The sequence below is a fragment of the Oncorhynchus kisutch genome, linkage group LG30, assembly GCF_002021735.2.
Source record: "Oncorhynchus kisutch isolate 150728-3 linkage group LG30, Okis_V2, whole genome shotgun sequence".
In the NCBI taxonomy this organism is placed as follows: domain Eukaryota; kingdom Metazoa; phylum Chordata; class Actinopteri; order Salmoniformes; family Salmonidae; genus Oncorhynchus; species Oncorhynchus kisutch.
In genome coordinates, this window is record NC_034203.2 from 30,689,579 (window position 1) to 30,761,667 (window position 72,089).

The window sequence follows — 72,089 nt, forward strand, 5'->3', positions numbered from 1 at the left end:
ATAGTGCTTGATGGTTTTTGCGACTGCACTTGAAGAAACTTTCAAAGTTCTTGAAATTTTCCGGATTGACTGACCTTCATGTCTTAAAAGTAATGATGGACTGTCGTTTCTCGTTGCTTATTTGAGCTGTTTTTTTTTTACCAAATAGGGCTATCTTCTGCATACCACCCTTACCTTGTCACAACACAACGGATTGCCTCAAACGCATTAAGAAGGAAAGAAATTCAACAAATTAAGACACACCTGTTAATTGAAATGCATTCCAGATGACTACCTCATGAAGTTGGTTGAGAGAATGCCAAGAGTGTGCAAAGCTGTCAACAAGGCAAAGGGTGGCTACTTTAAAGAATCTCAAATATAAAATATATTTTGATTTTAACACTTTTTTGGTTACTACATGATTCCAAATGTTATTTCATAGTTTTGATGTCAAAAACCAAAACTTAAGAATGGGAAGCAAAGAAATATACAGCTTCTTATACTTGCTTTCAATGACAATGACACATTTATAACTCAGAATTCTATGTGAATTTGGTCTGGTCTCCAAAAAAGTTAGATATTGCAGTTTTTACTTGTAGTTTGTTATAAGCAGTGGCATAGCACGCCCCCCCCCCCCTGTAGTAACAGTATTGAAAATCATACCATCGGTATACGGTATAAATGGTATATCGCCCAAGCCTAATAGTACTACCGGTAGTTTCAGCAAGAATCAACTGTGGGCGGACATAATATGATCATGTGAATACAGGGACCAGTGTTAGATGGCAGATTTTGGCTCAATTCCCTCTAACAACACATGAGAAACAAGATAAGGGAGTAGCAGCCTAACTGGCACATTCTATGACTCATTTACAGTGATACACCCAAGGTGTGATTGTGACTGAGCACTCTTCCCTGAGCATAAACACACCCTCCTGAAGTGGACTCTCCCCTCTTGAATCCTTGAAGGGAAGTGAACAAGTGCACACTTCAGGATAAAGGGCAGATTATTGGTACATTGAGAAAGTTAGATTTGCATCCAGGGGTGGGACTGTCAATAATACTCCTTCATGCCTGAGTAGAATTAAGGAGGGGTAGCCTCCAACACTGCAGTCTGAGGAAGGAGATAGCCATGAACATGCCATATCATAGCAGTACAAAGTTCAGGGGGAGGTTTACACATCACATTTCACCTAACTAGGTACTTTCCAGATGCTTAGCTCATTAATGAGTTTCCACTACAAAATTACAGCCTAGGCCAGGTACATTTTAAAGTAAACTCAGCGAGATGACGTTGCAACGAGCAGCACCCCAAATGAGCACGATGCAAGACTACTCTCACACAGTATCTGTGCACTGCACGCTTCTACAACTTGATAGCTACGGGAACAAAATAACAGAAGTTAGCCTTGCGCTTCAACACTCTTAGTTGTGGAAATGAAGGGTTGCCTTATTGCCGATTTGTTTTTTTACTGATAACAACCAATATACAAGTAATTCCAGTAGTCTGCTATGTCTAGTTCATCCCGTGTGTAGGTGTAAATAGCTAGCCTATTTTTCGGGCAAGTGATAATTTTCTGGCAACCCAAAAATACTCCTCACTTGCCCAATGCCATGGCCGAGTGCCTTTCAGACCTTAATGTCAATCTCTGCACTACTGTGTTTACTTTGTGCATGCAACATCATCTCGCTGAGCCGGACTAGTGCTACACTTTGAAAAATGTAAGGGCCAAGAAGCATCACTTTCCTCGAAAGGACTTCAGGCCATTGGAATTTCTGTCTGAGCATCAATGCAGCATTCATGTGCGCCATTACAGTAAACCTGGTGCATTCTTCTCCATTAAGCCTATCCTAGATTCTCATCACCTCTGGATGGAGCCTCTGAACTTTGGTGATGAAGGATTTACAGCCAGGGGTCAGGACCTAAAAGCAGCGAGCCTGCTAGCTGAGTGACTAAATAGGCTGTAAATCCTTAACTATCAGGTCAGGGTAAAATGTATTATGTGGCTAACAGAACATATTAGAAATCAATACAGGCCGTGCAACAACTCAGCAATAGTGTGTTATTTAACCTACCCTATTTAGTATGATAGAGATATTATGTAACTAGTTAAGTTACTATTAGGGTCCTATACTCCACTTTCTGGTGATGGAGGCAGGCTGAGGCAATACGATATGAATTGTTAAAATACAAACTGCATTTGTCTGAGCTAGCGAACGCTACTGGCGAACACTAGCTAGCTAGCTAACGTTCGCTATCTACAGCCTAGGCTGTAATTTTGTAGTTAGTAGGTAACTTAGCTAGCTAACCTGGCTAGCAAGCCAGTTAACGCTATGCTTGCCGTGGTTCTCGTTAATATAGCATCTATTCCAACATGTTTTGGCTAACGAGATGCTATAGTTATCTAGTGAGGTAAAACACATACCTTGTTATGAAAATAAAAGTACCGTAGAGCTAACAACTTACCAACACAGTAATAACACAAGTAGGCACGCTGACATAACTCGCCACAATCTCTTCTTCATCATCATCCCGCAGGGTCCAACATTATCACCGTCTCCCTACACATGTATCAATACTGTGGTTATTCAACAGTTGTATGTTTTAACTCAACGTGAATATGTCTAACTTCTACTACAAGTTACAGGTCCGAAACCTAACTTCTAGTTCCCTGAAAGTGGTGTTGTGTTGAACTGTTGGCTCCTGTCAAATCCACTGGAGCAGGAGACCTTGCGTTCCGCCAACGCGATAGCTGTGTCATCCGCCGCGTCCCCGGCTCTGTCCAATGAAAACGCAGCAACGCTGTTGCGCAGTAATGTTCGTAGAAATGTGGTGTACCAGTGTGTCGCTGTCAAATCCCCATACTCTGATTTTGAACTATGATACAAATGAGTGTAAAATGTGACAGTTAAAAAAACATTTTGTTGTTGAGTACTATATAGGGGAATGGACCTTTACAGGAAATTGGCAAATTACTAATTGATGAGTTGGAAGTATTCTTTGAAAATACTCCTTGTATAGCTTTATTCTTGTGCATCCATTTAACTCTGTATCTTTGGGAAAGAGCTTGTAAGTAAGCATTCCACTGTAAAGTCTATCTACACCTGTTGTATTCAGTGCATGTGACAAATACTATTTGATTTGATTTGAGCTTTTTTTGTGTGTGTTTGTTTGTGTTTGTATTTATTAAGGATCCATATTAGCTGATGCCAAGGCAGCAGCTACGCTTCCTGGGGTCCAGCAAAATTAAGGCAGTTAATTTTAAAAACATTACAATACATTTCACAACACCTAAAGTGTGTGCCCACAGGCCAGCCACTACTCTACTACCACATTATCTACAACACAAAACCCATGTGTACGTGTGTATAATGTGTATGTTATCATGAGTGAGTGTGTGTGTGCGTGTGTTTGTGCCTGTGTGTGTGTCTCTTCACAGTCCCCGCTGTTCCATAAGGTGTATTTTTATCTTCTTCTTTTTTCAATCAGATTTTATTGCTTGCATGGGTTACTTGATGTGGAATAGATTTCCCTGTAGTCATGGCTCTATGTGTGCCTCCCATAGTCTGTTCTGGACTTGGAGACTGTGAAGAGAACTCTGGTGGCATGTCTTGTGGGGTATGCATGGGTGTCTGAGCTGTGTGTTGGTAGTTTAAACAGACAGCTCGGTGCATTCAACATGTCAATACTTCTCACAAAAAAAGAGTAGTGATGAAGTCAATCTCTCCTCTACTTTAAACCGAGAGAGATTGACGTGCATATTATTAATGTTAGCTCTCCATGTACAGTACCAGTCAAAAGTTTGAACACAGCTACTCATTCCAGGGTTTTTATTTATTTGTACTATTTTCTACATTGTAGAATAATAGTTAAGACATCAACACTATAAAATGTAGAATCACGTAGTAACCAAAAAGGTGTTAAACAAATCAAATATTTTATATTAGAGATTATTCAAGGTAGCCACCCTGTGCCTTGATGACAGCTTTGCACACTCTTGGCATTCTCTCAACCAGCTTCATGAGGTAGTCACCTGGAATGCATTTTAATTAACAGGTGTGCCAGTTGTGTTGTGTCCAGGTAGGGGTGGTATTCAGAAGATAGCCCTATTTGGTAAAATACCAAGTCTATATTATGGCAAGAACAGCTCAAAATAAGCAAAGATAAAGTCAATCTGGAAAATGTCAAAAACTTTGAAAGTTTCTTCAAGTGCAGTCGCAAAAACCATAAAGCGCTATGATGAAACTGGCTCTCATAAGGACAGCCACATGAAAGGAAGACCCAGAGTTACCTCTGTTTTAGAGAATAAGTTCATTAGAGTTAACTGCACCTCAGATTGCAGCCCAAATAAATGCTTCGCAGAGTTCATGTAACAGATACATCTCAGCATCAACTGTTCAAAGGAGACTGCGTGAATCAGGCCTAATGGTCGAATTTCTGTAAAAAAAAAAGAAAAAAAGAAGAGACTTGCTTGGTCCAAGAAACACGAGCAATGGACATTAGACATTAGACCGGTGGAAATCTGTCCTTCGGTCTGATGAGTCCAAATTTGAGATTTTTGGATCCAACCGCCGTGTCTTTGTGAGATGCAAAGTAGGTGAACGGATGATCTCCGCATGTGTGGTTCCCACCATGAAGCATGGAAGAGGTGGTGTGATGGTGTAGGGGGGCTTTACTGGTGAACGTGTCAGGGATTTATTTAGAATTCAAGGCATACTTAACCAGCATGGCTACCACAGCATTCTGCAGCGATATGCCTTCCCATCTGGTTTGCGTTTAGTGGGTGTAACGTAGACACTGGAGTTGAGAAGCAGGTGCAGGTGGTAAGTTTAATATGACAAATAACATGGAACGATCCAACGTAGGAGTAGTGTCTAGACATGAATAACAGAAACAATACTGCCTGGGGAAGGAACCTAAGGAAGGGCCAGATTAAGGGGAGGTATTTAGTGGACAAGATGGTGCCGGAGAACAAGGCTGACGTTTTACGTATTCCTAACTAATTGTGCTTTTTGTTCGTTTCTTTGCTTTGTTTGTAACTTATTTTGTACATAATGTTGCTGCTACCAACTTTTATGACCGAAAACATATTCTGGACATCAAGACTGCGATTACTCAAAACGGACTGGCAGAATCCTTTTTTTCCTTTAACGAGTCCGACGAGCCCGACTTGAATGATATACTGCTTCCGAGGGAACAGGCACAGATCACCGTAATTTGGCAGAGAAAAAGAGGCCAGAGGACGGGCTGCCTTCGGACAATTCGTAGGCGATCAAGTAATCCCCCACTTCCTTCCATTCTAATAGCAAACGTGCAATCTTTTGAAAATAAAATCGATGACCTACGTGGAAGATTAAACTACCAACGGGACATTCAAAACTGTAATAGCTTATGCTTCATGTCTGAACGACAACATTATCAACATACAGTTAGCTGGTTATACGCTGTATCTGCAGGACAGAACAGCGGCGTCTGGTAAGACAAGGGGAGGTGGACTATGTAATTTTGTAAATAACAGCTGATGCACGATATGCAAGGAAGTCTCGAGGTTTTGCTCGCCTGAGGTAGAGTATCTCATGATAAGCTGTACACCACACTATCTACCTAGAGAGTTTCATCTGTATTTTTCAAGGCTGTCTCCATACCACAACAGACTGATTCTGGCACTAAGACCGCACTGAATGAGCTGTATTCCGCAATAAGCAAACAGGAAAACGCTCACCCAGAGTAGCCAGGGACTTTAATGCAGGGAAACTTAAATCCGTCTTACCAAATGTCTATCAGCATGTTAAATGTGCAACCAAAGGGGAAAAAACTCTGGACCACCTTTACTCCACACACAGAGACACATAAAAAGCTCTCCCTCGCCCTCCATTTGGCAAATCTGAACATAATTCTATCCTCCTGATTCCTGCTTACAAGCAAAAATTAAAGCAGGAAGCACCAGTGACTAGATCAATAAAAAAGTGGTCAGACGAAGCAGATGCTAAGCTACAGGACTGTTTTACTGCATACAATAGCTGTAGGATTGACAGAGGCATTGAGGGGAGTTAGAGGGACATAAATTACATGTTCTTACATGATGACTGCTAATACCCCTGGGCCAATGTACATTTGCAGCAGCACTACAACAGCTCAGCGACACAATGGTGGGGATTATCTGAGCAGGGCCTGGGTCATGGATAAGTCATTGTCTCAATGCAGCCTTGAAATGCGCGGACAGAGTCCAGGAGCCAGGATGATTTGATGGACTCCATAATTCCTGTAGAGCATCTTCTGTTTCCAAAAATTGTTAAAGTTATCTATAAAAGTTATGGCAGCCGAGCTACAGTAGTCTTTTAGCCAGGTGTGTAATGTCAGTAGCCTGCAGAATCTTTCACAGCCGTGGCCCATTGATGGTACCGGGCCTGAAATAATTGGCCGCTTTTTGGAATCTTTCATACTTAGAATCAGTTCTTTAAAATCAATTTTCAGCAGTTCCGAGCTAGCCCTCCTAATGTCGTTTGACCCCACATGGACAAGTTGGAGCTTTCAAAAGAAAAATATGTATTCCGAGTAGCTTTATTTTCTCATTGTCTTTTAGAAAATAGCCCAGCTATGACAATAACAAAATTATTCTGTACATATTACAACTTTTTTTTAAAACATAGTCTACTCTGTGTAGAACAGTACTTCGTGTCAAAAGAAAAACAAAAGTGATGCAATGCAACTCAATGCTGATGAGGACGTGTTCATCTGCCTGATAATAAGTGACGGCCTGCAGTTACTTATGGCTAATCAGCGCCATCTCTGGGAAAATAAGTGTACTGTTCCTGTCTGTATAACTATCATTATAGATCATGGTGATGATGGCCTAATAAATCCACCACAATAAAATCAGTTGATTTTAGTTGAGTTTCATATCTGATTCATTTAAACAAACCTTCTGTCTTAGTATTATGTGCAGTGCAGTCTGTGAATGTCCTTTCAACAACTTGTATGTTCAGCTACTGTTTCCAGTGGAGGGGCTAATAGTTTAGCCTGCATGGGTTAATCAGATTAATATATTTTGAAGAGAAACATTTTGGACAAAGGGAAAGTGGGAGGGGAATAGTTTATTGAAGAGAGATACAGACACACAGAAAGAAAAGAACCACTGTTGCAATTCAATTCCCAATTAATCTAAATCCTCCTACATACAATATATTTTCATAACTATAGGAACCACATTGTTGATGTTCTGCTTGATATTGTATGATTTCCTTTCTATAATTAACTTTGGCAATACAGACTTGTAACTCATGCCACTATGGCGGTCTAATTGATCTATTTAGAGAAGTAGAGCGAGAGAACACTAGAGACATTGAGAGAACAAGCGCTAGATTGTAACAAGGTCATTATAGTCAACAGTCACCTCTGTATAATTAATACCTTGGTGTGTATGTATGTACTGCAGAACACAGTCTCAAAAGAGGACCACATACATACACAATAACAAACTGACAGAGAGCACTTTACACAAATCCACCTTAAGCTCTGGGCACAGTGGCTGACTGGACTCGGGACTGGGGAGGGAGAGGGAGAGGAGAAAAGGAGAGGACGGGGAGAGGAGGAGGACAGTGAGAGAAGGATATGTTTTACACAGTTCTGAAGTGGCATGTGATCAGTCATGAACACAGGGGAGGTTTGAGTCCAACCTGAGGCAAAGGCTAAATGGAGAATGTCACTGTTCTCAGTCACACAGAGATATGTATCTTCCCATAATTGTGGCCGGTAATATCAGTGTATTTCTCTGTCTCTCTGTGTGTTGGGAATACTTCCTTCCATCTCGCCAGCCAGCCTCTGTGAGTTTGAGCTTAAAGGTGTGAGGAAGATCTCCACTTGACCAGTGATACAGTAGATACAGGCATACCATTTATTGAGGCTGTTTTGCTTTGAACAATGTCCTCAGCCTTGTTCTATGTGTATTGACTGCTACTACAACACAGGAACAAATCACACAGTAATCCAACATCAAATTAGTCCCAAGGGTCTTGATTTATTAACAGCTTACAACTCAAACATCAAACCAACGTGCAGACAGACAATACATGCACACGTGTTGGCACACTCTCACACACATATATATGCACAAATATATGCACACACTTACATTCACACACACACGCACACACACTCCACTAAGACATATTCTTTCCTCTCTAAGAGAAGAACGAACACCTAGCCAATAACCCACAGAAAGAAGGTGTTGTACAATATGTAATATATGATACTAAAACTAACTTGGCCTAGATAGGCCAATTAGTCCCCCTCCCACACACACACACACACACACACACACACACACACACACACACACACACACACACACACACACACACACACACACACACACACACACACACACACACACACACATGCAATAAAAGCAACCTATGTGCCATGCTGCATTTTGGAATGGGTAGGGCAGTGCCACTGCTGAGCATAGATATGTAAAGAAGCAGCAAGTGGGGTCTAGGTGGAGGTGGGTGGAGGGTGAGGATGGGGTTCTAGGGACAGCAAGTTGGGTTCTAGGTAAGGGAGATGGAGGTTTTCTAGGGGCTGAAACTCAGTCGGAACTGGATCTGCTAAACAGACCTGGACCACAGGTGAGCACAAGCACACATACAGAAAGATACACCACAAGACAAGCACCATACTGTACATAGATACATGGACATCGATCGTCACCTGGCGTGAGGTCAGGGGTCAGGGACAGAGGGCAAAAGGTTCAATGTCTGCACTATGTAAAGGATAGACAGAAGAGGGGCTTGTGGAGGATAGGGGGAATGGGGTTGGTATGGGGACGGATGAGCGCTAGGGGATGAGCGCTAGGCCCTTAAGGGATCACAAGCTCCTTTGACTGCTTAAGATGGGGGGACATTTCTTGTTGGAGAAGGAGGAGGTCGCCGACTGGGGGCGGGGGAGGAAGGGAGGGTGGGAGGGCAGTAGTGTTTAGAGGACGAAGTATGACAGAGAGAGAGAGAGAGAGAGAGAGAGAAGAGAGTAGGAGAGTTGGAGAGAAGCAGAGAGTTAAGTTAGTTGAAAAAGGGTTAAAAACAGGCAATTAGCAATAGCATAAAGGACAGGTGTTAAAAGAGAAATAGTGACTTCAGAGAAAGAAACAGAGAAAAAGTGGCATCCTGAATTTGGAAGTGGTGTTGAGAAATACTTCAGCTGGTGGACTTCCTTGCTTCAGTAACCACAAACTACTGGAATGTGTTTGTATCTTTTAGTTGAACGATACTGAACAAGAATATAAACGCAACATGCAACAATAAAAAATAAAAAAATGTATTTGGTATTTGTATTAAGGATCCCCAGTAGCTGCTGCCAAGGCAGGGGTCCAGCAACATTAAGGCAGTTATACAATTTTAAAAACCTTACAATACTTTCACAACAGACTTCACAACACATTAAGTGTGTGCCCTCAGGCCCCTACTCTACAGTTACAGCTCATATAAGGAAATCAGTCAATTTAAATAAATTGGGTCAACAGAGGTGCAGCCATGGATTGGTCTGGGAGGGCATAGGCCCATCCACTTGGGAGCCAGGCCCAGCCAATCAGAATGAGTTGTTCCCCACAAAAGGGCTTTATTACAGACAGGAATACTCCTCAGTTTCATCAGCTGTCTGGGTGGCTGGTCTCAGAATATCCCGCAGGTGAAGAAACCGGATGTGGAGGTCCTGGGTTGGCGTGATTACACGTTGGACGTACTGCTAAAATCTCTAAAATGGCTTTGGAGGGGGCTTATGATAGAGAAATGAACATTCAATTCTCTGGCAACAACTCTGGTGGACATTCCTGCAGTCAGCATGTCAATTGCACACTCCCTCAACTTGAGACACGTTTGGAACATTTCTGGGATCTTTTATTTCAGCTCATAAAACATGTGGCCAACACTTTACATGTTGCGTTTACATTTTTGTTCAGTATAATAACCCTTAAAATATTCCCCTTTAAATTAGACAGTGGAACTTCTATACATGATGTAGGGAGCTGAGTCAGGTTATATGGTCAGGAAAAACTGATCGTTACCACTAGTAATGGGTACCAAATAGTGTTCAGTGTATCTATCAGTTGAGGCTAGCGAAGGCAGGACGGCTCATAATAATGTCTGGAACGGAGCAAATGGAATGGCATCAAACACATAGAAACCATGTCTTTGATGTATTTGATACCGTCCCACTTATTACGCTCCAGCCATTACCACCAACCCGTCCTCCCCAATTAAGGTGCCACCTACCTCCTGTGGTCTCTATGTATACATATCAGGCCCTTTCATCTAAAGGCCAAAGCAATTTACAATGAGTGCATACATTTTTAGTTTGTGATCCCTGTGTGAATTAAACCCTTGCTCTTAGTACACACGATCATGCTCTGACCAACTGAGCCATAAAGGAGCACATAGGCCCTGGGCTGGCCTCACCTGGGGATGCTGGGAGGGGCCCGGTTGGGGCGGCTGGGGACCTGGGGGCTATCAGCACTGTTGTTGAAGGGCCCCAGGGGTCCTGGGCGGTTAGGAGGGGGTGGAGCCCCTCGCCCCCCTCCGGGACTAGGGCGCTGGCCTGATGACATCCTCCTGGAACCAGTGGGGCTGGTTGGAGGAGACCTGGGGGGATGGAGATATGGCCCTCAGTGACCTCTCGTGTATGACATATTCTTGACATAACAGATAATATAGACTTAACTATTTATGATTTCCTTTTTTTATTTCGCAACACTATCCAAGTAAAAAATAAAAATAATAATAATAACATAGTCTTCTTGGAAATCAGTGCAAACCCGGGTCTCCTGCTGGCCAATCCCAACATCTTCACCATTATTAGAACAAGAGTTGACTCCACTACACTTAGATCAATGTCTAGGGTCTAGGGTAGTCCTTCTCAATGGACTACCAGGATGCCTACCTGTTGCCTCCTCCACTGCGCCAGTCGTTCACGGGTGGCGGCATGGGGGTGGAGATGGTGGTGGTGGAGATGTCTCCTATGATGGCCAGGGCCTCCTTCAGGGACTGGTGGGTCCTGAGGACCTCATCCCTCCTCTGGACCTGCTCCTGGGACTCATCCATCAGGGCACCCTGGTCCCCGGCTGAGTACAGCTGGGCCAGCAGCTCCGCGTTGATGAAGTCCTTCACCTGGTGGCAGGAGAGAGAATTGATGAATAAATCAATCACTCATTCAGATATGTTTATAAAGCCCTTATTACAACAATAATTGTCAGCTAGTGCGTTACGGTAACCCAGCCTGTTTGATTTACCAATGCAGAAAGTCTGGAACCAATAGGACCCTGAACAGTTTCTACTTCCAAGCCATTAGACTGCTAAACTAGACTGCTAAACTAGACTGCTAAATAGCTAATCAAATGGCTACCTGTACTATATGCATTGACTCACTTTACCCCTTTTCTATATGTACATAGCTACCTCAATTACATCATACCCCTACACATCGACTCGTTACAGCTACTCCCTGTATTTAGCCATGTCTATATAGCCATCAGGCTGCATCACATCTGGCTGTGATTGGGAGTCCCGTAGGGCGGTGCACAATTGGCCCAGGGGCATCCGGGTTTGGCCGGGGTAGGCCATCATTGTGAATACGAATTTGTTTTTAACTGACTTGCCTAGAGAAATAAAGGTTAAATAAAATAATAAAAATATTACCTCGTACCGCTACACATCAACTCGGTATTGGTACTCCCTGTATAGAGCCATGTTATTACCTGGTACTCCCTGTATAGAGCCATGTTATTACCTGGTACTCCCTGTATAGAGCCATGTTATTACCTGGTACTCCCTGTATAGAGCCATGTTATTACCTGGTACTCCCTGTATAGAGCCATGTTATTACCTGGTACTCCCTGTATAGAGCCATGTTATTACCTGGTACTCCCTGTATAGAGCCATGTTATTACCTGGTACTCCCTGTATAGAACCATGTTATTACCTGGTACTCCCTGTATAGAGCCATGTTATTACCTGGTACTCCCTGTATAGAGCCATGTTATTACCTGGTACTCCCTGTATAGAGCCATGTTATTACCTGGTATTCCCTGTATAGAGCCATGTTATTACCTGGTACTCCCTGTATAGAACCATGTTATTACCTGGTACTCCCTGTATAGAGCCATGTTATTACCTGGTACTCCCTGTATAGAGCCATGTTATTACCTGGTACTCCCTGTATAGAGCCATGTTATTACCTGGTATTCCCTGTATAGAGCCATGTTATTACCTGGTACTCCCTGTATAGAGCCATGTTATTACCTGGTACTCCCTGTATAGAGCCATGTTATTACCTGGTACTCCCTGTATAGAGCCATGTTATTACCTGGTACTCCCTGTATAGAGCCATGTTATTATCTGGTACTCTCAGTATAGAACCATGTTATTACCTGGTACTCCCTGTATAGAGCCATGTTATTACCTGGTACTCCCTGTATAGAGCCATGTTATTACCTGGTACTCCCTGTATAGAGCCATGTTATTACCTGGTACTCCCTGTATAGAGCCATGTTATTACCTGGTACTCCCTGTATAGAGCCATGTTATTACCTGGTACTCCCTGTATAGAGCCATGTTATTACCTGGTACTCCCTGTATAGAGCCATGTTATTACCTGGTACTCCCTGTATAGAGCCATGTTATTACCTGGTACTCCCTGTATAGAACCATGTTATTACCTGGTACTCCCTGTATAGAGCCATGTTATTACCTGGTACTCCCTGTATAGAGCCATGTTATTACCTGGTACTCCCTGTATAGAGCCATGTTATTACCTGGTACTCCCTGTATAGAGCCATGTTATTACCTGGTACTCCCTGTATAGAGCCATGTTATTACCTGGTACCCCCTGTATAGAGCCATGTTATTACCTGGTACTCCCTGTATAGAGCCATGTTATTACCTGGTATTCCCTGTATAGAGCCATGTTATTACCTGGTACTCCCTGTATAGAGCCATGTTATTACCTGGTACTCCCTGTATAGAGCCATGTTTTTACCTGGTACTCCCTGTATAGAGCCATGTTATTACCTGGTACTCCCTGTATAGAGCCATGTTATTACCTGGTACTCCCTGTATAGAGCCATGTTATTACCTGGTACTCTCAGTATAGAACCATGTTATTACCTGGTACTCCCTGTATAGAGCCATGTTATTACCTGGTACTCCCTGTATAGGGCCATGTTATTACCTGGTACTCCCTGTATAGAGCCATGTTATTACCTGGTACTCCCTGTATAGAGCCATGTTATTACCTGGTACTCCCTGTATAGAGCCATGTTATTACCTGGTACTCCCTGTATAGAGCCATGTTATTACCTGGTACTCCCTGTATAGAGCCATGTTATTACCTGGTACTCCCTGTATAGAGCCATGTTATTACCTGGTACTCCCTGTATAGAGCCATGTTATTACCTGGTACTCCCTGTATAGAGCCATGTTATTACCTGGTACTCCCTGTATAGAGCCATGTTATTACCTGGTACTCCCTGTATAGAGCCATGTTATTACCTGGTACTCTCAGTATAGAGCCATGTTATTACCTGGTACTCCCTGTATAGAGCCATGTTATTACCTGGTACTCCCTGTATAGAGCCATGTTATTACCTGGTACTCCCTGTATAGAGCCATGTTATTACCTGGTACTCCCTGTATAGAGCCATGTTATTACCTGGTACTCCCTGTATAGAGCCATGTTATTACCTGGTACTCCCTGTATAGAGCCATGTTATTACCTGGTACTCCCTGTATAGAGCCATGTTATTACCTGGTACTCCCTGTATAGAGCCATGTTATTACCTGGTACTCCCTGTATAGAGCCATGTTATTACCTGGTACTCTCAGTATAGAACCATGTTATTACCTGGTACTCCCTGTATAGAGCCATGTTATTACCTGGTACTCTCAGTATATAGCCATGTTATTACCTGGTACTCCCTGTATAGAGCCATGTTATTACCTGGTACTCCCTGTATATAGCCATCATATTACCTCGTACTTTCCTGTATATTGCCATGTTATTACCTGGTACTTCCTGTATATATTTAACTTTCCATCGGTCTACAACTGTTGTTTATGTGACAAATAAAATCTGATTTGATTTAGCTTTCCTAGCACAAAGAAACCATTAGAATAATCTAAAAAGTTGCCCACCAGTCAGGCTCAAGCTGACGCTGAAGGTATTTTAAAGATTTCAACTACCATTTGAACCCAGTTCTGATATCACTACGCCAGCGTGAAGCAGAGGTCTCTTACGTTGCTGATCATGAGGTGCATAATGGTCTTGGGCATGAGGTCGCGGATGCACTTGTTGACGATGGCCATGTAGGAGTCGACCAGGTTGCGGATGGTTTCCACTTTTCGCTCCAGCTGAGGGTCCATGGAAAAGTTGTCCTGGGACGAGGACGAGGAGCCGCCGCCCTCACTCTCCACCTGGAGGAAAAGGGCTTTTAGTTTTAACACACCTGTATTTATCAATACAGAGCTAGTGGTTTGCATCTTTAGATGCAGAAAAATTGTGTTTATCAATGACAAATAATAATAACTTTATTTGTAATGCGCTTTTCATTACAAACGGAAATCACAAAGCTCTGTACATCAGAAACAACCATAGCACAGGCTTTTAAAAAGGGTACGAATAGCATATCAACAAAATGTAGCCTACAGCTATTGTGACTAGTTACATCATCTTCACACTTACATCAATCTTCAGGGAGAAAGACAGAGAGGATGGAGAGATTAAAGTGATATGATGAGTCACTTGGGAAGTGATAGGAGAGATATGACTTTTTTTAATTGTAAAAGCATACAGTACCAGTCAAAAGTTTGGACACACCTACTCATTTAAGTGTATTTCTTTATTCATACTATTTTCTACATTGTAGAATAATATTAAAGACATCAAAACACACATGGAATCATGTAGTGACCAAAAAAGTGTTAAACAAATCTAAATGTATTTTATATTTGAGAAACTTCAAAGTAGCCAATCTTTGCCTTGATGACAGCTTTGCACACTCTTGGCATTCTCTCAACCAGCTTCATGAGGTAGTCAGCTGGAATGCATTTCAATTAACAGGTGTGCCTTGTTAAAAGTACATTTGTGGAATTTCTTTCCTTCTTAATGGATATGACCCATCAGTTGTGTTGTGACAAGGTAGTGGTGGAATACAGAAGATAGCCCTATTTGGTAAAATACCAAGTCCATATTATGGCAAGAACAGCTCAAATAAGCAAAGAGAAATGTCAGTCCATCATTACTTTAAGACATGAAGGTCAGTCAACGCGGAACATTTCTAGAAATGTGAAAGTTATTTCAAGTGCAGTCGCAAAAACCATCAAGCGCTATGATGAAACTGGCTCTCATGAGGACCGCCACAGGAAAGGAAAACCCAATTACCTCTGGTGCAGAGAAGTTCATTAGTTACCAGCCTCAGAAACTGAAGCCCAAATAAATGCTTCAGAGTACAAGTAACAGACACATCTCAACATCAACTGTTCAGAGGAGACTGCGTGAATCAATCCTTCATGGTTGAATTGCTGCAAAGAAACCACTACTAAAGGACACAAATAATAAGAGGAGACTTGCTTGGGCCAAGAAACACGAGCAATGGACATTAGACCGGTGGAAATCTGGTGTGATGGAGTGGGGGTGCTTTGCTGGGGACACTGTCAGTGATTTATTTAGAATTCAAGGCACACTTAACCAGCATGGCTACCACAGCATTCTGCATCGATACACCATCCCATCTGGTTCGCGCTTAGTGGAACTATTATATGGTTTTCAACAAAACAATGACCCAACACACCCCCAGGCTGTGTAAGGACTATTTTATTTGACCAAGAAGGAGAGTGATGGAGTACTGCATAAGATGACCTGGCCTCCACAATCACCTGACCATTGAGATGGTTTGGGATGAGTTGGAGCCAACAAGTACTCAGCATATATGGGAACTCTTTCAAGACTGTTGGAAAAGCATTCCAGGTGAAGCTGGTTTTGAGAATGCCAAGAGTCTGCAAAGCTGTCATCAAGGCAAAGGGTGGCTACTTTGAAGAATCTCAAATATAAAATATATTTTCATTTGTTTAACACTTTTTTGGTTATTACATGATTCCATTCTTCACTATTCTTCTACAATGTGGAAAATAGTAAATATAAAGAAAAACCCTAGAATGAGTAGGTGTGTCCAAATGTTTGACTGGTACTGTATGCTGGATTGTACATTCAAAATGCATATTTAGCAATGTACATTACCATGCAAGCACACAGGTTTAAGAAAAATTTATAAATAATAAGAATAGATATGACAGAACTGCAACATGGGAAGGGAGTGAGGGGTAGTCATGGGTAATACGTAAGATGTGGTAGACAGGAGTTACAGTGAGTCAGTGACTAATATGGGGTGATAGGAAGTGGTCACAGTGGTGGGCACCAGGGTCGAGGTCAATTCCATTTAGATTCAGCCAATTCGGCTGGCTTTGTGAATAGACTGAATGGAAATGGAATTGTCCCCAACGCTGGTGGCCCGTGCAGCAGTCACTCACATTGGAAGATCTTTCGGGGTAGACCCCAGCGCGTAGGAGAGAAGCCCTCCAACTGTCCACCTCATCCTGAGTGTCACAGGCCAGCTCCAGGAAACGGTTGTCCTTGTACACGTTCCTGTCGGACCACAACACAGGGGAGGGGAGGAGGAAGTTAGATACACTGCTTCCAGGTCCCCTTAGGGGTCAAGGCAGGGGGTGGCAGGCCCATCTAGTTAAATAAAGCCTAGGAAGAGAAGAAGCCCACCAGCCACATTGGTTTCTGTCTTCCTGTACAGTTTGTGTTATTAGAAGTAGTGGTACCAAAGTAGGAATATTTCAAGTAAAAGTACACTTAGAAAAAAAGGTGCTATCTACAGTAGAACCTAAAAGGGTTCTTCGGCTGTCCGCATAGGTGAACTCTTTGAATAACCATTTTTGGTTCCAGGTAGAACCCTTATGGGTTTCACAGAGAGTTCTACCTGGAAAACAGACAGAGTTCTACATGGAACCAAAAAGGTTCCCCTAAGGGCACAGCCGAAGAACCCTTGTGTACCGCTACAATATTAAAAGTTAACTCTATTAGGATGTGTCTGGTTCCAGACCTCTGCTCGGTGTTGAAGATGGCGAAGGCGTGCTTGCTGGACATAAAGCCTTTCTCCACGTCTCGCACCTTCAGGTTGTCAAGAGGGAGCATGTATTTCTTCTCCTTCTCCTGAGAAACAGAAACAGAAAGGAAGAGGCCATCAGGTTTGACAATAGAAACAAGCAAATGCAAAGAACCATAGCATGGATATGCATACTTCTTTTCTGATTACTGTCTGATCTTTGTGTGTCAAATGATGTATATTTTTTGGTTCGATTTTTAATAAAGAGGTTGGCTTAATTGGGCGACGATCCAGGGAAAAGAGAGAGAAGGGGAATGTGGAGACAAGGACAGGGAGAATTTAGGTGGAGCTCAGGGGAGAGGAGAGAGGGTGGGGGAGCACAGAGGGGGAGATAGAGGGGAGGTGGAAAAAGGGAAGAATAATGAGAGTGAGAGGTAGAGCGGGGCAGGAGAGGGAGGGTAAGGGAGAGAGAAAGAGAAAGCCTACATGTGGAAGTCATTAGTGTGTTGGTCAAGACACAGTCGTTCTCCATGGTACATCTGTAAGGGAGGGGGACCTGGGGCTGGAGGAAACCTTCTGGCTATGGGATGAGGGAGGGGGGGCCTGGGGCTGGGGCTGGAGGAAACTTTCTGGCTATGGGAGAGGGAGCTTGGACTGGAGGAAACCTTCTGGCTACGGGAGAGGGAGCTGAGGCTGGAGGAAACTTTCTGGCTACGGGAGAGGGAGCTAGGGCTGGAGGACACTTTCTGGCTACGGGAGGTGGCGCTGGGACTGGAGGAAACTTTCTGGCTACGGGAGGTAGAGCTGGGACTGGAGGAAACTTTCTGGCTACGGGAGGTGGAGCTGGGACTGGAGGAAACTTTCTGGCTACGGGAGAGGGAGCTAGGGCAGGAGGAAACTTTCTGGCTACAGGAGGTGGAGCTGGGGCTGGAGGAAACCTGGCTACGGGAGAGGGAGCTGGGGCTGGAGGAAACCTTCTGGCTACGGGAGAGGGAGCTGGGCTGGAGGAAACCTTCTTGCTACGGGAGGGGGAGCTGGGCTGGAAGAAACCTTTTTGCTACGGGAGGGGGAGATGGGGCTTGAGGAAACCTTTTTGCTACGGGAGGGGGAGCTGGTCCTGGAGGAAACCTTTTGGCTACGGGAGAGGGAGCTGGTGCTGGAGGAAACCTTTTGGCTACGGGAGAGGGAGCTGGTGCTGGAGGAAACCTTTTGGCTACGGGAGGGGGAGCTGGTGCTGGAGGAAACCTTTTGGCTACGGGAGAGGGAGCTGGTGCTGGAGGAAACCTTTTGGCTACGGGAGGGGGAGCTGGGGCTTGAGGAAACCTTTTGGCTACGGGAGAGGGAGCTGGTGCTGGAGGAAATCTTCTGGCTACGGGAGGGGGAGCTGGGCTGGAGGAGACCTTCTGGCTACGGGAGGGGGAGATGGGGCTTGAGGAAACCTTTTTGCTACGGGAGGGGGAGCTGGCGCTGGAGGAAACCTTTTGGCTACGGGAGAGGGAGCTGGTGCTGGAGGAAACCTTTTGGCTACGGGAGAGGGAGCTGGTGCTGGAGGAAACCTTCTGGCTACGGGAGAGGGAGCTGGGCTGGAGGAAACCTTCTGGCTACGGGAGGTGGAGCTGGGGCTGGAGGAAACCTTCTGGCTACGGGAGGGGGAGCTGGGCTGGAAGAAACCTTTTTGCTACGGGAGGTGGAGCTGGGCTGGAGGAAACCTTCTTGCTACGGGAGGGGGAGCTGGGCTGGAGGAAACTTTCTGGCTACGGGAGGTGGAGCTGGGACTGGAGGAAACTTTCTGGCTACGGGAGGTGGAGCTGGGCTGGAGGAAACCTTCTTGCTACGGGAGGTGGAGCTGGGACTGGAGGAAACTTTCTGGCTACGGGAGGTGGAGCTGGGACTGGAGGAAACTTTCTGGCTACGGGAGGTGGAGCTAGGGCTGGAGGAAACTTTCTGGCTACGGGAGGTGGAGCTAGGACTGGAGGAAACTTTCTGGCTACGGGAGAGGGAGCTAGGGCTGGAGGAAACTTTCTGGCTACGGGAGGTGGAGCTGGGACTGGAGGAAACTTTCTGGCTACGGGAGAGGGAGCTGGGACTGGAGGAAACTTTCTGGCTACGGGAGAGGGAGCTAGGGCTGGAGGAAACTTTCTGGCTACGGGAGGTGGAGCTGGGGCTGGAGGAAACCTGGCTACGGGAGAGGGAGCTGGGGCTGGAGGAAACCTTCTGGCTACGGGAGAGGGAGCTGGGCTGGAGGAAACCTTCTTGCTACGGGAGGGGGAGCTGGGCTGGAAGAAACCTTTTTGCTACGGGAGGGGGAGATGGGGCTTGAGGAAACCTTTTTGCTACGGGAGGGGGAGCTGGTGCTGGAGGAAACCTTTTGGCTACGGGAGGGGGAGCTGGTGCTGGAGGAAACCTTTTGGCTACGGGAGAGGGAGCTGGTGCTGGAGGAAACCTTTTGGCTACGGGAGGGGAAGCTGGTGCTGGAGGAAACCTTTGGCTACGGGAGAGGGAGCTGGTGCTGGAGGAAACCTTTTGGCTACGGGAGGGGGAGCTGGGGCTTGAGGAAACCTTTTGGCTACAGGAAAGGGAGCTGGTGCTGGAGGAAACCTTCTGGCTACGGGAGGGGGAGCTGGGCTGGAGGAGACCTTCTGGCTACGGGGGGGGGGAGATGGTGCTTGCGGAAACCTTTTTGCTACGGGAGGGGGAGCTGGTGCTGGAGGAAACCTTTTGGCTACGGGAGAGGGAGCTGGTGCTGGAGGAAACCTTTTGGCTATGGGAGAGGGAGCTGGTGCTGGAGGAAACCTTCTGGCTACGGGAGAGGGAGCTGAGCTGGAGGAAACCTTCTGGCTACGGGAGAGGGAGCTGGGGCTGGAGGAAACCTTCTGGCTACGGGAGGGGGAGCTGGGCTGGAAGAAACCTTTTTGCTACGGGAGGTGGAGCTGGGCTGGAGGAAACCTTCTTGCTACGGGAGGGGGAGCTGGGCTTGAGGAAACCTTTTTGCTACGGGAGGTGGAGCTGGGCTGGAGGACACCTTCTTGCTACGGGAGGGGGAGCTGGGCTGGAGGAAACCTTCTGGCTATGGAAACACAGATGTGGAGAAACACAGGGGACTCAGGGGACTCAGGGGACTCATCAGAAGAAACAGAGGGCTGCTTGTCTGGATAACACTGAGCATGACAAAGTTTTAAAGGTGGGTGCAACAAGTCAAGATGGAGAGTAAAAAGTAATGTAAAATTCTCCATAACTCAATCCGTCCATCTCTCCATCACTCAATCCATCCATCTCTCCATCCTCACCATCTCAATTCTTCACTCTCACATTCTCTCTCTTTCTCTCTCTCTCTCTATTAACCCTCCCCCTCTTATTTCTTCAATATTTTTTCTTTCCATTCCAGGGGGGCCCACTTCCTGCCTGATTTGTCGGGTAAGGAGGTTGAGAGAGGGATAGAGAGAGAGGGAGAGGTAGAGAGAGAGAGTGAGAAAAGGAGAGAGGGGGGGAGAGATTAAATGACAGGCTGGTGTTGACTCAACATCTGCTACCGCTTAACAGTACAGAGAGACAGAGAGAAGGAGGGGCGGAGGGAAGGAGGGAGGGAGGGAGGGAGGGAGGGAGGGAGGGAGGGAGGGAGGGAGGGAGGGAGGGAGGGAGGGAGGGAGGGAGGGAGGGAGGGAGGGAGGGAGGGAGGGAGGGAGGGAGGGAAGGAAGGAGAGAAGGAGAGAAGGAGAGAAGGAGGCAAGGGGGGCAGGAAGGAAGGAGAGAAGGAGAGGAGGGAAGGAGGGAAGGAGGGAGGGAGGGAGGGAGGGGAAGAACTTCCAGAGTGAAGTTAAGAAAGAGAGGGAGACCTGAAGAAGAAACAAAATGAAGGATTTAGAAAACTGGAACAACAGAGGTGCCTAGATCTGACCCCTGCAGAGCCATGGTAGGGTATTACTAGACAAAGCAATGGGAGTAGAAAATGAGAAATGAAAAATACACTTTGCAGACCTCTCTAGTTTGTATTCCCCAAGGGGTCACTCCAACCCATATATGGCCACACGGGTCCCTCCCTCTTCCTCCATCTCTCTCACTCTCTTTCCCTCCCTTTCTCTTTCCCTCTCTCTTTTTTGTAATATCCCCTCCCAGAGTGCTTAGCCAGTCTGTCCCGGTCGGTCATCTGAGTGAATGTGCCACGTCAAGCCTGGATACTCTGCCTGGCCGGCATGACCCAAACGGACCGCGATGGGAGCGACACACAGAAACACAATAAACAAAAAACCTAACGAGAGAGGGGGAGAAGAGGTGACGCAGACTGGTGAAAAGAAAACAGTGATTTTGGGGATCGGGTGGGGGTTCCCTACTTCTTGATGCCAAAATGGAGGAGGATGAGGGAGGAAGGCAAAGAGCAGCAACCGTTCAGCCCTACTGCCTCTGGAATGGCCTGACACTCTGAGTCTGTCTATCCGGCTCCGTCCTCCCAGTGTTCAGACTACCTGTTCATTGTCATACTGGTGTACAGTAGTCTGCACATTGGTTAGACTGGGCAGGGAAGCACTTCTCTTCTCTTTGGGGAAACATTGGCTTTCAAGGAGTGGGTTTGATTAGCCACACTCCACCATGGAGTATCTTCCAGAGCTGCCTGCTCGTCTCTGCTTCCTCCTTTACTGTGTGTATTAACTATCGGTTCTCACTAGGGCATCCTATTTGTACTTTGTGGCTGTTGTAACTGTATTTTTTTAAACACTTATTTTATTTATGCAACACATGTATAACATCCGTTTCCTGAAGAAAATGCCTATGCTATAACAAAGTTGTTTTTTTCATAGTCAGGTCTAGACCAATGTGTTGTAATGTCTTTGAAACAGTCTTTCTGCTAAATGTACAGAACAACAGTAATAGAAATGTATAGGCTCCCTTGCACAAAGAATTCAGCCCTGATTGGCTCTGGTGCAGTAAAGGGAGGAGCAGCAGCGGCTCCATAGAATCAGACACAGAACAGTGGTCAACCCATCCATCAACTCCTGCTTCAAATACAAACACATACTTCTAGTACTTCATTGGGGTAGGGCGGTTACAGTAACTATGTTGCCTAAATATACAGTCAAACTCATAGTGATTAAATATAATAGTAAATCATTTCATTCTGTGATCAAACTATTGTGTGAAAGATGATCTTCATATTGCCCAGGGTGTGCAAGCGGAAATCAGCGAGAAATATTACTTCACTGATGATATAATAAACCAGCGAGGGGAGTGGCCTGGTGGTTTGGTAGTTTGGTGGGGTTAGTAGATGGCGGTGTTGAGAGAATGTATAGGAATCAGTGGTATTGTTGGGGTAAAGTACCGTATTGGGGTTGTATACTGTATAGAGATTGGAATTAGTGGTGGGTGTAGTATGCTTGCTAGGATTAGCAATGGTGTTGGGAGTGCTTTTACTGCACTGTTAGGGTGGTATTTCAGAGGCTGTGGGTTGGTATTGTTGATAGATGGTTTGCATAATGAAGGGGTATTTTACTGCACTGTTAGGGTGGTATTTCAGAGGCTGTGGGTTGGTATTGTTGATAGATTGTTTGCATAATGAAGGGGTATTTTACTGCACTGTTAGGGTGGTATTTCAGAGGCTGTGGGTTGGTATTGCTGATAGATGGTTTGCATAATGAAGGGGTATTTTACTGTACTGTTAGGGTGGTATTTCAGAGGCTGTGGGTTGGTATTGTTGATAGATGGTTTGCATAATGAAGGGGTATTTTACTGCACTGTTAGGGTGGTATTTCAGAGGCTGTGGGTTGGTATTGCTGATAGATGGTTTGCATAATGAAGGGGTATTTTACTGTACTGTTAGGGTGGTATTTCAGAGGCTGTGGGTTGGCATTGCTGATAGATGGTTTGGATATTGAAGAGGTGTTGGGTTCAGAAACAGAGAGGGAGGAATATTGTCATTTAATAGGGGATTTCTCCCCACTGAATCATTGGAGGCTGATGTTTGGATTAAAAACTTGCCAAGAATGTGTGCTGTTCCAGAGAAACTGCCAACTGCACCAAGAAAGAGACGGGGGGGTGCAGAGCTAGAGTGTGTGTGTGTGTCTAATCAAGTGTGTGTGTGTGTGTGTGTAGGTGTGTGTGTGTGTGTGTGTGTGTGTGTGTGTGTGTGTGTGTGTGTGTGTGTGTGTGTGTGTGTGTGTGTGTGTGTGTGTGTGTGTGTGTGTGTGTGTGTGTGTGTGTGTGTGTGTGTGTGTAGAATAAATATACAGTAAAACGCACAAGGAAAGTAAAGAAATGCTTGGTTGAATGTCAGAACTGCTTGAGAGTCAATGCAACTTGAGAATGTCTACGATCCACCCAGTTAATGTCTATACCTATTAATAATCAAATAATGCCTTATAAAACCAACACATTACCGTTTTTGTGTAAATGTGTGTGTTTGTATAATGTGTGTGAGTATGTGTGGCCAGTGGTTTGATTTGGGATTGTTCCAATTGTGCAAAAGAAAACCAAATGCCTTAACTCCCAACGGAGTGAGAGAGGAGAGGTGGAGAGAGAGAAAGAGAGACAGAAAGAAAAGATGGGGAAACTCAAAGACAGACAAAGTGGGCGAGACAGCTGATAGGGTCACAAACAGTCCACATAGTTTAATCCTCTCTATGTTCAGAATGTGGTCAATACACAGCCATATTCCCTGGACAGGACTCAAAAGTATTTTATATCCTCTTCCCGCTCTCTCTTTCTGACCTATGGATGTCATCTGCTGACCAGTGCATGGATTGGCTGACTCCGGGAGTTGCCGTGTGTCTGCCTGTCTACACTTGCTGTGCAGAACTTCCTGGAACCTGTACAGCAGGCACAGACAGGCAGACAGACACCAGCCCACCAAGCTATGATGAACGCAACATTCAGTCAATCAAGGAGCACCCTGCATCTCAAGGGGAGGGGAAACCCCACTGAAGAGCCAATGGGGAACCACCGTTGAGTTGTGATTCAGTGAGTAGTCAGAAGGTATGATTTATAAAATGTCCTCTACAGATATATCAAACAAAAGAGACTCTTATGACATTGGGATGCTCTACCATTTGTTTACCCTGTCCTCCCTTCTGCCAGACATTAACCAGAAATGATGTTCCAATCCACCAACACCAGAAATCTAGCCATAAACTGCATCAAACTTACTGTGATTGACTACCGTACTAACCCACCCTGAAGAGGGTTGACTAACTCACCTCATCATCCTTAAACCAGGACAGGCTCTCAGCAGTCAGGACAAACCAGTACTCCTTGGCCCCACCTTTAATGATGCTGATGTTGTTGATGGTTAGCCAGCCCTTACGGATGACCTGTAGAGAGGGTAGGGGGCAGAGGTCAGAGGTTAGAGAACAGGGATTAAGAGATGGGGCCATAGTGGTGGTGGGTGTTGTGATTGTCATGAAGAAAATTCTGACACTGAACAGTTGTCAGGTCAACAAAGAAGCTAAACCTACTGTACCCATCCTCCACTGATTACACATTCTGTCAAACCTGGCTTGCTAGGCTACTATACGTAACCAAACCTGGCTTGCTAGGCTACTATACATAACCAATCCTGGCTTGCTAGGCTACTATATGTAACTAAACCTGGCTTGCTAGGCTACTATACATAACCAATCCTGGCTTGCTAGGCTACTATATGTAACTAAACCTGGCTTGCTAGGCTACTATACGTAACCAAACCTGGCTTGCTAGGCTACTATACATAACCAATCCTGGCTTGCTAGGCTACTATATGTAACTAAACCTGGCTTGCTAGGCTACTATACATAACCAAACCTGGCTTGCTAGGATACTATATGTAACCAAACCTGGCTTGCTAGGCTACTATATGTAACCAAACATGGCTTGCTAGGCTACTATACGAAACCAAACCTGGCTTGCTAGGCTACGATACATAACCAAACCTGGCTTGCTAGGCTACTGTACATAACCAAACCTGGCTTGCTAGGCTACTATATGTAACCAAACCTGGCTTGCTAGGCTACTATACATAACCAAACCTGGCTTGCTAGGCTACTATATGTAACCAATCCTGGCTTGCTAGGCTACTATATGTAACTAAACCTGGCTTGCTAGGCTACTATACATAACCAAACCTGGCTTGCTAGGATACTATATGTAACCAAACCTGGCTTGCTAGGCTACTATATGTAACCAAACATGGCTTGCTAGGCTACTATACGAAACCAAACCTGGCTTGCTAGGCTACGATACATAACCAAACCTGGCTTGCTAGGCTACTGTACATAACCAAACCTGGCTTGCTAGGCTACTATATGTAACCAAACCTGGCTTGCTAGGCTACTATACATAACCAAACCTGGCTTGCTAGGCTACTATATGTAACCAAACCTGGCTTGCTAGGCTACTATACATAACCAAACCTGGCTTGCTAGGCTACTATATGTAACCAAACCTGGCTTGCTAGGCTACTATACATTACCAAACCTGGCTTGCTAGGCTACTATATGTAACCAAACCTGGCTTGCTAGGCTACTATATGTAACCAAACCTGGCTTGCTAGACTACTATACGTAACCAAACCTGGCTTGCTAGGCTACTATACATAACCAAACCTGGCTTGCTAGGCTCCTATACATAACCAAACCTGGCTTGCTAGGCTACTATATGTAACCAAACCTGGCTTGCTAGGCTACTATATGTAACCAAACCTGGCTTGCTAGGCTACTATATGTAACCAAACCTGGCTTGCTAGGCTACTATACATAACCAAACCTGGCTTGCTAGGCTACTATACATAACCAAACCTGGCTTGCTAGGCTACTATATGTAACCAAACCTGGCTTGCTAGGCTACTATACATAACCAAACCTGGCTTACTAGGCTACTATATGTAACCAAACCTGGCTTGCTAGGCTACTATATGTAATCAAACCTGGCTTGCTAGGATACTATATGTAATCAAACCTGGCTTGCTAGGCTACTATATGTAACCAAACCTGGCTTGCTAGGCTACTATACATAACCAAATCTGGCTTGCTAGGCTACTATATGTAACCAAACCTGGCTTGCTAGGCTACTATATGTAACCAAACCTGGCTTGCTAGGCTACTATATGTAACCAAATCTGGCTTGCTAGGCTACTGTATGTAACCAAACCTGGCTTGCTAGGCTACTATATGTAACCAAACCTGGCTTGCTAGGCTACTATATGTAACCAAACATGGCTTGCTAGGCTACTATATGTAACCAAATCTGGCTTGCTAGGCTACTATACATAACCAATCCTGGCTTGCTAGGCTACTATATGTAACTAAACCTGGCTTGCTAGGCTACTATACATAACCAAACCTGGCTTGCTAGGATACTATATGTAACCAAACCTGGCTTGCTAGGCTACTATATGTAACCAAACATGGCTTGCTAGGCTACTATACGAAACCAAACCTGGCTTGCTAGGCTACGATACATAACCAAACCTGGCTTGCTAGGCTACTGTACATAACCAAACCTGGCTTGCTAGGCTACTATATGTAACCAAACCTGGCTTGCTAGGCTACTATACATAACCAAACCTGGCTTGCTAGGCTACTATATGTAACCAAACCTGGCTTGCTAGGCTACTATACATAACCAAACCTGGCTTGCTAGGCTACTATATGTAACCAAACCTGGCTTGCTAGGCTACTATACATTACCAAACCTGGCTTGCTAGGCTACTATATGTAACCAAACCTGGCATGCTAGGCTACTATATGTAACCAAACCTGGCTTGCTAGACTACTATACGTAACCAAACCTGGCTTGCTAGGCTACTATACATAACCAAACCTGGCTTGCTAGGCTCCTATACATAACCAAACCTGGCTTGCTAGGCTACTATATGTAACCAAACCTGGCTTGCTAGGCTACTATATGTAACCAAACCTGGCTTGCTAGGCTACTATATGTAACCAAACCTGGCTTGCTAGGCTACTATACATAACCAAACCTGGCTTGCTAGGCTACTATACATAACCAAACCTGGCTTGCTAGGCTACTATATGTAACCAAACCTGGCTTGCTAGGCTACTATACATAACCAAACCTGGCTTACTAGGCTACTATATGTAACCAAACCTGGCTTGCTAGGCTACTATATGTAATCAAACCTGGCTTGCTAGGATACTATATGTAATCAAACCTGGCTTGCTAGGCTACTATATGTAACCAAACCTGGCTTGCTAGGCTACTATACATAACCAAATCTGGCTTGCTAGGCTACTATATGTAACCAAACCTGGCTTGCTAGGCTACTATATGTAACCAAACCTGGCTTGCTAGGCTACTATATGTAACCAAATCTGGCTTGCTAGGCTACTGTATGTAACCAAACCTGGCTTGCTAGGCTACTATATGTAACCAAACCTGGCTTGCTAGGCTACTATATGTAACCAAACATGGCTTGCTAGGCTACTATATGTAACCAAATCTGGCTTGCTAGGCTACTATACATAACCAAACCTGGCTTGCTAGGCTACCGTACATAACCAAACCTGGCTTGCTAGGCTACCATATGTAACCAAACCTGGCTTGCTAGGCAACTATACATAACCAAACCTGGCTTGCTAGGCTACTATATGTAACCAAACCTGGCTTGCTAGGCTACTATACATAACCAAACCTGGCTTGCTAGGCTACTATATGTAACCAAACCTGGCTTGCTAGGCTACTATACATTACCAAACCTGGCTTGCTAGGCTACTATACGTAACCAAACCTGGCTTGCTAGGCTACTATATGTAACCAAACCTGGCTTGCTAGGCTACTATACGTAACCAAATCTGGCTTGCTAGGCTACTATATGTAATCAAACCTGGCTTGCTAGGATACTATATGTAATCAAACCTGGCTTGCTAGGCTACTATATGTAACCAAACCTGGCTTGCTAGGCTACTATACGTAACCAAATCTGGCTTGCTAGGCTACTATATGTAACCAAACCTGGCTTGCTAGGCTACTATATGTAACCAAACCTGGCTTGCCAGGCTACCATATGTAACCAAACCTGGCTTGCTAGGCTACTATACATAACCAAACCTGGCTTGCTAGGCTACTATATGTAACCAAACCTGGCTTGCTAGGCTACTATACATAACCAAACCTGGCTTGCTAGGCTACTATATGTAACCAAACCTGGCTTGCTAGGCTACTATACATTACCAAACCTGGCTTGCTAGGCTACTATATGTAACCAAACCTGGCTTGCTAGGCTACTATATGTAACCAAACCTGGCTTGCTAGGCTACTATACGTAACCAAATCTGGCTTGCTAGGCTACTATATGTAACCAAACCTGGCTTGCTAGGCTACTATATGTAACCAAATCTGGCTTGCTAGGCTACTGTATGTAACCAAACCTGGCTTGCTAGGCTACTATATGTAACCAAACCTGGCTTGCTAGGCTACTATATGTAACCAAACCTGGCTTGCTAGGCTACTATATGTAACCAAATCTGGCTTGCTAGGCTACTATACATAACCAAACCTGGCTTGCTAGGCTACTGTACATAACCAAACCTGGCTTGCTAGGCTACCATATGTAACCAAACCTGGCTTGCTAGGCTACTATACATAACCAAACCTGGCTTGCTAGGCTACTATATGTAACCAAACCTGGCTTGCTAGGCTACTATACATTACCAAACCTGGGTTGCTAGGCTACTATACATTACCAAACCTGGCTTGCTAGGCTACTATATGTAACCAAACCTGGCTTGCTAGGCTACTATACATAACCAAACCTGGCTTGCTAGGCTACTATATGTAACCAAACCTGGCTTGCTAGGCTACTATACATAACCAAACCTGGCTTGCTAGGCTACTATATGTAACCAAACCTGGCTTGCTAGGCTACTATATGTAATCAAACCTGGCTTGCTAGGATACTATATGTAATCAAACCTGGCTTGCTAGGCTACTATATGTAACCAAACCTGGCTTGCTAGGCTACTATATGTAACCAAACCTGGCTTGCTAGGCTACTATATGTAACCAAATCTGGCTTGCTAGGCTACTATATGTAACCAAATCTGGCTTGCTAGGCTACTGTACATAACCAAACCTGGCTTGCTAGGCTACTATATGTAACCAAACCTGGCTTGCTAGGCTACTATACATTACCAAACCTGGGTTGCTAGGCTACTATACATTACCAAACCTGGCTTGCTAGGCTACTATATGTAACCAAACCTGGCTTGCTAGGCTACTATATGTAACCAAACCTGGCTTGCTAGGCTACTATACGTAACCAAATCTGGCTTGCTAGGCTACTATATGTAACCAAACCTGGCTTGCTAGGCTACTATATGTAACCAAACCTGGCTTGCTAGGCTACTGTATGTAACCAAACCTGGCTTGCTAGGCTACTATATGTAACCAAACCTGGCTTGCTAGGCTACTATATGTAACCAAACCTGGCTTGCTAGGCTACTATATGTAACCAAATCTGGCTTGCTAGGCTACTATACATAACCAAACCTGGCTTGCTAGGCTACTGTACATAACCAAACCTGGCTTGCTAGGCTACCATATGTAACCAAACCTGGCTTGCTAGGCTACTATACATAACCAAACCTGGCTTGCTAGGCTACTATATGTAACCAAACCTGGCTTGCTAGGCTACTATACATTACCAAACCTGGGTTGCTAGACTACTATACATTACCAAACCTGGCTTGCTAGGCTACTATATGTAACCAAACCTGGCTTGCTAGGCTACTATATGTAACCAAACCTGGCTTGCTAGGCTACTATACGTAACCAAACCTGGCTTGCTAGGCTACTATACATAACCAAACCTGGCTTGCTAGGCTACTATACATAACCAAACCTGGCTTGCTAGGCTACTATATGTAACCAAACCTGGCTTGCTAGGCTACTATATGTAATCAAACCTGGCTTGCTAGGCTACTATATGTAACCAAACCTGGCTTGCTAGGCTACTATATGTAACCAAACCTGGCTTGCTAGGCTACTATATGTAACCAAATCTGGCTTGCTAGGCTACTATATGTAACCAAATCTGGCTTGCTAGGCTACTGTACATAACCAAACCTGGCTTGCTAGGCTACTATATGTAACCAAACCTGGCTTGCTAGGCTACTATACATTACCAAACCTGGGTTGCTAGGCTACTATACATTACCAAACCTGGCTTGCTAGGCTACTATATGTAACCAAACCTGGCTTGCTTGGCTACTATATGTAACCAAACCTGGCTTGCTAGGCTACTATACGTAACCAAACCTGGCTTGCTAGGCTACTATACATAACCAAACCTGGCTTGCTAGGCTACTATACATAACCAAACCTGGCTTGCTAGGCTACTATATGTAACCAAACCTGGCTTGCTAGGCTACTATACATAACCAAACCTGGCTTGCTAGGCTACTATATGTAACCAAACCTGGCTTGCTAGGCTACTATATGTAATCAAACCTGGCTTGCTAGGATACTATATGTAATCAAACCTGGCTTGCTAGGCTACTATATGTAACCAAACCTGGCTTGCTAGGCTACTATACGTAACCAAATCTGGCTTGCTAGGCTACTATATGTAACCAAACCTGGCTTGCTAGGCTACTATATGTAACCAAATCTGGCTTGCTAGGCTACTATATGTAACCAAATCTGGCTTGCTAGGCTACTGTATGTAACCAAACCTGGCTTGCTAGGCTACTATATGTAACCAAACCTGGCTTGCTAGGCTACTATATGTAACCAAACCTGGCTTGCTAGGCTACTATACATAACCAAACCTGGCTTGCTAGGCTACTATATGTAACCAAACCTGGCTTGCTAGGCTACTATATGTAATCAAACCTGGCTTGCTAGGCTACTATATGTAACCAAACCTGGCTTGCTAGGCTACTATATGTAACCAAACCTGGCTTGCTAGGCTACTATATGTAACCAAATCTGGCTTGCTAGGCTACTATATGTAACCAAATCTGGCTTGCTAGGCTACTGTACATAACCAAACCTGGCTTGCTAGGCTACTTTATGTAACCAAACCTGGCTTGCTAGGCTACTATACATTACCAAACCTGGGTTGCTAGGCTACTATACATTACCAAACCTGGCTTGCTAGGCTACTATATGTAACCAAACCTGGCTTGCTAGGCTACTATATGTAACCAAACCTGGCTTGCTAGGCTACTATACATAACCAAACCTGGCTTGCTAGGCTACTATATGTAACCAAACCTGGCTTGCTAGGCTACTATACGTAACCAAATCTGGCTTGCTAGGCTACTATACATAACCAAACCTGGCTTGCTAGGCTACTATACATAAACAAACCAATTTTTGCACAGATATGATGTATGAATAATAAAATGCAATGAGAAAGTGTGTTGTGTGAGAACTCAAAGTTAATCGATTGTGTCAGTGTGTATCTTTGTGACTCAACCAGACCACAACATGTGACTGAGTTCCGTTCGGTGACAGTCTCCTGGCACAACAAGGCACTAGGGTGACAGTCACAAACACAGGTCTGTGTCACAGTGTTAAGAAGTGGCTGTTGGGTTATTAGTGCTTCATTACATCCCCAAAAAACACAATATTAGCATTATAGCATTAGTGCTACATCATACATCAGTGTCCATTGTGTTAGGTGTGTTAACCAGCAGGCACAACAAGCCCAAGGATTGAGTGAATATTAAGTTAGGTGTCTCAGATGGCATAGAACCACTAAGGGGGTTACCCAAACAGTTCATTTATAAAGTCTTGATTTTGTTCAGTTGTTTGCACGAATCAAAGATTTTTACAACACCATTTGTATTGGGAGGCTGATTGTGAAAGGTAACCCCCTGTGGTCAAAGGGATGAGGGAGTGTCGTAATGTAAACTGTTGCTCTTACAATCAGGCCTGAGGCGGGAGGAGAGGAGGCCTGAAACAGGAAGGAAGTGGGCCGTTAAAACACCTGGGGCACCACATTACGTGGGTACCACGTCTGGATACAACCTCACGACTGGAACCTGCCACACCTGGCTCAAATTCATCAAGGCAAATACATTCTAATACTTGAGTTGTGGTTGATTTAGCTTGGAGTTTGTACTTTTGGGACTATTCCATTGGTTCCATTGTACAGCAGGCAAACTAAATCAACACAGATCAAGTATTTAAAAGTACTTGACATATGTATTTGCCATAGCAGTTGAGTGGGTTCAAGCATACCTTGGTTAAACTTGAGAAGTGGGAAAAGCTATAAACAGCAGCACACTCAAAGTGGCCACAAGAGGGAGCCACACTCAATGAGCAGTAGAATAAGTATTTTTAAATGTTTTATTTTATTTTATTAGGATCCCCATTAGCTGCCGCTAAAGCAGGCAGCAGGCATAGCCCAACCCTAACCCCAACGAGTAATACTCACCAACCAGACCACACACCCAAAACAGGGCAGCTCAGATTCTCACTAAGGGCTTGGGATGAAATGCATGGGGGCACCTTGATGATATAGAAGTGGTTCAAACACAGTGATGATGGGAAACAGAGCGTAAAAACATCCATTTGGTTTGTACACACTGACATAATAATAAGTGTCACCATCCAAGTGAAAAAGACACACAAAGGCTATCGAAAGGTCCCCAAAATCAACATGAAATGCAAAAACATGCGACACACAGGTAATGGATGAATAACGTACTGGAGTATACATACCATGTGTGTACAAATGAATGATAGATAAAGAAACAAATAAGAGTCTGTGTCCCTATGGTCCTGTTTCCTCCTCTATGGTCCTGTTTCCTCCTCTATGGTCCTGTTTCCTCCTCTATGGGCCTGTTTCCTCCTCTATGGTCCCGTTTCCTCCTCTATAGACCTGTTTCATCCTCTATGGTCCTGTTTCCTCCTCTATAGTCCTGTTTGCTCCTCTATGGTCCTGTTTCCTCCTCTATAGTCCTGTTTCCTCCTCTATGGTCCTGTTTCCTCCTCTATGGTCCTGTTTCCTCCTCTATGGTCCTGTTTCCTCCTCTATGGTCCTTTTTCCTCCTCTATGGTCCTTTTTCCTCCTCTATGGTCCTGTTTCCTCCTCTATGGTCCTGTTTCCTCCTCTATGGGCCTGTTTCCTCCTCTTTGGTCCTGTTTCCTCCTCTATGGTCTGTTTCCTCCTCTATGGTCCTGTTTACTCCTCTATGGGCCTGTTTCCTCCTCTATGGTCCTTTTTCCTCCTCTATGGTCCTTTTTCCTCCTCTATGGTCCTGTTTCCTCCTCTATGGTCCTGTTTCCTCCTCTATGGCCTGTTTCCTCCTCTATGGTCCTGTTTCCTCCTCTATGGTCTGTTTCCTCCTCTATGGTCCTGTTTCCTCCTCTCCTCTGCGTGTGTGTGTGTGTGTGTGTGTGTGTGTGTGTGTGTGTGTGTGTGTGTGTGTGTGTGTGTGTGTGTGTGTGTGTGTGTGTGTGTGTGTGTGTGTGTGTGTGTGTGTGTGTGTGTGTGTGTGTGTAGTTCAGATCCTCCTCTATGTCTTACCTGGCTGACCTGGCTTGCAGCATTACTCTGCTTGCTGCTCTGCTTGCTGCTCTGCTGTGCACTATGGAGGAGAGACAGCGAGAGAGAGAGACAGCAGAGAGACAGCAGAGAGACAGCAGAGAAACAAAGAGGGACAGAGAGAGACAACAGAGAAACAGCAAAGAGAGAGTGAGAAATAGCAGAAGACAGAGAGATGCAGCAGAGAGACGGCAGAGAGACAGCAGAGAGACAGCAGAGAGACAGAAAGACACAGCAGAGAGACAGCAGAGAGACAGAAAGACACAGCAGAGAGACAGCAGAGAGACAGAAAGACACAGCAGAGAGACAGCAGAGACAGAAAGACACAGCAGAGAGACAGCAGAGAGACAGAAAGACACAGCAGAGAGACAGCAGGGAGACAGAAAGACACAGCAGAGAGACGGAAAGACACAGCAGAGAGACAGCAGAGAGACAGAAAGACACAGCAGAGAGACAGCAGAGAGACAGAAAGACACAGCAGAGAGACAGAAAGACACAGCAGAGAGACAGCAGAGAGACAAAAAGACACAGCAGAGAGACGGCAGAGAGACAGATAGAGACAGCAGAGAGACAGAGAGACAGCAGAGAGACAGAAAGACACAGCAGAGAGATAGCAGAGAGACAGAAAGACACAGCAGAGAGACAGCAGAGAGACAGAAAGACACAGCAGAGAGACAGAAAGACACAGCAGAGAGACAGCAGAGAGACAAAAAGACACAGCAGAGAGACGGCAGAGAGACAGAAAGACACAGCAGAGAGACAGCAGAGAGACAGAAAGACACAGCAGTGAGACAGAAAGAGACAGCAGAGCGACAGAGAGAGACAGCAAAGAAATAGAGAGAGACAGATAGAGACAGCAGAGAGACAGAGAGAGAGATAGGAGGTTAGCACAGGAGAAAGGGAAGCAGACAAGAGAGGGAGAGGTCTGTTAAAGTATTGTCTGCAGGTATTCAGTATCCGTTTCGAACGCTCACACCCTTACCCCCATCTCCACTATGTAATGAAAACAGCAGGCCATTAAAGGCAGGCCTAGTCAGTCATTTACTTAGCAAAGCCTATGAAGTCCTCATGGTTAGTGTTGATGTATGAGAGCTGGACATCGATCAGCAGCAACACCTGAAATTGGAGACAGAAAGATATGGTCAACAATACATGCAGGCAATTACAGCGTAGTATTACCAGCCCCTGGGTCAATAATTATACCATAATCATGTGAATTTGTACTGTGTGTGTGTGTGTGTGTGTGTGTGTGTGTGTGTGTGTGTGTGTGTGTGTGTGTGTGTGTGTGTGTGTGTGTGTGTGTGTGTGTGTGTGTGTGTGTGTGTGTGTGTGTGTGTGTGTGTGTGTGTGTGTGTGTGTGAGAGAGAGAGAGAGAGAGAGAGAGAGAGAGAGAGAGAGACGTATGTGTTACCTGGTCCTTGGCCCTACTCTCTCTGTCTCTGATGTGTGAGGTCACAATTCTCTCGGTTTCCTCACGCAGTCTGGGGAAGCAATCCAGCTGAAAACACACACACACACACATACACAGATACCCATACCACGCAACCTGTTACAGTGCATCCTAGGAAATAATCATCATAATGAGGATTGACTAAACTAAAAGGTTACCTTGTTAGTACACTGGCGCACGGTGTTGATCAGCTCCTGAATGACCATGTCCACACACTTAATACACGGCTCCTTGATCTTCACTATCTGCTTCTTCACAATGGCCTCAAATGCCATGTCTGGAGTGAACAGGCCAGTCCTGCAGCGCACAGAGAGAGAGAGAGAGAGAGAGAGAGAGAGAGAGAGAGAGAGAGAGAGAGAGAGAGAGAGAGAGAAAATAAAACAGTCAATAAAGCAAATGTGTGTGGGAAGAAAAAGAGGATAGGAGCTAAGCCAAGCTAAGGATCCTGGGACAAAACACCTCCCTCTGCAACTGGATCCTGGACTCCCTGACGGACCGCCCCCAGGTGGTGAGAGTAGGTAGCAACACATCTGCCACGCTGATCCTGAACACTGGAGCCCCCCAGGGGTGCGTGCTCAGTCCCCTCCTGTACTCCCTATTCACCCACGACTGCATGGCCAGGCACGACTCCAACACCATCATTAAGTTTGCTGATGATACAACAGTGGTAGGCCTGATCACCGACAACGATGAGACAGCCTATAGGGAGGAGGTCAGAGACCTGACCGGGTGGTGCCAGAATAACAACCTATCCCTCAAAGTAACCAAGACTATGGAGATGATTGTGGACCACATGAAAAGGAGGACTGAGCACGCCCCCATTCTCATCGACGAGGCTGTAGTGGAGCAGGTTGAGAGCTTCAAGTTCCTTGGTGTCCACATCACCAACAAACTGGAATGGTCCAAACACACCAAGACAGTCATGAAGAGAGCACGACAAAGCCTATTCCCCCCCAGGAAACTAAAAAGACTTGGCATGGGTCCTGAGATCCTCAAAAGGTTCAACAGCTGCAACATCGAGAGCATCCTGACTGGTTGCATCACTGCCTGGTATGGCAATTAATCGGCCTCCGACTGCAAGGCACCATAGAGGGTAGTACGTACGGCCCAGTACATCACTGGGGCCAAGCTGCCTGCCATCCAGGACCTCTACACCAGGCGGTGTCAGAGGAAGGCCCTAAAAATGGTCAAAACCCCAGCCACCCCAGTCATAGACTGTTCTCTCTACTATCGCATGGCAAGCGGTACCGGTGTGCAAAGTCTAGGACAAAAAGGCTTCTCAACAGTTTTTACCCCCAAGCCATAAGACTCCTGAACAGTAGATGAAATGGCTACCCGGACTATATGCATTGTGTTATGGTGGAGAATAAGTATTTGGTCACCTACAAACAAGCAAGATTTCTGTCTCTCACAGACCTGTAACTTCTTCTTTAAGAGGCTCCTCTGTCCTTCACTCGTTACCTGTATTAATGGCACCTATTTGAACTTGTTATCAGTATAAAAGACACCTGTCCACAACCTCAAACAGTCACACTCCAAACTCCACTATGGCCAAGACCAAAGAGCTGTCAAAGGACACCAGAAACAAAATTGTAGACCTGCACCAGGCTGGGAAGACTACATCTGCAATAGGTAAGCAGCTTGGTTTGAAGAAACCAACTGTGGGAGCAATTATTAGGAAATGGAAGACATACAAGACCCCTGATAATCTCCCTCATTCTGGGGCTCCACGCAAGATCTCACCCCGTGGGGTCAAAATGATCACAAGAACGGTGAGCAAAAATCCCAGAACCACACGGGGGGACCTAGTGAATGACCTGCAGAGAGCTGGGACCAAAGTAACAAAGCCTACCATCAGTAACACACTACGCCGCCATAGACTCAAATCCTGCAGTGCAAGACATGTCCCCCTGCTTAACCCAGTACATGTCCAGGCCCGTCTGAAGTTTGCTAGAGAGCATTTGGATGATCCAGAAGAAGATTGGGAGAATGTCATATGGTCAGATGAAACCTAAATATAACTTTTTTGGTAAAAACTCAACTTGTCGTGTTTGGAGGACAAAGAATGCTGAGTTGCATCCAAAGAACACCATACCTACTGTGAAGCATGGGGGTAGAAACATCATGCTTTGGGGCTGTTTTTCTGCAAAGGGACCAGGACGACTGATCCGTGTAAAGGAAAGAATGAATGGGGCCATGTATCGTGAGATTATGAGTGAAAACCTCCTTCCATCAGCAAGGGCATTGAAGATGAAACGTGGCTGGGTCTTTCAGCATGACAATGATCCCAAACACACCGCCCGGGCAACGAAGGAGTGGCTTCGTAAGAAGCATTTCAAGGTCCTGGAGTGGCCTAGCCAGTCTCCAGATCTCAACCCCATAGAAAATCTTTGGAGGGAGTTGAAAGTCCGTGTTGCCCAGCAACAGGCCCAAAACATCACTGCTCTAGAGGAGAGCTACATGGAGGAATGGGCCAAAATACCAGCAACAGTGTGTGAAAACATTGTGAAGACTTACAGAAAATGTTTGACCTCTGTCATTGCCAACAAAGGGTATATAACAAAGTATTGAGAAACTTTTGTTATTGACCAAATACTTATTTTCCACCATAATTTGCAAATAAATTCATTAAAAATCCTACAATGTGATTTTCTGGATTTTTTTCTCATTTTGTCTGTCATAGTTGAAATGTACCTATGATGAAAATTGCAGGCCTCTCTCATCTTTTTAAGTGGGAGAACTTGCACAATTGGTGGCTGACTAAATACTTTTTTGCCCCACTGTATATTCATGTACATACTACCTCAATTGGCCCAAACAACCAGTGCTCCCGCACATTGGCTAACTGGGCTATCTGAATTGTGTCCCACCACCTGCCAACCCCTCTTTTACGCTACTGCTACTCTCTGTTCATCATATATGCATAGTCACTTTAACCATATCTACATGTACATACTACCTCAATCAGCCTGACTAACTGGTGTCTGTATGTAGCCTCGCTACTTTTATAGTCTCGCTACTGTTATTTTTCACAGTTTTTTTACTGTTGTTTTTATTTCTTTACTTACCTATTGTTCACCTGACACTTTTTTTGCACTATAGGTTAGAGCCTGTAAGTAAGCATTTCACTGTAAGGTCTACACCTGTTGTATTCAGAGCACATGACAAATAAACTTTGATTTGATTTGAGAGTGAGAGGTGGAGGTGGTATGAGAGTGGTAAACAGTAATAATATAAAATAAACACCCACCTGATACCGTGAATGTTCTTGATGGCGTAGCTGATCTCCCGCCGCATCTCCTTGTCATCACATTCCATCTGACAGAGAGAGACAGTGAGAGAAAGAGAGATTGAGAATGAGATTGAGAGACTGTTTTTCAGCCTAGTACCCCAGGAAACAAGATATGCATCCGCCTGCTATCTAACCTTGACCAGTTCGAAAGGGAATCTCTCGTGGAAGATACGGTTGATCTTGGCTCCACCAGAGAGCTCTACAGTATCCACCTGGTCCCCAGAGCCCTCGATGCGCTTCTCAAAGTCCACGGAGAACTGCTGCACCATCCTACACACACAATTTAAATTGGAATTTCAGTTGATTTACTGAATATACTGAATCAAAACGCAATTGACCCAAACCCTGATTGTGAGTGTGGAACTCACTGCAGCAGTTGCTTGGTCTTACGTCCCGGGTCATCAGGGCGGTATCCCCGGTACTCCTCGGCCTCCTTATCCAGAGACAGAAGCTGGGTCTGCAGCTTGCTACGGAACGCCGGCAGCGTGTCGCGGATGTGGTTGGTCAATTGCTATGGCAACACAACACAAAAAGTACCCTAAATATAACGTCGCTAAGCAAGCCTATTATGCTGGGATTTAGGATGATTAGCAAGGATGTAATAACCTGAAGGAGAGACTCAGTTACAGTTCATAACCTGGTCAGTCTGCAGTCTGTTAGTTAGCCTACCTGGTTGAGGACTTTCTGTAGGCACGGGGTGCCCATCTTTTCGGCCATGTGTCTGTAGGCCGGGTGAGTGAGGAAGAACTTCCTCTCAGCAGCCATAGCCATCTTGATGTCCTTCTTTCCATCAATGTCCTTCTGACTGCGGTTCACCACTCCAATATAACCTGACAACACACACAGATGGGCAGTGTGAAACCAATCCAATATAACCTGGCAACACACACAGATGGGCAGTGTGAAACCACTCCAATATAACCTGGCAACACACACAGATGGGCAGTGTGAAACCACTCCAATATAACCTGGCAACACACACAGATGGGAGGGGTGAAACCACTCCAATATAACCTGGCAACACACACAGATAGGCAGTGTGAAACCACTCCAATATAACCTGGCAACACACACAGATGGGAGGGGTGAAACCACTCCAATATAACCTGGCAACACACACAGATGGGCAGTATGAAACCACTCCAATATAACCTGGCAACACACACAGATGGGCAGTGTGAAACCACTCCAATATAACCTGGCAACACACACAGATGGTAGGGGTGAAACCACTCCAATATAACCTGGCAACACACACAGATAGGCAGTGTGAAACCACTCCAATATAACCTGGCAACACACACAGATGGGAGGGGTGAAACCACTCCAATATAACCTGGCAACACACACAGATGGGCAGTGTGAAACCACTCCAATATAACCTGGCAACACACACAGATGGGCAGTGTGAAACCACTCCAATATAACCTGGCAACACACACAGATGGGAGGGGTGAAACCACTCCAATATAACCTGGCAACACACACAGATGGGCAGTGTGAAACCACTCCAATATAACCTGGCAACACACACAGATGGGAGGGGTGAAACCACTCCAATATAACCTGGCAACACACTCAGATGGGCAGTGTGAAACCACTCTAATATAACCTGGCAACACACACAGATGGGCAGTGTGAAACCACTCCAATATAACCTGGCAACACACACAGATGGGCAGTATGAAACCACTCCAATATAACCTGGCAACACACACAGATGGGCAGTGTGAAACCACTCCAATATAACCTGGCAACACACACAGATGGGAGGGGTGAAACCACTCTAATATAACCTGGCAACACACACAGATGGGCAGTGTGAAACCACTCCAATATAACCTGGCAACACACACAGATGGGCAGTATGAAACCACTCCAATATAACCTGGCAACACACACTGATGGGCAGTGTGAAACCACTCCAATATAACCTGGCAACACACACAGATTGGCAGTGTGAAACCACTCTAATATAACCTGGCAACACACACAGATGGGCAGTGTGAAACCACTCCAATATAACCTGGCAACACACACAGATGGGCAGTGTGAAACCACTCCAATATAACCTGGCAACACACACAGATGGGCAGTATGAAACCACTCCAATATAACCTGGCAACACACACAGATGGGCAGTGTGAAACCACTCCAATATAACCTGGCAACACACACAGATTGGCAGTGTGAAACCACTCTAATATAACCTGGCAACACACACAGATGGGCAGTGTGAAACCACTCCAATATAACCTGGCAACACACACAGATGGGCAGTGTGAAACCACTCCAATATAACCTGGCAACACACACAGATGGGCAGTGTGAAACCACTCCAATATAACCTGGCAACACACACAGATGGGCAGTGTGAAACCACTCCAATATAACCTGGCAACACACACAGATGGGCAGTGGGAAACCACTCCAATATAACCTGGCAACACACACATATGGGCAGTATGAAACCACTCCAATATAACCTGGCAACACACACAGATGGGCGGTGTGAAACCACTCCAAGATAACCTGGCAACACACACAGATGGGCGGTGTGAAACCACTCTAATATAACCTGGCAACACACACAGATGGGCAGTGTGAAACCACTCCAATATAACCTGGCAACACACACAGATGGGCAGTGTGAAACAACTCTAATATAACCTGGCAACACACACAGATGGGCAGTGTGAAACCACTCCAATATAACCTGGCAACACACACAGATGGGCAGTGGGAAACCACTCCAATATAACCTGGCAACACACACAGATTGGCAGTGTGAAACCACTCTAATATAACCTGGCAACACACACAGATGGGCGGTGTGAAACCACTCCAAGATAACCTGGCAACACACACAGATGGGCGGTGTGAAACCACTCTAATATAACCTGGCAACACACACAGATGGGCAGTGTGAAACCACTCCAATATAACCTGGCAACACACACAGATGGGCAGTGTGAAACCACTCCAATATAACCTGGCAACACACAGACAGATGGGATGATGGAAAAGACATGACTGTGATACAATAAAATGGGACCAAAATGTAAGGCGAGTGCGGAGGATAGAACCGAAAAGCTGATCCCAAAGATGACTGAAGTAGATCGGTGGACTTAGAGATGGAGAAAGAGGGACAAAGAAAGAGAGAGATTGGTAGAAAGACAGAGAAACAGTGAGTAAGAGACAGAGAGAAAGGGATGTCCCACCTCTCCTTAGGGGAAGCAGCTTGTTCTCCAGGACTTCCCTGGCGTCTGTTCCCTCATCCATCAGATCCAGCTTGGTTATCACTCCTATGGTCCGCTGGCCTGGGGTCAGAGGTCAAAGGGTAAGGGGCAAAGGCAGAAGTCAGTCACAACACAAAGACCACGTTCATGGCTGACTTCATTGCAGATGCCTGCGAGATCTCTCAACGTCTGGATAGGTGTTTAAAATATCAGCTAACCCCATAATGTGATATAGCAATATGATCAATCTTACCCTGGGGGTCAACGTCTTTGGCCAGTTTGAGGGCGTCTGAGTTGGCCAGGTCAGAGTTGGCCGGAGTGACAGCCAGGATGAGACAGCTCTCCCTGCAGATGAACTGCATGATCATGTCTCTGATCTGCTGCTCAATGTCCACTGGCTGGTCCCCCACGGGCACCTTGGTGATGCCTGGCAGGTCAATCAGGGTCAGGTTCAGCACTGCAGGCAGGGGGGAAAGGAGAGAGGAGGACACATCTAATAGTGAATATTAATGAACACACAGTAGGGAAGGAGAGCACAGAGATATATATGAGAGGGAGAGAGAGAGATAAAAGAGGGGGAGGGAGAGGGAGCGAGAGTAAGATAGAGAAAGAGGGTGGATGAGGGGTTAGGTATGTGTACCATGTGGGGAGTAGACACGCAGGTTGATGGGGACGGGAGATATGCCCTTATTGGCCCCAGTAATGCGGTCAGTCTCCGCCTCAATCTCCTGGCGAACCTCATCGAAGTCAGTGAATTTCTTCCCTTTGCAGTGTAAGAACTCTGCCCATTCTGTGAAGAAAGATGCAGATAGGTATGTGTGTTTGTGTCTGTGTGTGTGTGTCTGTGTGTGTGTGTGTGTGTGTGTGTGTGTGTGTGTGTGTGTGTGTGTGTGTGTGTGTGTGTGTGTGTGTGTGTGTGTGTGTGTGTGTGTGTGTGTGTGTGTGTGTGTGTGTGTGTGTGTGTGTGCAAGCATGCGTGCGTGCGTGCATGGGTGTGTGTGTTACCTGCATTGGCACTGATGAGCTGCAGGACAAGGGGCCTGCGGGTGACGATCCCAGAGCCTCGGGGCAGGAAGTCCCTGCAGACAGACAGCCAATCAAGACAACAACACAAAGAAGCAGCTAGGGCTGTGATGATTATGGACGTTTGGGAAACAATTATTTATCACGCAAATAGCCTCGGTTATTATAATGATTGTCATTTTTGTTAAAAAATGTTTTAAGCTGGTAACGCATCATAATGCATATTTGGAAATGAGCTACAACATCACTAATGAATACAACTACAACATACCTAATGAAAACAACTACAACATACCTAATGAAAACAACTACAACATACCTAATGAAAACAACTACAACATACCTAATGAAAACAACTACAACATACCTAATGAAAACAACTACGACATACCTAATGAAAACAACTACAACATACCTAATGAATACAAATACAACATACCTAATGAATACAAATACAACATACCTAATGAATACCTAATGAATACCACTACAACATCAATCATGATTAAAACTACAACATGCCTAATGATTACAACTACAACATACCTAATGATTACAACTACAACATACCTAATGAATACCACTACAACATACCTAGTGAATACAAATACAACATACCTAATGAAAACAACTACAACATACCTAATGAAAACAACTACAACATCACTAATGAATACAACTACAACAAACCTAATGAATGCAAATACAACATACCTAATGAAAACAACTACAACATACCTAATGAATACAAATACAACATACCTAATGAAAACAACTACAACATCCCTAATGAAAACAACTACAACATACCTAATGAATACAACTACAACATACCTCATGAAAACAACTACAACATACCTAATGAATACAACTACAACATACCTAATGAAAACAACTACAACATCCCTAATGAAAACAACTACAACATACCTAATGAATACAACTACAACATACCTAATGAAAACAACTACAACATACCTAATGAATACAAATGCAACATACCTAATGAAAACAACTACAACATACCTAATTAATACAACTACAACATACCTAATGAATACAACAACAACATACCTAATGAATACAACTACAACATACCCAATGAATACAACTACAACATCCCCTAATGAATACAACTACAACATACCTAATGAATACAACTACAATATACCTAATGAATACAACTACAACATACCTAATGAATACAACTACAACATACCTAATTAATACAACTACAACATCCCTAATGAATACAACTACAACATACCTAATGAATACAACTACAATATACCTAATGAATACAACTACAACATACCTAATTAATACAACTACAACATCCCTAATGAATACAACTACAAAATCACTAATGAATACAACTACAACATCCCTAATGAATACAACTACAACATCACTAATGAATACAACTACAACATACCTAATGAATACAACTACAATATACCTAATGATTACATCTACAACATACTTAATGAATATAACTACAACATACCTAATGATTACAACTACAACATACTGTACCTAATGAATACAACTACAACATACCTAATGAATACAACTACAATATACCTAATGAATACCACTACAACATACTGTACCTAATGATTACAACTACAACATACCTAATGATTACAACTACAACTTACCTAATGAATACCACCACAACATACCTAATGATTACATCTACAACATACCTAATGAATACAACTACATCATACCTAATGAATACAACTACAACATACCTAATGAATACAACTACAAAATACCTAATGAATACAACTACAACATGCCTAATGAATACCACTACAACATACCTAATGATTACATCTACAACATACCTAATGAATACAACTATGTCATACCTAATGAATACAACTACAGCATACCTAATGAATACAACATCCGTAATGAATACAACTACAACGTACCTAAAGATTACAACTACAACATACCTAATGAATACCACTACAGCATACCTAATGAATACAACTACAGCATACCTAATTAATACAACTACAGCATACTTAATGAATACAACTACAGCATACCTAATGAATACAACATCCATAATGAATACAACTACAACATACCTAATGAATACCACTACAACATACCTAATGAATACAACTACAGCATACCTAATGAATACAACTACAGCATACCTAATGAATACAACTACAACATACCTAATGAATACAACTACAGCATATCCGCCTACTCCTAAAATGAATATTAAGATGATTATGACAATAATATTTTTTGTTCACAATTATTGTCCATAATTGTCGGTTCCATGATTATACTATAATTGTGCCAACCCTAGAGACAGCCAATTTGGACAGTTACACAGAGGGACAGCCAATCAGGACAGTTACACAGAGGGACAGCCAATCAGGACAGTTACACAGAGGGACAGACAATCAGGAAAGTTACAAAGAGAGGAGGCAAGTTTAAATTTGACAAAAAGATGGTGTCTGGATATGGGAGACTAGGTTGAAGGTGACACTACTAGTGACTGTCACACTCTGGCCATAGAGAGGCTTAGGCCAGGGTGTGACTAGGGTGGGCATTCTAGTTTCTTTATTTCTATGTTTTCTATTTCTTTGTTTTTGGCCGAGTGTGGTTCCCAAGCGAGGCAGCTTTTCACTTTGTTATTTTGTTCGAGTGTTTTGATAAATAAAGAATTATGAACACTTACCACGCTACGCTTTGGTCCGATCCTCATTCTGACGAGAGACGTGACAGAACTACCCACCACCAAAGGACCAAGCAGCGTGGCCAGGAGGAGCAGGGATCCTGGGCCCGGGAGAAGAGTGAGTGGAGGACCTCATGGACATGGGATGAGGTTATGGCAGGGGACAAGATGCTGCCATGGAAACAGGCGGAAACAGCAAGGGAGGAACTACGGCGATACCAGGAGTCATGGCAATGAGGCAAGCACGAGAGGCAGCCCCAAACAAAAAAATTGGGGGGGGGGGGCACGCGGGGAGTTTGGTGGAGTCAGGGTGGAGACCTGAGCCAACTCCCTGTGCTTACCGTGGGGAGCGTGTGACTGGTCGGGCACCGTGTTATGCTGTGATGCGCACCATGTCTCTAGTGCGCAGTCACAACCCGGTGCGCTATATTCCAGCTCCCCGCATTGGCCGGGCGAGAGTGGGCATCCAGCCAGGACGGATGGTGCTGGCTCAGCGCTCCTGGCCTCCAGTGCGTCTCTTCAGCCCAGGATATCCTGCGCCGGCTCTGCGCACTGTGTCTCCAGTACGTCTGCACAGCCCAGTTTGTCTTGTGCTAGCGCCCCGCATTTGCCAGGCGATAGTAACCATCCAGCCAGGATGGGTTGTGCCAACTCTACGCTTGAGACCTCCAGTGCGCCTCCACTGCCCAGTGTATCCGCTGCTCCAAGCAGCAGGCTTCCAGTGCATCTCCCAAGTCCGGTGAGACCTATTCTGGTTCCACGTACCAGGCCTCCAGTATGTCTCCCCAGCCTGGTGGGCCCTGGTGGGACACTGCCCAGTGTATCCGCTGGTCCACGCACCAGGCTTCCAGTGCATCTCCCCAGTCCGGTGAGACCTATTCCGGCTCCACGTTCGAAGCCTCCAGTGATGATCCATGGCAGGAAGCCTCCAGTGATGATCCATGGCACGAAGCTTCCTGTGATGATCCATGGCACGAAGCCTCCAGTGATGATCCATGGCACAAAGCCTCCAGTGATGATCCATGTCACGGAGCCTCCAGTGATGATCCATGGCCCGGAGCCGGCAGCGACGGTCCCCAGTCTGGATCCTGCAGCGGTCCCCAGTCCGAAGCTTCCAGCGACGGTCCCCAGTCCGGAGCCTGCAGCGACGGTCCCCAGTCCGGAGCATAGAGAGGCTATTATTCTCTATTTTGGTTAGGCCAGGGTGTGACTAGGGTGGGCATTCTAGTTTCTTTATTTCTACGTTTTCTATTTCTTTGTTTTTGGCCGAGTGTGGTTCTCAATCAGAGGCAGCTGTCTCTGATTGGGAATCATACTTAGGTAGCCTTTTCCCCACCTGTGTTTTGTGGGTAGTTGTTTTCTGTATAGTATATTTGCCTTACAGAACTGTTAGTTTTTCACTTTGTTATTTTGTTTGAGTGTTTTGATAAATAAAGAATCATGAACACTTACTACGCTGCGTTTTGGTCCATGCCTTCTGAAGAGAGACGTAACAGTGACTGTGTTGCACTATGGGAGACTGAGGCCTTGTGAACCCTTGGCCAACCACCAACAGACACTAACTGCCATGATGTAAAGTCTCACACCTACTGAACACACACAACCAACCAGATAATGTAGAATGAATTAAACCACACAGCACACAACCAAACAGGGTCTCTTCTTTGATAATGACAGAGGAAGAGATGTGATAATATCAATCGAAAAACATTTTGATCTGAAAATGTCATCAGGCTCTTTGGTAAATCCAACTGATTATACAGTCCAGTTTACCCTCTGAACCACCTGAACAGTCCCTGATTCGCGTATCTGATTCTGATGAAATAAAATAGTTAATGCACAAGAGGTCAACATGAACAGCATGCAAAGCAGCAGGTAGCAGAGCACTCATTTAAAGTATTTTTATCACTTTGGTGCCATTTTCACAAGTATGTGGTTCATGTTCACAACTCTTTGTACAAAACTCAAAATAGATCATCAAAAAGGCAGTTGTTTCAAAACTCTAACCACATTTTCAATTGACTAAGTACAATGCACAAAATCATAGTCTTTTTTCCACCAAACTTAATTAGTGTTTCAGTGTTTCAGTATTTAGACCCCTTGACTTTTTCCACATTTTGTTACGTTAAAGACGTATTCTAAAATGGATTCAATTTAAAAAATGACTCAGCAATCTACAGAAACAATACCCAATAATGACAAAGCGAAAACAGGTTGTTCGAAACTTTTGAAAATGTATTAAAAATAAAAAACTGAAATACCTTATTTACATAAGTATTCAGACCCAAAATTTAGCTCAGGTGCATCCTGATTCCATTGATCATCCTTGAGATGTTTCTACAACTTGATTGGAGTCCACCTGTGGTAAATTGAATTGATTAGACATGACTTGGAAAGGCACACACCTGTCTATATAAGGTCTCATAGTTGACAGTGCATGTCAGAGTAAAAATCAAGCTATGAGGCCAAAGGAATTTTCCGTAGAGCTCCAAGACAGGATTATGTCAAGACACAGATCTGGGGAAGGGTACGAAAAATGGGTACGAAAAATGACCAAGAACACAGTGGGCTCCATCATTCTTAAAACCTTTTTGGGATAGGGGGCAGCATTTTCACTTTTGGATGAATAGCGTGCCCAGAGTGAACTGCCTCCTACTCTGTCCCAAATGCTAATATGTGCATATTATTCTTAGTATTGGATAGAAAACACTCTGAAGTTTCTAAAACTGTTTGAATGATGTCTGTGAGTATAACAGAACTCATATGGCAGGCAAAAACCTGAGAAAAATCCAACCAGGAAGTGGGAAATCTGAGGTTTGTAGTTTTTCAAAGCTGGGCCTACCGAATACACAGTGTCTATGGAGTCAAGTTGCACTTCCTACGGCTTCCACTAGATGTCAACCCTCTTTAGAAACTTGTTTCAGGCTTCTGCTATAAAGGAGGGGGGAATGGGAGCTGAATAAGTCATGGGTCTGGCAGAGTGTCTCAGGCTCGTGACGCGCGCTCAGGACAGAGTTAGCTCTCGTTCCAGTGCTTTTCTTCAGACAATGAAATTCTCCGGTTGGAACCTTATTGATGATTTATGTTAAAAACATCCTAAAGATTGATTCCATATATCGTTTGACTTGTTTCTACGACCTGTAATGGAACTTTTCGAGTTTTTGTCTGGACGAAGTGCTCGCACCTCATAAAGATGGATTACTGTGGCTATTTGGACATAAATGATGGACTTTATGGAACTTTATGGAACAAATCAGTCATTTATTGTCGAACTGAGATTCCTGGGAGTGCCTTCTGATGAAGATCATCAAAGGTAAGTGAATATTTATAATGTTATTTCTAACTTCTGTTGACTCCAACATGGCGGATATTTCTTTGGCTGGATTGGGCTCTGAGCGGCGTTCTCAGATTATGCTTTTTCCGTAAAGTTTTTTAAAAATCTGACACAGCGGTTGCATTAACGAGAAGTCTATCTTTAATTCTGTGCATAAAACTTGTATCTTTTATCAATGTTTATTATGAGTATTTCTGCAAAATCACCGGATGTTTTGGAATCAAAACATTACTGCACGTAATGCGCAAATGTAAACTGAGATTTTTGGATATAAATATGCACATTATCGGAAAAAAAACATAAATGTATTGTGTAACATGATGTCCTATGAGTGTCATCTGATGAAGATCATCAAAGGTTAGTGATTCATTTTATCTATATTTCTGCTTATTGTGACTCCTATCTTTGGCTGGAAAAATGGCTGTGTGTTTTTTTGACTTGCTATGACCTAACATAATCATATGTTGTGCTTTCGCTGTAAAGCCTTTTGAAATTGGACATGATGGGTAGATTAACAAGAAGCGTATCTTTCATTTGCTGTATTGGACTTGTTAATGTGTGAAAGTTCCATATTTCTAAAAAATATACATATATATATTTTGCACGCTGCCTTTTCAGCGGAATGTTGTTGAGGGGTTCCGCTAGTGGAGCCTGCCCTAGATTAAATGGAAGAAGTTTGGAACCACCAAGAGGTTTGGAGCCATCATCTCTTCCTACCAAACTGAACAATTGGGAGAGAAGGGCCTGGGTCAGGGAGGTGACCAAGAAGCCAATGGTCACTCTGACAGAGCTCTAGAGTTCTTCCTCTGGAGAGATGGCAGAACCTTCCAGAAGGACATCCATCTCTGCAGCACTCCACCATCTGCCTCCTAACCACCTGCCTCCTGTGTCTGCTTTATGGTAGAGTGGCCAGATGGAAGCCACTCCTCAGTAAAATGCACATGGCAGCCCACTTGGAGTTTACCAAAAGGCATCTAAAGACTCTCAGACCATGAGAAACAAGATTCTCTGGTCTGATGAAACCAAGATTGAACTCTTTGGCATGAATGGAAGACTAGTCAGGATCGAGGGAAAGATGAACGGAACAAAGTACTGAGATATCCTTGATAAAAATCTGCTCCAGAGCGCTCAGGACCTCAGACTTCGGCGAAGGTTCACCTTCCAACAAGACAACGACCCTAAGCACACAGCCAAGACAATACAGGAGTGGCTTTGGGACAAGACTCTGAATGTCCTTGTGTGGCCCAGCCAGAGCCCGGACTTGAACCTGATCAAACACTCATGGAGAGACCTGAAAATAGCTGTGCAGCAACACTCCCCATCCAACCTGACAGAGCTTGAATGCATCTGCAGAGAAGAATGGTTGAAACTCTCCAAATACAGGTGTACCAAGCTTGTAGCGTCATACCCAAGAGGACTTGAGGCTTTAATCAGTACTGAGTAAAGGGTCTGGGCTCCCGAGTGGGGCAGCGTTCAAAGACACTGCATCTCAGTGCAAGAGGTGTCACTACAGTCCCTGGTTTGAATCCAGTCTGAATCACTTCTGGCCGTGATCGGGAGTCCCATATGGTGGCGCACAATTGGCCCAGCATTCGTCAGGGTTTGGCAAGGTTAGTCCGTCATTGTAAATAAGAATGTGTTTTTATTAGCTGCCCTACCTAGTCAAAAAACGTTTTTAATGTGATATTTCCATTTTTAAATGTCTTAAAACCTGTTTTTGCTTTGTCATTATGGAATATTGTGTGTAGATTGATGAAGTAAAAAATTATTTAATCAATTTTAGTCAAGGGGTCTGAATGCTTTCCGAATGTCACGGTACATGTTCATATAAAGTAATTGCCTTCCACACTGCAATGCTCACATTACTTTGAAATGAGTCTCTTCTCTTTTGTTTAAATACATTTTACTATTACTTAATCTGACTGCTTTTACTCGATGATCACTTAACCCTTTGGTAAACCTGTAGATTTGACATGTAAACTGGTTTGTCTACTACAGATTTTGAGAACTACATAAATAAAAATGTATGTCTGTGAAGTACAAACATAAAAAGTATGATATACACCAGAATGTACTACTATGGTGATGACTGTTATTGTCACACCCTGATCTGTTTCACCTGTTCTTGTGATTGTCTCCACACCCTCCAGGTGTTGCTTATTTTCCCCAGAGTATTTATCCCTGTGTTTCCTGTCTCTCTGTGCCAGTTCGTCTTGTATGTTTAGTCAAGTCAACAAGCGTTTTTTCCCGTATTCCTTTTGCTATTCTCCTTTTTCTACTCCTCCCGGTTTTGACCCTTGCCTGTTTCTGGACTCTGTACCTGCCTGCCTGACCATTCTGGAGGAGGAGGAGGAAGTATCCTGGACTTGGGAAGAGATCTTGGATGGGAAGGGATCCTGGACTTGGGAGGAAATCCTGGCAGGACAGGGTCGCCTTCCTTGGCGGGAGTCGCCTAGGAGCATGAGAGGACAGCGACGACGTCGGGGAGGAAGGCCACAGAAAACCCAAGAAAAAAAATGGGGGGGGGTGAATGGAGCAGTCGGTGGAGCCGAGGAGTGAACCAGAGCCAGTCTGAGAGAAGAGGGAGAATTTGGAGGAGAGAGAAATGGGAGAGTTGTTGAGTTGGTGGAGGATGCACGGCATTTGCCCAAAAGAACGTGTTATCAGTTTAGTGCCACCTGAGTCAGCTCCCCGTAATCGTCCTGAGAAGTGTGTTAAATTTCCGGTACAATTGATGCCGGCTATACGCACCAGTTCTCCAGTGCGTCTTCACAGCCCAGTACGTCCTGTGCCAGCTCCTCGCACTTGCCGTGCGAAGTGTGTTAATATTCCGGTACAATGTGTGCCGGTTCTACGCACCGTGTCTCCAGTGCCCCTCCACAGCCCGGTACGTCCTGTGCCAGCTCCCTGCACTTGCCGTGCGAAGGTTGTCATTTGTCCAGGACATATTGTGCCAGCTCAACACTCCAGACCTCCAGTGCGCCTCCACAGCCCAGTATGTCCTGTGCCTGCTCCTCAACCCACTCCCTCAAGTGTGCCTTCCCAGTCCGGTACGTCCTGTTCCTGTTCCTCACACTCTCCCTCAAGTGTGCCTTCCCAGTCAGGTACGTCCTGTGCCTGCTCCTCGCACTCGCCCTGAATTGCGTGTCACCAGTCTGGCGCCACCTATGCTGGCCCCACGCATCAGGCCTCCAGTGCGCCTCGCCAGTCCAGAGCTTCCGGCGACGGTGCCCAGTCCAGAGCTACCGGCGACAGTTCCCAGTCCAGAGCTTCCGGCAACGGTTCCCAGTCCGGAACCTCCTGAGACGGTCCACAGTCCGGAACCTCCTGAGACGGTCCACAGCCCGGAACCTCCTGAGACGGTCCACAGTCAGGGACCTCCTGAGACGGTCCACGGTCCGGAACCTCCTGAGACGGTCCACGGTCCGGAACCTCCTGAGACGGTCCACGGTCCGGAACCTCCTGCGACTGTCAATGGTCCGGAACCTCCTGCTCCCTAGCCGGAGCATTCCCCTGCGCCAATGCCCAGTCTAAGCATGGCGAACAGTCCAGCTCCAAGGCCAGAGTCTTCTTCGGCGTTGGTGCCAAGTCCAGGCACAGCGTCCAGTCCCGCTCCGTGGCGGGAGCTTTCCCCTGGGTCGATGTCCAGTCCAGACATGGAGTCCAGTCCCGCTCCAAGGCAGGAGCCTTCCCCGGCATCTAGGTCCAGTCCAGGCACCGTGTTCAGCCTGGGTCCATGGCTGGATCCGCAGGATGAGCGGATACTTCGTCCCGCACCAGAGCCGCCCCCGATGCTGGCGGATGAGCGGGTACTTTGCCCCGCACCAGAACCGCCACCGACACTAGACACCCCCCCTAACCCTCCCTTTTATGTTTCAGGTTTTGCGGTCGGAGTCCGCACCTTTGGTGGGAGTACTGTTACGTCCTGACCATAGAAAGACTGTATTTTCTATGGTAGAGGGACTAGGGGTTTTAGTCTAGTTTATTATTTCTATGTGGGGTTCTAGGTTTCATTTTCTATGTTGGTGTTTGTGTATGATACTTCCGGGGCCGACAGAGATGGCCACCTCGCTTCGCGTTCCTAGGAAACTATGCAGTATTTTGTTTTTTTACATGTTATTTCTTACATTGGTACCCCAAGTAATCTCAGGTTTTATTACATACAGTCGGGAGGAACTACTGGATATAAGAGCAACGTCAACTCACCATCATTACGACCAGGAATACGACATTCCCGAAGCGGATCCTGTGTTTTGCCCACCACCCGGGACAATGGATCGGATCCCAGCCGCCGAACCAATACAACGACGCCGTAAAAGGGGCAGACGAAGCGGTCTTCTGGTCAGGCTCCGGAGACGGGCACATCATGCACCGCTCCCGAGCATACTACTCGCCAATGTCCAGTCTCTTAACAACAAGGTTGATGAAATCCGAGCAAGGGTTGCATTCCAGAGAGGCATCAGAGACTGTACCGTTCTTTTCTTCATGGAAACATGGCTCACTCGAGACACTCTATCGGAGATGGTACAGCCAGCTAGTAGTGGACAGTAGTGGAGAGGGTAGAAAGTTTTAAGTTCCTCTGCATACACATCACGGACAAACTGAATTAGTCCACCCAAACAGACAGCGTGGTAAAGAAGGCGCAGCAGCGCCTCTTCAACCTCAGGAGGCAAAAAAAATTCAGCTTGTCACCAAAAGCACTCACAAACATTTACAGATGCACAATCAAGAGCATCCTGTCGGGCTGTATCATCGCCTGGTACGGCAACTGCTCCGCCCACAACCGTAAGGCTCCCCAGAGGGTAGTGAGGTCTGCACAATGCATCACCGGGGGGGGCAAACTACCTGCCCTCCAGGACCCCTACACCACCCGATGTCACAGGAAGGCCATAAAGATCATCAAGGACAACAACCACCCGAGCCAGTGCCTGTTCACCCCGCTATCATCCAGAAGGTCAGTGCAGGTGCATCAAAGCAGGGACCGAGAGACAGAAAAACAGCTTCTATCTCAAGGCCATCAGACTGTTAAACAGCCACCACTAACATTGAGTGGCTGCCGCCATACATGCAAAAAAATGTATCACTAGCCACTTTAAACAATGCCACTTAATATAACTACATTACTCATCTCATATGTATATACTGTACTCTATACCACCTACTGCATCCTGCCATCTTTATGTAATACATGTATCACTAGCCACTTTAAACAATGCCACTTAATATAACTACATTACGCATCTCATATGTATATACTGTACTCTATACCACCTACTTAATCTTGCCATCTTTATGTAATACATGTATCACTAGCCACTTTAAACAATGCCACTTAATATAATGTTTACATACCTTACATTACTCATCTCATATGTATATACTGTACTCGATACCATCTACTGCATCTTGCCTATGCCGTTCTGTACCATCACTCATTCATATATCTTTATGTACATATTCTTCATCCCTTTACACTTGTGTGTATAAGGTAGCTGTGGTGAAATTGTTAGGTTAGAATACTTGTTGGTGATTACGGCATTGTCGGAACTAGAAGCACAAGCATTACCCTACACTCGCATTAACATCTGCTAACCATGTGTATGTGACAAATAAAATTTGATATGATTTGATTCCGAATTAGAGGCAGCTGGTAATCGTTGTCTCTAATTGGGGATCATACTTAAGTTGCATTTTTTCCACCTGTGGGTTATGGGATATTGTTTATGTTTAGTTGCCTGTTAGCACTGCATTGTCGTCACGGTTTGTTTATTCTTTATTGTTTAGATTTTTCTAAGTTTCACTTTCTTTAATAAATAATGTGGAACTCTACGTACGCTGCGCCTTGGTCCGACAATTATTACAAACATCGTGACAATGTTATAGTAGGTGCATTGAAATGCTTGTGTTTCTAGCTCCTAAAATGCAGTAATGCAATAACAATATAAAACAAATACGCAAATAATCTAGAAAGTCCAAAACAAGAAAGAAATGCAGTCCCTATACAGTAAACATGTATCCAAAATGAAGCTACAGTACTTTACTAAAATTGCATTTGCCAATACAGTACTGTAATATATGCAATTTACGTAGCTGACACTGTTATCCAAAGTGACAACAGTCCACACATTTTTGTATGTGACCCCAGTGGGAATCGAACCAAAAACTCTGGCTAGTGCCATGCTCTAATGAACTAAGCCACGTACAGTACACGTACCACTACAATTCTGTGAAATAGAATACAGAGGGAAGATTGCCATGACCATGCCACTCTCCTTCAGGTCATGGATGAATCCAGACCTATATCAGGCTTGTTTTTTCTCCAGGTACATGAGGACAATGAGGATATTTACTTCAATTTTGATGAGAACCTGTGTCCAAATGCTCAAGATAGGCTTGATGCAAACTAGTGCCTGCTAAACATGATGTACCTTTCATTTTATAACATTGTGAAAGATGCCTTCAATGGTCACTCATGAGGTAGACATTTTGGAAATGTGATGTTCAGTGCATTTTATGGGAAGTGCAAATGTATTGCCTAATGTGAAAACAGTAATGTACTGTAATTTACAGTACTGTTGCATACTACATTCAAAGGAAAATTTTTACAAATGTATCTTACATTTTTTGCTATTAGATGAACTGGTTGTTCATTATATTTCACAGTCAAGTTATATTTTGGATCAATGGTTGTGTGGTGAAATATGTCTACAAACTAAATAAATGCACAATGAAAGGTTTTAAATGTGAGACGCAACAAGTGTGACCAGTTTGTAGTTTTGTACTACGAGTTTTGAAAATTCACCACATACTGTACTGTAAATAAACTGAAAATGATGACTTTAGTACATACCAGTCTGCTACCAGGCGAGAGAGAGATTGAGTGTGTGTGCGTGAGTGTTGGCTCATGTGTTTGCATGTCACTTGTCTATATGTATGTTTAGGTCACTTGTCATTTCTCATCACACAGTTGAACGCTACAATCCTGACGCAATTTAAACAACGGCTAGGCTAGATGAACATTGATCATGAGATTGCCCTCTATCTATGGGCTAGCAGAAAAGATGAGTCAGAACCCTGGTGTCCATTCAGCAGCGGTGTGGGGGAGCCAATCCTGGACAGCAGGATCATTACTCAGCTGGATCCCAGGTCTCAGGGGTGGCCGGCTGAGCTTTGACTGATGCTGCTGCTGACAACAACCATGCACCTCATCTATCTGGACCTGGGTCATATTTTCTAGGGACCAAATGGAAGAAAACGGACAAACAGGGAGGGACTCCGGAATCTTGTCCAATAAGAAACCCGTTTTGCTACGGTGTGCACTAATGAATACAAACCTGGCGATAGCAGAAACATCTTCTATACATAGCGTCAATTACCAGTCTTTACCATTGTCTTTACCATTCACGTTTGTCTGTAAATATTTGTAGACATAGGTCATATTTCAGAAACAGTTGTCTGATTTGTCAGACTACTCTTTAACATCCTCTGTCTCTATCCAATGGCATCTGTTAATGTACAACCCACATTCAAGGGCCACACTGTGTCATAATGTACAGTACCAATTCATCCCACAGTGAACAAAATCGATGGAAACTCTTCTTCATGATTGACAGCAGAAGTGACTTGATCATATCAATGTAATGAGATGAGAGAAGAGTGGTGACAGGTATATGTACTGTATATCCAACAGTCCTTACAACAGTCATTTCATTACTTATTTTACAGACAAAATCATTCACTCTCTGAGACACCCACATCCGAAATACCTTTAATCAACTACAGTACAGAGGACACAGAGGATTAGACTTATAATAATGTAGGCACTTGTATTTGTCCTATTTCACACATGTAAAAGCATGTATTATACCCATGTGTGAATTGGAAATGTGTATTTGCATATCTCAACTCCCCCTGAGACACCCTCAGAGAGTGGGGTTACAGCCAGGGTCTGCCATTATCAACGGCGACCCTGGAGCAATCTGGCTTAAGTGCCTTGCTCAATGACACATTGACCGATTTTTCACCACCTTGTCTATTTTGGATTCAAACTAGAGACCTTTTGGTTACTGGCCCAACAATCTTACCGCTAGGCTATCTGTCCCACGCATTTGTCTTGGGACAAATGATAATTGGTAATATAATACTCAACCAGATGATTCAGCCTTCATTCAATACAGTCTCGCATTACAGTTTCAATCCATTCATTGGTAAATCGATGTCTTGAAATAAACCAAGAGGCAAAACGATGGACAAATAATTACTCTTCACCTAAAGATGCTTTCGTCTAAAGATGCTTTCGTCTACAGAGGTTTATGTCCTTCATTCACTCTGAAGCAACAACAGCCTATGAATCTCATTTGTTTGACAGAAATAAGAAAGGGATAGTCAGTTGTGTCACAGCAGTGAGATAGGCAGTATTGATACAGTATTGATACAGTATTGATACAGTATTGATACAGTTTATGCTGTAATGACTAGAAATCCTATTGGAACCAGGAGACCACAGCAGATATCTCGGGTTCTAAAGCAACCTTTATGCAGGTGGTGGGTGGACATGTTATATTTCAACCCAATACTGTAGGCCTATAGACATTATATATGTACAGTTTACAAATAGAGACATGGATTTGTGTAAAGTGATTGAAAACAAATGTTGTCTCTGTTTAAATGGTAGAGCTACTGAAGAAATTGATATTTCAAGGAATGAAACAGGCTGGATGGGGCTGAAATCCCGAGGGTGTTGCGGTAACCCAAATACCGGCTCCCCTGTCATATAGCCTGCAATGCAATAGGAATGTGCGTTGAAAATAAGATGGAGACGAGCTCGAGCTCCTGGCTACGAGATGAACAGGGACGCCACCGCGCGTGCGTCCTCTGGGAAAACAAAACGTGACGGGGATGGACACGACTGAGGATAAATTGGCCGTGACAGGACATCCCCAAGGTTAACAGGAGATTGGATTATTTCTAGCCCTAGTATTAGTAATGAATTTGACGTGTTGTGCTTGGCTGTTACTCGTTGAACCTACCTGCCAACGAAGTTCTCCAACACCGAGCTCTTGCCAGCGCTCTGTCCGCCGACTACCGCGATTTGTGGCAGGTCAAGATTGCAGCTCTGACCGATGCCGCTGAAAGCGTCCTGGAGTTTATTGACCAGCGGGATCAAATCCTCCATTCCTCGGTTACCCATGGTGCTAGCGGGCGGGAGGCGCTCAAGATGAGAGAGAAGGAAGAGAGAAGGCAGGGGGGTGTGGTGATATATTTAGTCCAGGGCTACGGTGCTTGTTGATGTAGTGAAGTCATCTAGCCGCGCATTGCCCCGAGCCAAGCAAGGGTCGATTCGACTGAGGGGAGACAAGGAAAGCGAGGCAGTCAGAGTAGGATTGCGCAGTTGTTTGTCTGCAACACCACACACATCATTATTTTCAAGGGCATTTGGGGAATGAGGTCCTGTTAAAATCTGTGTCTAAAAGTCATCTATAAAGCCGTGCAAATTTGTAGACATAATTCCATAGATTACATGCATCAAGATGAAAAATAACCTACACCAAATGATACACGTTGCAACGAATATTATGTTTTGCTTACAGGCAACACGTTAATAATAAATACATCGACATGATTCATTCTATTATTTTTCTATAGCCATTTCTCATTTAGACCTACCCTTTCTCGAGGATTCCTTGTCGTTTTGAATGTCCGAGCGACAAAATCGGTCGCTGTCCAGTGCTGAATCTGAACAACAGGCAGATCCAATCCAAGGTCCGGATCGAAACGCGATTATAGATTATACAAGCAACGCCACCTGCTGTAAATGAGCATCGGTTAAATGTTAAATGTTGATGTCCTGTGCTATAATAATGTTTTGTACGGGTAGTTTTGCTCGAATGGAGTCAAAGCCTCATTCCGAACGAAACCAAATTCGCCTCTATAACAGATTAATCATATATTTTTATGCAACCGCGATAATTGCGAGGAGGCGCTGCGTTTGGTGTTCAGATTGACATATGAAGTGCCCAATGACAACAGGGGAGCTGTAGACGCGGTAGGCCTATAGGCAGGGCGCATACAGGTTAGGTATAACAAACCCGCCCCTGTGCTATCGTGCCATGTTTGCGGTCATGACTCACGGCTGCGCATCACGCACTGAGCAGGATTGGATGCGTTCCTTCAGTCCCCTACAGTGAGAGCAAAAATAACATGTCAAATATTTGAATTTGAGGGACACTGACACATTCATGCTCAACTCATCCCCCCTTTCCATCAAGGCCTCTTCTATCGTGTGTGAAAATGCATGATACAAAGATGTATTTTGTTTGATGGCAAAGCATTCTGTTCCATAGCAGGTATCTGGCCCTACAGTCGGTATGTAGCTAGGCTACCATAGGCCATAGGCACACGCTGCCTATTATAACCTCACCAAGCCAACATCTGTGTTAGATAAAAGCCATTCTCTATCCTCCATTCATTATAACAATAGCTATATCTTATATTTGACATGTTTATTAAACAGCATTATAATCAGTGGCTAAATGTGTTTGGTCATTAAGGCCTACCCTGGTGAGGGCAGACATGGCACACTATAACAACTGGTTAACATTCCAAACACCTAAACAACCCTTCTACATGATGACCAGGTGTCCCATTCAAAATAATAATAAATAATAATACATTTCATTTGTATAGCGCTTTTCATTACAGAGTTATCAATACCATTATCAAGTTTGCAGATGACAAAACAGTGGTAGGCCTGATCACCGACAACAATGAGACAGCCTATAGGGAGGAGGTCAGAGCCCTGGCCCTCTGTGGTGCTAGGAAAACAATCTCTCCCTCAACGTGATCAAGACAAAGGAGACGATTGTGGACCATCCTCATCGACTGGGCTGTAGTGTCCACATCACCAACAAACTATCATGGTCCAAACACACTAAGACAGTCGTGAAGAGGGTACGACAAAGCCTATTCCCCCTCAGGAGAATGAAAAGATTTGGTATGGGTCCTCAGATCCTCAAAAGGTTCTACAGCTGCACCATCGAGAGCATCCTGACTTGTTGCATCACTGCCTGGTATGGCAACTGCTCGGCCTCCAACCGCAAGGTCACTACAGAGGGTAGTGCATACGGCCCAGTACATCACTGGGGCCAAGCTTCCTGCCATCCAGGACCTCTATACCAGGCGATGTTAGAGGAAGGCCCTAAAAATTGTTAAAGACTCCAGTCACCCTAGTCATAGACTGTTCTTTCTGCTACCGCACGGCAAGCGATACCAGAGCGCCAAGTCTAGGTCCAAGAGGCTTCTTAACAGCTTCTACCCCCAAGCCATAAGACTCCTGAACAGCTAAGCAAAGGGCTACCCAGACCCCTCTTCTACGATGCTGCTACTCTCTGTTAATGATCTATGCAGTCACTTTAACCGTACTTACATGTACATATTACCTCAATTACCTCAACTAACCAGTGCCCGCTGCACATTGACGCTGTACTTGTACCCCCCTGTATAAAGCCTCGCTATTGTTATTTTACTGCTGCTGTTTAATTATTTGTTACTTTTATTTTCAATTTTTTACTTTTTTTTTTACTATTTTTTTACTTAGCACTTATTTTTTCTTGAAACTTCTTAAAGGATTGTTGGTTAAGGGCTTGTAAGTAAGCATTTCACTGTAAGGTCTACACCTGTTGTAATTCAGCATTTCACTGTAAGGTCTACACCTGTCGTATTCGGAGCATGTTACAAATAACATTTGATTTAGATTAAACTCAAAGCTCTACTTTGGAAAATATATATATTCACCCAATCACTGAAGCTGGAGACTTATATTTCCCTCACTAACTTTAAGCACCAGCTGTCAGAGCAGCACCTGTACATAGCCCATCTGTAAATAGCCCATCCAACTACCTCATCCCCATACCTCATTTGCACACTTTATATAGACTTTTTCTATTTTATTATTGACTGTATGTTTGTTTATTCCATGTGTAACTGTGTTGTTGTTTGTGACGCACTGCTTTGCTTTATCTTGGCCAGGTTGCAGTTGTAAATGAGAACTTGTTCTCAACTATACTACCTGGTTAAATTAAGGTGAAATAAAATACAAATAAAAAGCCATGACATCCTTATCTGGACTTTTCCAAGCTGTTTAAAGGCACAGTCAACTTAGTGTATATCAACTTCTGGCCCACTGGAATTGTGATACAGTGAATTATAAATGAAATAATCTGTCTGTAAACAATTATTGGAAAAATGACTTGTGTCATGCACAAATTAGATGTCCTAACCGACTTGCCAAAACTCGAGTTTGTTAACAAGACATTTGTGGAGTGGTTGAAAAATGAGTTTTAATGACTCCAACCTAAGTGTATGTAAACTTCCGACTTCAACTGTACATTTAGAATAAGAGCCAGGTAAAATAGCAATAGTGGGCTAGGTGCTAAATACATTTTAGATTAGGACTAGCACTTTGAAAAATAGTCTGTAGAAGTGGGTTTTAAGGCCTGTTTTAAAAGTTCCACATGATGGCGCATCTCTCAGATGGTCAGGGAGAGCATTCCATAGGCGAGGGGCAAGGGAGCAGAAGGCTCCTCCCCCCATAGTTCGGAGACTGGTTGTATCACTAGCCTATCGTTTAGCCTTTCATTTCCCTACTGGCTATACCACACAGCAATGATGGTGAATGATGGTACACATGTTGCTGTGTTTCAAGTGTACCACCAGAGAGCAGCGTTAATCAAGAATCAACACTTGGCCTCATTTACCAGTCACTTGATTCTTAGTTATTCCTGGAATCAAACCACATAGGCCTCCATCACACAATATTAAGATACTTGCTGATTGTCATCTTTTGTGAACGCCTGTGGAGGAAGACTGGAGTAGGTTCTGTGTGAGTAGGCAGCCTCCGATACACCATCAACACTTATTAAAGGGATACTTCAGGATTTTGGCAATGAGGCCCTTAATCTAGCTCCCCAGAGTCAGATGACCTTGTGGAGACCATTTTTGTCTCTGCGTGCAGTTTGAAGGAAGTTGTTAACTAACATGGACTTCAGGTCATTGCGCTAACACTAGTCAGCATTGGCTCACAAAACAACTTTTAACTTCCTTCATACTGGACACAGACACATACAAATGGTATCAACAAGTTAATCTGACTCTGGGGAAGTAGATACAATCCCGAAGTATACTTTTAAAGAAGGAATCCGCAGTAGGGGAAACAGCACCACTTGCTGTCCTACCACCATTGTTATTGCTTTTGTTGCCGAAATGAAGAGCTTTGAGCAGCACGGTAAAAACTTTGTGCTCTTCTATTGTGTGTGCAATTATGTCCAAGATGAAACAATTGTGTTCGTTGTTTGCAGTAACTTCTTTGTTGTTGTAGTCAGGGTTTGTTCTTTGTTGTTGTAGTCAGGGTTTGGTAGGTTACTTTCTAAATGTAAACCATTTTAATTACTAGTTACCTGTCCAAAAATGTAATCAGTAACGTAACTTTTGGATCACCCAAAGTCAGTAATGTAGACCTAATCTGATTTCTTTCCTTATTAGGCACAGGTTATGCTTTTCATCATGAATCTTGTTGAAGCAGCTCTGCAGAGTGGTCACTAGCTGGCACAGTCACAAAATCTTATTTTAAACTTAACCCTAACCACACTGCTTACCCTAATGCCTAACCTTAAATTAAGACCAAAAAACATATTTTAGTTTTCAGAAAGTTTTACAATATAGCGGAAATCGCTAATTTCTGCCTTAATAAGGACAAGACTCATCGCAATAAACATCAACCTGCTTAAGGCGCATTAGAAGAAGACAAAAAATGAATACTACCAATTAAAGAACATCTATTTCAGGATAATGTTATGTATGGTTATGTATGTACACTACATGGCCAAAAGTATGTGGACACCTCTTACAATGAGTGGATTTCAGCCACATTTGTTGCTGACAGGTGTATAAAATCAAGAACACCCATACAATCTCCATAGACAAACATTGGCACTATAAAGGCCCGTACTTAAGAGCTCAGTGACTTTCAGCATGGTACTGTCATAGGATGCCACCTTTCCAATAAGTCAGTTCGTCAGTTTGTCAGTTCGTCAGTTCACTAGAGCTTCCCCAGTCAACTTTATGTGCTGTTATTATGAAGTGGAAACGTCTATGAGCAACAACGGCTCAGGCACGAAGTGGTAGGCCACACAAGCTCACAGAACGGGACTGCCGAGTGCTGAAGCGCGTAAAAATTGCTTGTCCTCAGTTGCAACACTCACTACCAAGTTCCAAACTGCCTCTGGAAGCAACTTCAATACAAGAAGCACGTCGGGAGCTTTGTGAAATGGGTTTCCATGGCCGAGTATCTGCACACAAGCTTAAGATCACCATGCGTAATGCCAAGCGTCAACTGGAGTAAAGCTCGCTGACATTGTTTACTCAAGTATTTCCTTTATTTTGGCAGTTACCGGTATGCCTACAGTCGGGAAGGCCACAGTTTGGGCAGCATTTGTGCCAAATATAGGCTACAGCTTGTTGCTGTAGCTGCCAGAACCGCCAGAGCCTTCAGCCAGCCAGGATCCGCCAGAGCCGTCAGCCAGCCAGGAGCCGCCAAAGCCGTCAGCCAGCCAGGAGCCACCAGAGTCGTCAGCCGGCCAGAAGCCGCCAGAGCCGTCAGCCAGACAGGAGCCGCCAGAGCCGTCAGTCAGCCAGGAGCCGCCAGAGCCGTCAACCAGCCAGGAGCTGCTAGAGCTGTCAACCAGCCAGGAGCTTCCAGAGCCGTCAACCAGCCAGGAGCTGCCAGAGCCGTCAACCAGCCTGAGCTACTTCTCAGTCCTGAGCTACCCCTCAGTCCGGAGCTACCCCTCAGTCCGAAGCTGCCCCTCAGTCCGGAGGAATTTGTTAAGTCCAGAGGTGTCCCTCAGTCCTGCAGTCCTGTGGGCCTATTTATTAGGGTTCCCAGGTCAGGGTCGGCGGCAAGGGTCGCCGTTCCTAGGAGGACACTAAAGCGGACAAAGACTATGGTGGAGTGGGGTCCACGTCCTGTTCCAGAGCCGCCACAGCGGACAGATGCCCACCCAGACCCTCCCCTATAGGTTCAGGTTTTGCGGCCGGAGTCCGCACCTTGGGGGGGGGGGGGTACTGTCACGTTCTGACCATAGTTCTCTTGTGTTTTCTTTGTTTTAGTGTTGGTCAGGACGTGAGCTGAGTGGGCATTCTATGTTGTGTGTCTAGTTTTCCCATTTCTATGTTTGGCATGATATGGTTCTCAATCGGAGGCAGGTGTTAGTCATTGTCTCTGATTGGGAACCATATTTAGATAGCCTGTTTTGTGTTGGGTTTTTGTGGGTGGTTGTCTTCTGTCTTCGTGTGTCTGCACCAGACAGAACTGTTTCAGTTTTTCACATTTGTTGTTTTGTATTTTATAGTGTTCACATTTACCGTCTTTATTAAACATGATGAACACTAACCACACTGCACTTTGGTCCTCTCCTTCAGCCACAGAAGAAAGCTGTTACAACAACCACAATTCGTAAGGCGCAAATGGAGCTAAATGAGAGAGAAGCAATGTGCCTAGATTTCAATGCACTATGTAGCCTAGATATCAATAATAAGTGATAGCCATATCGCCCGTAGGCTACAACACAGTCGTGAAGAGGGAACGATAATGCCAATGCCCCCTCAGGAGACTGAAAAGATGTGGCACGGGTCCTCATATCCTCAAAAAGTTATTCAGCTGCACCATCGAGAGTGGTTGCATCACTGCCTGGTATGGCACCTGCTCGGCCTCTGACCGCAAGGCACTACAGAGGGTAGTGCGTATGGCCCAGTACATCACTGGGGCCAAACTTCCTGCCATACAGGACTTCTATACCAGACGGTGTCAGAGGAAGGCCCTAAGACTCCAGCCACCCTAGTCAAAGACTGTTCTCTCTGCTAGCGCACAGCAAGCAGTACCAGAGCCCCGAGTCTAGGTCCATAAGACTCCTGAACAGCTAATCAAATGGCTACCTGGACTATTTGCATTTGTCTCCCCCATTTTTTTATGCTGCTGTTACTCTCTGTTTATTGTCTATGTATAGTCACTTTACCTCTACCTACATGTACATATTACCTCAATTACCTCGACTAACCCGTGCCCCCGTACATTGACTCTGTACCGGTACCCCCTATATATAGCCTCGCTACTGTTATTTTATTGTTGCCCTTTAATTATTTGTTCTTTTGTTTTTTGTTCTTTGTATTTATTTATTTTTTACTTCAGTTTATTTTAGTAAATACTTTCTTAACACTTATTTTTCTTAAAATTGCATTGTTGGTTAAGGGCTTGTAAGTAAGCATTTCACTGTAAGGTCTACACCTGTTGTATTGGGCGCATGTGACAAATAAAATTGGATTTTTTATTTGATATGTTCTGGGATTCATCCAATGGCATTGGGGAGTTTACCACATCAGTCAGGGGCTTCATTAATAAGTGCTTAGACAATGTTGTCCCCACAGTGACCGTACCGTACGTACATATCCCAACCAGAAGCAATGGATTACAGGCAACATCCGCACTGAGCTAAAGGCTAGCGCTGCCACTTTCAAGGAGCAGGACACTAATCCGGACGCTTATAAGAAATCCCGCTATGCCCTTTGACGAACCATCAAACAGGAAAAGTGTCAATATAGGACTAAGATCAAATCCTACTACACCGTCTCTGACGCTCGTCAGATGTGGTAGGGCTTGAAAACTATCACGGATTACAAAGGGAAATCCAACTGCGAGCTGCCCGGTGATGCAAGCCTACAAGACAAGCTAAATGCCTTCTATGCTCGCTTCGAGGCAAGCAACACTGAACTATGCGTGAGAGCACCAGCTGTTCCGGACGACTGTCTGATCACGCTCTCCGTAGCCAATGTGAGTAAGAACTTTAAACAGCTTAACATTCACAAGGCCGCAGGGCCAGGCGGATTACCAGGACACATACTCAAAACATGCGCTGACTAGCTTGGAAGTGTCTTCGCTGACATGTTCAACCTTTCTCTGACCCAGTCTGTAATACATACATGTTTTAAGCAAACCACCATAGTCCCTGTGCCTAAGAATGCCAAGGTAAACAGTCTAAATGACTACCGCACCGTAGCACTCACATCTGTAGCCATGAAATGCTAATACCATCATCCCAGAAACCCTGGACCCACTCCAATTCATATACCGACCCAATAGGTCCACAGATGGCGCAATCTCTATTGCACTCCACACTGCCATGTCCCACCTGGACAAAAGGAACACCTATGTGAGAATGCTGTTAATTTACTACAGCTCAATATTCAACACAATTGTGCCCTCCAAGCTCATCACTAAGCTAAGGATCCTGGGACTGAACATCTTCCTCTGCAACTGGATCCTGGACTTCCTGACAGGCCGGTCTCAGATGGTGAGGGTAGGCAACAACACATCCGCCACACTGACCCTCAACATGGGGGCCCCCCAGGGGTGCGTGCTCAGTCCGCTCCTGTACTCCCTGTTCACCTATGACTTGGTGGCCACGCATGACTCCAACACCATCACTCGGTGCTCCCGAGTGGCGCAGCGGTCTACGGCATTGTGTCTCAGTGCTAGAGGCGTCACTACCTTAACCCTGGTTCGAATCCAGGCTGTATTACAACCAGCCATGATTGGGAGTCCCATAGGGACTGCAGAGTTGGCCCAGAGTGGTACGGGTTTGGCCGGTGTTTGCCGTCATTGTAAATAAGAATTTGTTCATAACTGACTTGCCTAGTTAAATAAAAATTAAATACATTTTTAAAGGTTTGCTGACAACACAACCGTGGTAGGCCTGATCACCGACGACGATGAGACAGCCTATAGGGAGGAGGTCAGAGACCTGGCAGTGTGGTTCCAGGACAAAAACCTCACATTCAATGTGGGCAAGACAAAGGAGCTTATCGTGGACTACAAGAAACAGATAGCCAAACACGCCCCCATTCACATTGTTGGAGCTATAGTGGAGCGGGTCGAGAGCTTCAAGTTCCTCGGTGTCCACATCACTAAGGACCTATCATGGTCCAAACACACCAACAAAGTTGTGAAGAGGGCACGACATCACCTGCCCCTTGGGAGGCTGAAAAGATTTGTTATGGGCCCTCAGATTTTCAAAAAGTTCTACAGCTGCACCATTGACATTGGCTGCATCACTGGCTGCATCACCGTTTGGTATGGCAACAGAGGGTAGTGCGTACGGCCCAGTACATCACTGGAGTCAAATTAGTTGCCATCCAGAACCTTTTTTTACCAGGCGGTGTCAGGAAGACCCTAAACATTCTCAAAGACTCCAGCCACCCAAGTCATAGACTGTTCCTGACCCCTCCTGTCTCAGCCTCCAGTATTTATGCTGCAGTAGTTTATGTGTCGGTGGGCTAGGGTCAGTTTGTTATATCTGGAGTACTTCTCCTGTCCTATTCGGTGTCCTGTGTGAATTTAAGTGTGCTCTCTCTAATTCTCTCTTTCTCTCTTTCTTTCTCTCTCTCGGAGGACCTGAGCCCTAGGACCATGCCTCAGGACTACCTGACATGATGACTCCTTACTGTCCCCAGTCCACCTGGCCATGCTGCTGCTCCAGTTTCAACTGTTCTGCCTTATTATTATTGGACCATGCTGGTCATTTATGAACATTTGAACATCTTGGCCATGTTCTGTTATAATCTCCACCCGGCACAGCCAGAAGAGGACTGGCCACCCCACATAGCCTGGTTCCTCTCTAGGTTTCTTCCTAGGCTTTGGCCTTTCTAGGGAGTTTTTCCTAGCCACCGTGCTTCTACACCTGCATTGCTTGCTGTTTGGGGTTTTAGGCTGGGTTTCTGTACAGCACTTTGAGATATCAGCTGATGTACGAAGGGCTATATAAATAAATTTGATTTGATTTGATTATTCTCTCTGCTACCGCACAGCCAACGGTACCAGAGCACCAGTTCTGTGACCATAAGGCACCTGAATACCCCCAAGGCATAAGACTGCTGAATAGTTCATCAAATGGCTTCCCTGACTGTTTACATTGACCCTGTTAATTATTTATTTATTTCTCCCTGGCACTGGCTCTATGCACACTCATTAGACTCTACCCACACACCCACTGATACTACACTGACACTCCAACTCACACACACACATACACACACACTCACTACATATGCTCGCACCCACAAAATGCATATTGACGCCACACACACTCACACATAGACACACTTTCACACTCTTCCCATATGCTGCTGCTACACTGTTTATTGTATATGCTGAGCAGTGGAGGCTGCTGAGGGGAGGACGGCTCATAATAATGTTTGGAGAGGAGCCAATGGAATGGCATCAAACACATGGAACCCATGTGTTTGATGTATTTGATACCATTCCACATTTTCCACTCCAGCCATTACTAGGAGCCTGTCCTCCCAAATTAAGGTGCAACCAACCTCCTGTGTGATATGCTAAGTCACTTTTACCCCTACCCACATGTACATACTGTATTACCTCAAATACTTCAACTACCTTGTACCCCTGCACATTGACTCGGTACTGGTACTCCTTATATATAGCCTCGTTATTGTTTTTATTGTGTTACTATTTCCTTTTTATTTAGCAAATATTTGTCTACTTTTTAAAAACGTTGCATCATTGGGAAAGGGCTCGTACGCATGCATTTCACTGTAAAGTCTACACCTGTTGTATTCGGTGCAAGTGACCAATAAGTTTGATTTATGATGTCTAACTTTAGTCTTTTCAGATCTGACCTTCATCAAGCAGTCAGTCTCATCTGCCCTCACTGTTTCACTATCTCCGTTTTGGAACATTAAGACCTTTCTAGGATGACATACACACATGTCTGTATGAGTTGATAACGCATGCACCACGTTTGCTCTAGCATCAGTGTTTTTACCATTATATTTGATTGTGTTAAACTTTGCATCATGTGTCTGTTTATACTGTGTGTGTGTGTGTGTGTGTGTGTGTGTGTGTGTGTGTGTGTGTGTGTGTGTGTGTGTGTGTGTGTGTGTGTGTGTGTGTGTGTGTGTGTGTGTGTGTGTGTGTGTGTGTGCACGTGTGTCGTCGTCCCCGTCTCGCTCCACCGGCCCTCAGAATCGTTCATTACCCACACTCCAGTGGGGCGCTGTGTTTGGACAGTGGTATCTCCCTGATGGCCAGGGACGTCTGCTGGGCTCATCAAAACCCCAACACCACATCCCTCCCTCCAACTGCCTTCAACAGGTCCAGAGCCAAAGACAAGAGGAGTCATAGCTTTTACTAGGTGTCTGGCTCAAATGGTGCTCTATTCCCTATGTAGTGCACTACTTTTTATATATAGTGCACTACATAGGGAATAGGGTGCTATTAGCCTATATATAGCCTAAGAATGTCAGACTCTAAATGGTATCGGTGCTATTACTGCTGATGCTCAGTGTTGTTGGTCAATTCCAATTCAATTCAGGTGGAAGTGCATCCAAAATCGCTTTACGTGTCCACGAGAATTTGAATTCATCCCCTGAATTGAAATGGAATTTACCCCTACCCTTCTCCCAGTGGAGGCTGCTGAGGGGAGGACGGCTCATAATAATGGCTGGAACAGAGCAAATGGAATGGCATCAAACATATGATCACGCTTGATGTATTTGATACCATTTAAGTAATTCCGCTCCAGCTGTTACCACTAGCCCGTCCTCCCAAGTTAAGGTGCCACCAACCTCCTGTGCCTGCTGCAACTTTCTTTCTCCAAATGAGATGAAAATGTTGCTTTTGTCTGAAGTTTACTAGATCTGCGTGGACTTGTCATCTTAGCAGAGATCTTTATGTACAGTTATGGATTGCCTTGTTCTTATTTTTGACTCCTTCCATCTGGTCAGGTCTCTTCAGACTACTTGGAGGAAGGAGAGTTATGATTCTCTTAAGTCTTTCTTCATCCTCTCCTCCATCAATATTTTGATGGCAAACTCTAATTCTTGGGTTAGTTGCGCCAGAGGCAGAGGGCCCTGTTAAACTGTCATCGATGAGGAAAACAGTTGTTCTTCCCGTAACATACACATTACACCTTTCACATGCACACACTGCACACACACACACGCACTACATACACACAAAATGAACACGCACACCAAATCAACACACACACGGACATATACACGCACAGTGGTTGATTGGCTAGTGGCGTGTGCTTGGCTGCATTACATAGCAAAAGTAGGAAAATAGGAATTTATTGGGGCTTTTAAATGTACAGTATTATGGACATTGGTATTCCGAGGACCTATACTTATGGAACAACGTGCCTGAAGGCTGCTTTGTGAAGAGGGTATTACTGGAATTATGAGGATCTGGAATTCCATGATTTTACACGGCATATTTAGATGACATACAGTGAGGGGAAAAAGTATTTGATCCCCTGCTGATTTTGTACGTTGCCCACTGACAAAGAAATTATCAGTCTATAATTTTAATGGTAGGTTTATTTGAACAGTGAGAGACAGAATAACAACAACAAAATTCAGAAAAACGCATGTCAAAAATGTTATAAATTGATTTGCAATTTAATGAGAGAAATAATTATTTGACCCCTCTGCAAAACATAACTTAGTACTTGGTGTCAAAACCCTTGTTGGCAAACAAAGGTCAGACGTTTCTTGTAGTTGGCCACCAGGTTTGCACACATCTCAGGTGGGATTTTGTCCCACTCCTCTTTGCAGATCTTCTCCAAGTCATTAAGGTTTCGAGGCTGACGTTTGGCAACTCAAACCTTCAGCTCCCTCCACAGATTTTCTATGGGATTAAGGTCTGGAGACAGGCTAGGCCACTCCAGGACCTTAATGTACTTCTTCTTGAGCCACTCCTTTGTTGCCTTGGCCGTGTGTTTTGGGTCATTGTCATGCTGGAATACCTATCCACGACCCATTTTCAATGCCCTGGCTGAGGGAAGGAGGTTCTCACCCAAGATTTGACGGTACATGGCCCCGTCCATCATCCCTTTGATGCGGTGAAGTTGTCCTGTCCCCTTAGCAGAAAAACCCCAAAGCATAATGTTTCCACCTCCATGTTTGATGGTGGGGATGGTGTTCTTGGGGTCATAGGCAGCATTCCTCCTCCTCCAAACACAGCGAGTTGATGCCAAAGAACTCCATTTTGGTCTCATCTGACCACAACACTTTCACCCAGTTGTCCTCTGAATCATTCAGATGTTCATTGGCAAACTACAGACGGGCATGTATATGTGCTTTCTTGAGCAGGGGGACCTTGCGGGCGCTGCAGAATTTCAGCCCTTCACGGCGTAGTGTGTTACCAATTATTTTCTTGGTGACTATGGTCCCAGCTGCCTTGAGATCATTGACAAGATCCTCCCGTGTAGTTCTGGGCTGATTCCTCACCGTTCCCATGACCATTGCATCTCCACGAGGTGAGATCTTGCATGGAGCCCCAGGCCGAGGGAGATTGACAGTTATTTTGTGTTTATTCCATTTGCGAATAATCGCACCAACTGTTGTCACCTTCTCACCAAGCTGCTTGGCGATGGTCTTGTAGCCCATTCCAGCCTTGTGTAGGTCTACAATCTTGTCCCTGGAGCGCTCTTTGGTCTTGGCCATGGTGGAGAGTTTGGAATCTGATTGATTGATTGCTTCTGTGGACAGGTGTCTTTTATACAGGTAACAAGCTGAGATTAGGAGCACTCCCTTTAAGAGTGTGCTCCTAATTTCAGCTCGTTATCTGTATAAAAGACAACTGGGAGCCAGAAATCTTTCTGATTGAGAGGGGGTCAAATACTTATTTCCCTCATTAAAATGCAAATCAATTTATAACATTTTTGACATGTGTTTTTCTGGATTTTTTTGTTGTTGTTATTCTGTCTCTCACTGTTCAAATAAACCTACCATTAAAAGTATAGACTGAACATTTCTTTGTCAGTGGTCAAACGTACAAAATCAGCAGCGGATCAAATACTTTTTCCCCTCACTGTAATCGGAGAGAGAGAGACAGACAGACAGACAGACAGACAGACAGTGAGGGAGAGAGATTACTGATGGAGATACATTTCCATATGATACAGTGTTACGGCATGGTAGCAAATGTCTGATACAAAAATAACATCTCTGAATCAACATCAGGCTGTTTTCATTGTGTCAGAGAGAGAAAGGGAGAGAGAAAAATCCTTTGGTACTGCATGCCTACCCTTTACAGAAAGGGTGTGTGTGTGTGTGTGTGTGTGTGTGTGTGTGTGTGTGTGTGTGTGTGTGTGTGTGTGTGTGTGTGTGTGTGTGTGTGTGTGTGTGTGTGTGTGTGTGTGTGTGTGTGTGTGTGTGTGTGTGTGTGTGTGCGTGCGTGCGTGCGTGCGTGCGTGCGTGCGTGCGTGCGTGTGTGTGTGTGTCACTGACTGAGGTGACCATGTAGCCAGTCTACAGTGGAGCGTTTGTATAATGGTCTGGTGCCATGTTAGTCT

The 72,089-nt window shown here is 44.8% G+C and overlaps 2 protein-coding genes across 4 annotated transcripts in view; both read right to left on the reverse strand.

Moving 5' to 3' along the window:
• The window catches only part of LOC109874630 (SUN domain-containing ossification factor), a 25,136-nt gene extending 22,429 nt beyond the window's left edge, over positions 1-2,707 (reverse strand). For 2 of the 3 annotated variants that reach the window (XM_020466625.2, XM_020466624.2), the window contains exon 1: positions 2,447-2,706. In XM_020466625.2, the coding sequence (XP_020322214.1) occupies positions 2,447-2,511 (65 nt within the window). In that variant the 5' untranslated portion in view covers positions 2,512-2,706. Of the gene's footprint in view, positions 1-2,446 lie in introns of all 3 variants that reach the window. The other variant, XM_020466626.2, reaches the window with a different exon arrangement.
• Positions 2,708-7,056: 4,349 nt separating this feature from the next.
• Positions 7,057-58,671, reverse strand: LOC109875217 (dynamin-3). Its single transcript, XM_031810414.1, has 21 exons — positions 58,324-58,671; positions 57,687-58,001; positions 42,596-42,669; positions 42,231-42,380; positions 41,844-42,047; positions 41,573-41,671; positions 39,021-39,181; positions 38,720-38,862; positions 38,486-38,621; positions 38,310-38,377; positions 35,218-35,356; positions 35,021-35,107; positions 34,655-34,725; positions 33,592-33,652; positions 24,314-24,427; positions 17,130-17,239; positions 16,549-16,663; positions 14,260-14,436; positions 10,910-11,136; positions 10,429-10,611; positions 7,057-8,911 (listed from the first exon to the last, which is right to left on the reverse strand). The coding sequence occupies exons 2-21, from the start codon at positions 57,845-57,847 to the stop codon at positions 8,866-8,868; spliced, it is 2,526 nt and encodes an 841-aa protein (XP_031666274.1). The 5' UTR covers positions 57,848-58,001; positions 58,324-58,671; the 3' UTR covers positions 7,057-8,865.
• Positions 58,672-72,089: the final 13,418 nt, after the last annotated feature.

Excerpts from the sequence above, each read along its gene's own strand:
- LOC109875217 (XM_031810414.1), bottom strand. The coding sequence starts at position 57,847 with ATGGGTAACCGAGGAATGGAGGATTTGATCCCGCTGGTCAATAAACTC. Across the intron at positions 42,048-42,230 it reads GCGTGTCTACTCCCCACATG|TGCTGAACCTGACCCTGATT; the intron begins GTACACATACCT and ends CCCTGCCTGCAG. Across the intron at positions 35,357-38,309 it reads AAGAACATTCACGGTATCAG|GACTGGCCTGTTCACTCCAG; the intron begins GTGGGTGTTTAT and ends TGTGCGCTGCAG.